General features: G+C 36.4%; 1 protein-coding gene, 1 long non-coding RNA gene and 1 pseudogene across 3 annotated transcripts; all 3 read right to left on the reverse strand.

Annotated features, from left to right (window-relative positions):
- Nucleotides 1-711: 711 nt before the first annotated feature.
- On the reverse strand, nt 712-5,962 carry LOC121412268. The gene is made up of 2 exons (XR_005969585.1): nt 5,472-5,962; nt 712-1,018 (listed from the first exon to the last, which is right to left on the reverse strand). It is a non-coding gene; the product is annotated as an uncharacterized LOC121412268 (long non-coding RNA).
- Nucleotides 5,963-10,210: 4,248 nt separating this feature from the next.
- LOC121411697 lies at nt 10,211-21,954 on the reverse strand. 2 transcript variants are annotated; one of them, XM_041604526.1, is made up of 9 exons: nt 21,767-21,954; nt 20,078-20,526; nt 19,665-19,840; nt 16,050-16,175; nt 14,511-14,853; nt 13,605-13,827; nt 12,085-12,181; nt 11,343-11,393; nt 10,211-10,921 (listed from the first exon to the last, which is right to left on the reverse strand). In XM_041604526.1, the coding sequence occupies exons 2-9, from the start codon at nt 20,487-20,489 to the stop codon at nt 10,490-10,492; spliced, it is 1,860 nt and encodes a 619-aa protein (XP_041460460.1). In that variant the 5' UTR covers nt 20,490-20,526; nt 21,767-21,954; the 3' UTR covers nt 10,211-10,489. The 2 variants fall into 2 exon arrangements, with proteins under 2 accessions (XP_041460460.1, XP_041460461.1); XM_041604527.1 differs by having other exon boundaries at nt 21,748-21,954.
- A 5,074-nt stretch (nt 21,955-27,028) lies between these two features.
- LOC121411698 lies at nt 27,029-51,231 on the reverse strand (annotated as a pseudogene).
- Between the last annotated feature and the right edge of the window lie 12,344 nt (nt 51,232-63,575).

A 63,575-nucleotide genomic window follows, 5' to 3' on the forward strand; every position in this document is an offset into this window, starting at 1 on the left:
ACCCCCAGCTCGCCCATCAAAATATTTATTGACTACCCGGAATGTCAATGATTTTCAAGCCTAGCTCATTGAATGCTTATACATGTATTTATACAGCACACTCATTACCGAGTTGAATTTAAAGGTCAAGTCCACCCCAGAAAAATGTTGATTTGAATACATAGAGAAAAATCAAACAAACATAACGCAGAAAATTTCATCAAAATCGGATGTAAAATAAAAAAAGTTACGACATTTCTAAGTTTCGCCTATTTTTCACAAAACTGTGATATGCACAACTCAGTGACATGCAAATGGATCAGTCGATGATGTCCATCACTCACTATTTCTTTTGTTTTTTATTGTTTGAATTACACAATATTTCATTTTTTACATATTCGACAATAAGGACCAACTTGACTGAACCATATACAGTAGCACATGTTCAGAGAGAAATTAATCGTCGTTTCCCGTGACAATGAGGAGAAAATTGAAATATTTCAGAAATTTCATATAATAAAATACAAAATAAATAGTGAGTGAATGACGTCATCAGTCTTCTCATTTGCATACTGACCAGGATGTGCATACTGTTTTGTGAAATTAAGCAAAACTTTGAAATGGCATAACTTTTTCTATTTTACATCCGATTTTGATGAAATTTTCAGCGTTATGCTGGTTTGATTTTTCTCTTTTTATTCAAAACAACTTTTCGTTGGGGTGGACTTGTCCTTTAATAACTTGAGAAAAGCTGCTTGCAAACAAGCCTAACTCAGACTAAAGATATCAAAATTGGAAGTTAGATTTGAATGTTACGACATTCCGAAGTTTCTTAGTTTTACTGATGAGACAAGTCCTCCCGTAGTCATCAATGTATCCACCGCCCCGCTTCCATCGCTAACCTGGCCGCTTGGGTGTAGATGAGTTCCATATGGCCCTCGTCGACGTCGTCGTCGATGTAGTTGTCAACATCCGTTCATTCATTACCATTGTAGTGACGTCGAAGTCTGGATCGGTACTTTGGGGTCGACACCAGATGCTGGGGCACCAGAGGAAAAAAAAGACAGAGAAATGGCTCTTATACGGAAATGACACCCAGTAACAATACACTCTTTTACTACACTATGTCAAAGCAAACTAATATTTCATACAAAAAGTGTGTTCTCTGAGAGTACGGTCCTATTTCTGTAGCATTTATGTTAAGATGGAGACATGATAAACAAATTATATATTCGTAATATAGACAAGAAATAATAATAATAAATAATGATAATATTAATAGTGAATAGTAAAAAAAAACGAGGGGCGCAGTAAAGCACATGTCTAAAAAGCAGCTTTGTACAAGTCCGAGCGAGCGAAGCGACCGAGAAAAAAAATCACCTTTTCATGACAATCTAACTTTGAGCTTTTTTTGACATTTTTATATTCAGTAAATAAAATCATATCCTACACTTTTCCTTTGCTTTTCTTTCCTCCTTTTTTGTAGAACTTTTTGGAGCCATGGCCCAACCCTTCCATACGCAGTGCTGTGCGGGCGGAACCCCCGGAACTTTTTGATATCAAAGCCATTTAAACCTCGCAGATTACCGCTATTTTAATCGAATCGCGGGCATATACAGAAAATAGCTTTTTTACAACACATTTATTCAACCTTGTTGCGTACTGAACCAAATATTTTGAGGGGGCAAGACATATAGCAATGTAGGAAAAAATTGTAAAATGTCGCCAGCGTGCAAAGCGAGCTGGAAAAAAATTCCTATTGAAATTTTAAATTCTAATATTATGTGATATATTTTTCCATTATATTCAGCAAATAACACATTTCATTGTTTCCATTCATTTCTTTGTCTCCTATAATTTCTTTTATTTCCCCGGTAGCTTATTTGCATAAAATTTAGCAAGTTTATTGCACAATGTTGTATGCAGTCCATCTTTCTTTCCGCTCTTAATTTCAATCATCGGCATCCGGGTCGTGTTATTATTTTTTTCTAGTCCCCTTTCTACTTTGTTTTCCAATTTAGCTTTTGATTAATTACATTCTACCTTCGTTTCCCTCTATTATTTGCCATTTTGTCATCTTTTGATTTATTTACCATCATGTTTTTGCATTTACATAGGCATATTTCGGAATGATTTGTTTTTCTTTCGTACAATATCACGTTTTCCTTCCTTTTCCATTAAAAAAATTCTTCGTTTTCTTTTCACTTGTCCCTTTCCTCCTTTCATTTTCCCCTTTCCTTCCCTTTCCCTTCTTTCTCCCTCCTTTTGTTCATTTTTTTCTTTTATTTTCCCAGTGAAATCCGCCAGGGGGCAGCTTGCCCCCCCCCCCCCCCCCCTGTTACGCCACTGACGACATAATTATGTTGAATAATGACTGGAGATCAATAACGCAACGACTTTCGTAATGCAGTGCTTATTGTATTAATTTATAGATTATAATTTATTTCTCCGTCCCTCGACCCGCCATTGGCGAAAGCTGGATCCTCCCCTGTATTGCAAGTAGGTCCATAATAATTATGACAATTCGCAAGAAGATTGTGACATCAGCTGTAAAAATAAGTGACCATATCTGGCATTTTAGGGCGAAAATTCTGTCCAAAATGTCTTCTCCGAATCCGGTCTTTTTACGCATCTTTAGACATAATCAGGCGAGTATTCAGGATACTGCTCCCAGTGGAACCTGACCTAATTTGGAAGCCAATGTGAACTTTTCGTAAAAAATGCCCCCCCCCGCCAGACAATCATTGGTGCCTTAAATGCATGTCGAATTAACTTACTTCATAATCACGTGAAAAAAGGCAATCGAAGACCTCTTGTTTTTAATGTGTTCATGAAAAAAATTATTCATGAATATGTTGTAATACCACTTTTTGAAGGAATAAATGCGACCAGAAAACATTGAATGTTAAGCACTTTATGGTTTCAATTTAGTTGAACTTCTCATCGGTGTGGTAGGCCCTACTAAATTATATGCAGTAATTTCTTTATCAGGGACGGATCCAGCTTTCACCGATAGGTGGTGGGGGCGTAATTGCATTTATATGTTTGCCGAACAGACATTTTAAGCACTTTTCGTAACCATGGATGGTCATCGAAATTGATGTGAACTGAAAATTTTCTGCCTTTAAATTTGGAAATCCTAAGTACCTTCTGTAATAATAAACAGGATGAGCATCTTATCAATCGATGCGAGCACGAAGCGCGAACTGAAATGTTTTTATATTCTGACCCAAAACTTGTCATTCTAAGCACATTTTGGGACCATGAACAGGATGAGTATTTAAACTCTGATGCATGCAAGAAGTGCGAGCTGATTTTTTTTATATTCTGACTTAAAATTCGGATATTCGAGTAGCATTTTCTTGGTAATCATGAACAGGATGAGCATCTTACAAAACAGTTTATACAAGCGATAAGCGCGAGATGAAAATTTCTGGTCTATCGACCCAAAGTTGGACATTCTTAGCATTTTTTCTAACCATGAACAGGGTCGCCACCCTACTAAACAACTGATGTGAGCGAGATCAAATATTTTGGATTTTCTAAGTCCCGAACTTTGGTAACCATGAACAGGATGGGCATCTAACTATAATAAGCATTTGATGCGAGCAAACATGAGTTTGGCGCCCCACCCCCGGTCAAACATCAAATTGGAGCTCCGGCCAAAGGTCGAATATAAATTTGTACCCCCCCCCCTCTTCCTAGGTTGAACATGAATTTGGTGCCCCAGGTCAAACCAAAAACTGGCGCCCCTATGTCGATTATAAATTCGGCGACCCTAAGTAAAACATCAATACGGTGCCCCCTTCACTCTTCTATTTTTTTCCTTCTTTTTCTTTCCCTCATTTATTCCTCATATTGGTGCCCCCTTTTTGCCCAGCCGGGGGCCCGGGCTCCGAAATCCCCCCCCCCCTTGAATACGCGCATGATAATGATTAATAATGTTCAATAATGTATACAAGAACGCTTGTATATATTATGCAACAACTGAGACAGTACGTTGCTGTTTTCACTTCCGTCCAAAGTGTCCTTTCCAGAAAAGAGTTAATTGACAGAACGTAAAATGAAAAGATTGAACCATGGGCGGCGATCCTGGGGGGGGGGCACAGTGCCCCCACTTTTTGAAGCACTGAAAAAGTGCCATTTTATGCAAGAAAGATGCCCCTCACGATCGTGTACTGTGCATCATTCACCTGAGGAGGATCAGTTTTAGGTGTCCTCGTAAAAGTGCCAATCTTTACCAAAAATGCCCCCTATCGAACGTGTTCTGTGCCCCTTACACCCGAGGAGAACCCGATATATTTGTTAGCAAGTTCCATTTCTCCTATCAGTGCCAATCTTTATCCAAAAGTGCCCCTCACAAACGTGTTCTGTGCCCCCTTTCACTGAGAAGGACCCTTTATTATGTGTGAGCAAGGGCCCCTTGCCTTCTTGTAGTGTCCTTTTTCGTATCAGTGCCAAAGTTTACCCAAAAATGTCCCTCACGAAAATGTTCTGTGCCCCTTTCACCTGACGACCCGTTTTATGTGTGAGCAAGTGTCCTCTGGCTTGCCTTCTTGTATTAAGTGCCCTTTCTCGAATCTCTGCCCCTTTTTTCCCTTTATTCAGTGCCTTAAGTTTTATGAGTCATTGAGTTGGGTAGATAAGCAGTAGATGGGGACTTGGGAGGTACTTGCCCCTCCCCCAAATTTTCACGACCAAAAAGAATAAGAGAAAAGGAAAGAATAGGGAAGTGAGTAGGATAAATTGTCTGAATATTATATCTAGCATCCACAATATTTTTGGCTCATTACGCCACTGTATATAATTTTTTGTCTTTGTTCAAAAAAACAGATAGTGCCCTTTTCAAACGAAAAGTTGCCTTTTTTTCCTTGTGCCCCCTCCCCCCACTTTCAATTTTGCTCCGCCGCCCCTGGATTAAACCCATGTGAAAAATAATTGGTTATACCTTACATAATTTAAAACAAATAACATTTTACTTGTTTACAACACACACACACCCACACATTCACACTAAAATTGGGGAAGAAAAAACAACTTTGTAAGTCAAATGATCGAGACAGCCAGGTATACACTGATTGGATATAAAAACAACCCTAATTGCAATTCTACGTTAGCAGAACGAGAATATCGGTGCCGCCTTTCCGTCGTCAAAGTTCAAGTTTTGGAAATGCCATCATAACGTAGAAATTTCATGAAACTGGACCTAAAAGGTGCCCAATATCATTGTTCCTGATCATTTGATATGGGTTTTAGGCTGTCAGGTCGCTTTTAACTTGAAGCTGTCCCGTATGATGTCAGTGAAAAAATATATTCAATGTTGTGAGATTCTCCAAGTTTAAAATAGCAGGCACAAACGTGCTTTGAATTGAGGATATGACATGCATGGGCCTGGTTAATTGGTACTGAGATTGACAAACATCCATTTTCATAGTGATCAAAATTAAGGTTCTATAAGTTTGAACATTTTAACTGATAATCATTTCACTTACCTAGTTATCACCAAACTAATGCCTCAAAATCACTTCCAGAAGTTTCCATCACTTCCTCTCGTACAAATTAAGAACCAAAAGAAAATTCGTTGTCCGCTCGCTGGCTGTTTAAATTGTGTGGGTCAGACATATTCTCTCATCATTGAGTGTTCATCAACATCATCTGCTGTAATCTTCAAAGGGCTTTACAGCCTATCACGAAGATGATAGTGTTGACGCCATTTGTTGTCCATAGACAGTGCAGATGCATTCTGGTCATTCCTGTTGGTAAAAACATTCACTCTCACCTGCCTACCACCAGCTATTCGAAATTTCCCGCCATTGTGTGCTTGATCGCCTCAGTGCCTTTACCAAGAACCTATTGTGGGTGCAGGCACATTCGATGCATTGTAATATGGGTTTACAATATAATTAGCACCAGTCGTTCAATGTTATTCCAGGCTACATAATTATGTTTCTTCAGTGTCAGTTTCAGATCCAGGTTGGGTAAAAGCCCCCTCTAGGTCCTATTTTTGAAAATTGCCAATTGAACATACAGTGTATTATGTAGCTTAAAGGGATACTCCGGTCTGAAAATATTCATTTCTTAACAGAGTAAAATTCACAAAGCAAAGAGCTGAAAATTTCATCAAAATCGGATAACAAAATAATAATGAAGTTACTGAATTTTTAAGTTTAGCATTATTTTGTGACAATAGTTATATGCACATCATCATCAATATTCATTAGGTGGGCTGATGATATCACATCCACACTTTCCCTTTTCTTATGTTATTACATGAAATCATAATTGTTTCATTTTTTTCATACATGTGTGAATAATGTGTCTCCTCTATAATGAAATAAGTTGAAGTAACAAATGCACCAATCAGTTGTCAATCCAATTCTACAGTTCTTGGTAGATTTTTTTTATAAACCTAATTTGATATAATTAAATACAAAAGAACAAGTGGGGATATGACATCATCAATTTTCTCACTCAATATGCATGAAGACATGCCTAGAACTGTTTCACCGGAATAATGCAAATCTTAAAAAGGCCATAACTTTGTTATTTGTTGCTATTTTGATCAAAGTTTCAGTGTTTTGTCTGATTTTTCTTTATCTGTTTAAAACTTATCACTATCAGCCCGGAGCATCCATTTAATCAAAGAAAATCATGATCTACCGCCCCGGGCTACCCCCACCTTATTTTCAAGGGTGTTACTTACTTCCCAGATCAACCATTCATAAGTGATATCAGCTGATAGTTTTCATTAAAATATGCACGAGTAAACTTCCATCCACTATGTCCATGATATTAAGTAATCGTATTTTTCCTTGACCACCTTAGTCTCCAGTCGCACCAATTCACTTTAGACATTAATTTGTAGAAAATACACTGCAAGCTCATCTCACCAACGAAATTGCCCTAACCGGCCCGATAGTAGGCTACATAATAAGTGCCCTTTTTTGCTTTGCTCCCCCCCCCCAACGAAAATACGTTCCGCCACCCCTGTTAGATTGAGAGAACAGTCAAGAAAAAAATAAAATCTTAATATTCTTCCCGTTTAACCAATTTCGCTTAATTCTCGTCATCCCCGGCCTTCCCCGCCCCTTTTTCTCTCCCTCCCCCACCCCTCTCCTTCTCTCTCTCTCTTCCTCTATTACGACCGAGTGACACGTTTGCTTTACATCATGTACATGGGACTTTCCCCGTCTGCTCATGGCAGCCTCAGTAAAAGCAAAAAAAAATGCATACAGGCCTTGGCAACGAACATTATATCACTTGGATTAAAAAGTGGAGAAAAGGCGGATTTCCCTTCTTTATTTTCCTTCTATCCAGCGCGGAGCTAGGGAACTTTGATCGGGGGAGACAAAATGATTCACATGGTGTTTTTTTTTTATTTCACTCATCGTAAAAGGCCGACTCCTGCATCGCCTCCACATTGGCGTACCGATGGGGGAGGGCTGAGGGGTTATGTAACCCCGGAAATTTTCACGGCAAAGAAATAAAAAGAGAAAAGGAATGAAAAGGGGTGAACTCTGATCAAATTCTCCAATATTATGTCAAAGCCCATCATAGATTATCTTTTTTATATTAAAAATGACATTTTTGATGGCTCACTTAGCTCACTCGCCCCCTTTAAAATCTTTGTCCCCATCCACCCAATGTTTGGCCTTCCTCATTATTTTCGCTTATTGCCTTCTGCCGCCTCAGGTCATGCAGGTAGTATCAATTCAAGTACAACAAGTACCTGAAATATAATTTTGGTTATGTAAAAACAAAAAAAATGTACAGATCTTGTACAAGGTCATTGTATGTAATAGAGTGTCAAATACTAGACGCATTCATTGGACATTCATTTTTTATTGCAGTATTACACACACATATATCTATGAATTATTAAAAAAATTATATACATATAATTTGCCTGTGCATCGATAGAATCGGCGAACCCACGTTTGTTGACCCACACTTCACTATTATTTCACAGTTTTACTGCGGAAGAATAATGTTGAATACAGAATCAGTGATAAAAAATAATATAGGGACGTATTCATTTAACTAGTACAAAACACCATTTTCAAGGAAATTGCCATACAAACAAATTTATGTGTGAATCGGAGCTTTTAGAACAAGATATATTCCTAGAAATATTAACCACTAAAACTGTTGATTTCAACACAATTCATCATTGAAAAGTTATATTTCTTCATAAATGATCTCCCAACCATTTCAAGCCAAACGAAAACAAAAGTCACACTCGCAGTGTTATTCAAGCTAGCTTATAGCAGTAGAAAAAACATTAACCGGAAATACACACACGTGTATTACATAGGCGTAATGAGCCAAAAAAAATTGAGGGGGCTCAATATGGTGTATCACGTAAAAATTTTATGATAAAAAGTTTTTAATACAAAAATCCAAGATTGTGATAAAATTTGACATAATGTTCAGGAAATAATGACACATTTCACACTCATTCCTTTCCTTTTCTTTTCTCTTTTTTTTCTCGGTCGTGAAGAATGATTTGGGGAGGCAAGAGCCCCCCCCCCCTCATCGCACGCCAGTGCGTGTATATAGAAAATAGTAATACACAATGTATACGATGTCAAACACACTAAGTGTTATCAAAATATTGCCATGAGTGAGTCAAGAGCAATAAATTAGGATGAAGGGGAGTATCTATTATTAGCGGAAAGCATAATAAAAAAATCTTGTAAAAACATTGGACAATCATTTAACTTGTACAGTATACATATTTCATACTTCATTCAATGTACTTATATTGATGCAAACTACTAATATTATCATCATCATCATTATTACTTATTTGTACATCGTATCATGCTCTCATTTTCACATATAATGAGTACTTTATTTTTGTGATGACACAAAATAACAATCGTTCTTTGTTGGAGTTTTGTTTACAACATTGCCACAAAAAGTATGGTCACATAATGCTATCCGAACCAGTTATTACATAAAATTTCATTTACGTATTTTTATGTATTATCCAATATTAGGCAATCAATTTTCCATTACAAACTTCATCAAAACTTTGCACAAATCACCCCAGAAAATACTGATAAGTAATAGCACTTTTCTTACCGGAGTAATCATTTTAGATCTTACAAGTGACCAAATCCGTACGTAGAAATTTTCCCAAGGGAGCACAATAAGTAAAATGCTCGAAAACATGATGAAGCAAGGAAGCGAAGTAACAAATCCATTCACAAATACATTTTTTTTGCATTTAAATGTTGAGGGATTCGGTAAATACTCTGCATACATATTTATAAAAAGTTGCATTGTTTTTAATATTCATGTGGACCGTTACCCAGAGAAGGAAGAGAGATCATCTCATGCAAAGTTATCTGATTTTTTTTTTATCTCTTGAGTAACAAAGCTATTGAATACAACCTCGCTAAAATAAAACATGTAAACGGTAAACTTTCTGCTCATTTTCGTAAATGGAGGTTTGATTTTTTTAACATTCTCTGTCTAATTGCTGATGTGGTTTACGGTACACCATGTGGAGTGTTATAGAAACAGTGGATAGAAGAAGTGGACAGGCGAGAAAGTGGAGATTTGAGAATAGAGTATTCTTTCTTGAATATAGTCCTGAAAAGGACTGTAAACCAGAAGGAATGTTGAGTGAGAACAGCTTGAGTAGTAGAGCTGATGAGGAGATGCTGGCTTGAGTCGGCGAGTAGAGATGATAAGTAGAGAGACTCGACGTTTCGGACAGGTTGACTGTCCGTCGAAAAGTCGAGTCTCTCTACTACTCATCATCTCTACTCGCCGACTCAAGCCACCATCTCCTCATCAGCTCTACTACTCAAGCTGTTCTCACTCAACATTCCTTCTGGTTTACAGTCCTTTTCAGGACTATTTTCAAGAAAGAATACTCTATTCTCAAATCTCCACTTTCTCGCCTATCCACTTCTTCTCTTCTTCTATCCACTGTTTCTATAACACTCCACATGGTGTACCGTAAACCACATCAGCAATTGTACATGCCACCATGCAAACCTTCAAACAACATCCATTCTCTGTCTATACTCTTTATGCACTGTAAATAAGCTCATTGCTACGTGTGGTCGTATCTCTCTTCATTTCATTGTAATTTTTTGTTGAATGATTATGCTGTTATAATCTTCATAAATACCTAATTACAAAAAACAATTTGTAGATTAGGTTACATCTGGGCCCCGTTGCATAAAACTCTAACCGGAGTTTTTTCAGGTAAAAATCTCCGGTTAGAGTTAAAACTGCGGTAAAAACTAATTAACCGTGTTTTGTCTGTTGCACCGGTTTCTTCCAGTTCATTTCCATAAAAAAACTCTGGTTAATTTTACCTTAGCTCTCAAAATCTCGACAGTGATGAGATGCAACATATAATCCTCATGATTTTCTAAATTATGTTTTTAACCAAACCACTAATAGGCGTGACTGTAGTTTTTGATGAAAATGAATTTTATCAAACATACACACACACCTGCGCCTACACACTCCCCCCAAAATTAACTCATCAACAAACTGAAGAAGGTCTGCACATTTTCTGGACCTCTATCGTCAGTTTAAGGGCATGGAGCCGCGTCATCTGTAGCTCGATCATGTGAGTCTCTTCCATAGCCACTAGCAGCGCACCGTTGACGCCATTCTCGCGAAAGATGTCGACGTACTTCTCAAAGCCGTGCAGAATCAAGAACTTCCCGACCTCCTGAACAGAGCAGTCCCTAAGCTGGTTTCTACTGGAAGTAGGTGGTGGCAATGCTGATGGTGACCTAACAGGCGGGAGTGGAGGAGGAATCTGGTAGTCATAAGCATCTGTGTCCGTGTAGTATGCGCCAATGTTATGCTGGTGTGAGCCCTGACGAAATGGCGGTAGATTTGGTTTGCTTCCACTTCGTAAAGTCGAAGCCAAAGTGTTTTTCAATTCGCTGACTTTATGTTCAAGGTTCTGGAAGAGTATAGAAATATCATCCGAGTTAGCTTTGCGCCAAAGCTAGTCTCATAAGTTTGATCATTTTATACCCTTGTCATGATTGGAGACATATGGTTAATTAATGTACAATTTGAAAATGCTCTATGTTTAGATGCTCTTTAATACTGAAAATCTGGACTATTTTTATGCCTAAAACAGATGACTGCGCAAGGGACTGAGTTAGCTTTCATGTTATCTTTTTTTCTATTATTGCAGTCCCACGGTCCCATTGCATTACTTCATGTGTTTGAAGTATATTAGTGCAAATATTGTTTCAGACAAAACTACTGCATGTATTTATTATAGTAATGTTTGACGTTAAGATATAATTTATAAAAATGACTTAGTGAATAATTTGACAAAAGTATTAAGAAATACAGTATAAATTTCATGATACCTTGCATTTTGTTTTCCATGCTTTTGAAGCCGCTTCCTGTTTTTTCAATTCCTGTAAAATTTGAAAATTGGAAAAGATAAAAGCAAAACGATTATTAAATAACATAACATGTTGAGATTAACAATCCACGGGATACATGGTATATGCGATACGTAACACTTGCCATTGTAGATCCAACGTTGATGATTTTATCGACATTGTTCCAAAACACAATGATGGTTCTATAAAAGCTTTTGAAATATGTTCTATTTCTTGGACTGTGTTTTTCTTGCTTTAAGTTTGTTGAAACTTTCGATGTCACACTTTTTTTCATTTTAGATATATTTTCTTCAAATTAACTCGTTGAGGGAAAACTTGAAGTACATTTATTTACAAAAATAATCACAATGTAATATTTGACCTTTTATGCAATATTATTATATTGGTTTCGTCACGTTTCATGAAACCACTTTTAAAGTTATTTTGACGAAAAATGGCATAAGCTATTGAAATTCTTTCATGTTATTGATTTAATGAAATCAAACTGTTATCCCTGTTAAATTATTTCTTATAATTCTCCTCATCTTATGAACACTTTTACAAGACACGCAGCAGAATCAAAATGAATGCCTTATAAATATAGGCGTCATTTAGATAAACTAAACTTTGAAAACATGTCTGTTTATCAAATGTATCAAATATCCCCAAAGAGTATATGATTCGGAAATTAATGGCATAATAAAAAAAAGAATGTTTTTACTACCTTTTCTTTCTTGGTGAGTATATCTCTGACAGCAACCATTGCTTCTTTAGATATGCTTTTCATAACAGGGTTAGATGGGTCGGGTACGGTTTCATAACTTTATTAAGATAAAAAATAATAAAGAATCATCAGTTTATTTACATTATTTAAAATTGACGTACAGTACATCAACGGTTAAAACAAACCTCAAACCAAGTTATACCAGTAAAAGTTACTGGTAAACCATTTTGAACCGGTTAAAATAACCAGAAATATTTCCAAAAAAATAAAACCACTTTTACCGGTTAAATTATCTGGAAAAGTATCAAGAACCAGGTAAAACAATGGTGACATCCGCCAGGTAAACAAAAACTATTGAAAACGATTTAAAACAACCCTAAAACAAAGGTAAACAGGTAGAACTTACCGATTAACCATTTTAAACCGGTAAAAATAACATTAAACACTTAAAAACATTTTAAACAGTAAAAAGAGAACATTTAAAAGCGGTAGAAAAATATCATAATAATCATACCTAGTTTTATCTTTTTATATTGGGACTACACGGTTACTATAAGTACTATGGGCTGATATTGATAAGTTGAATCATAAACCAAATCATATTCTCCAGGTAGTTTTTAAGAGAAGTTTTATGAACCAGGTGCCCGTAACATAAAACTGAGCAATCAACGGATAACATATTTTTTACGATTAATTGCATTGATTACAGTATACGATTAATCGTGGAAATCAAATGTACGATTAATCACTGAACTCTGTGTTATGGGGCCCAGGCTGTTCGTAAGCTGTTCGTAAAGTTATAGTCCACATTTAATGATATTTTTTTATAGCGCTTGCTTAGTACATCTGCACGACCAGTGGCGTACCTAGGATTTTCCAAAGGGCAGACAAAACCAACCGCCAAAAAATTTGACAAGCCAAAAAAAGTATTTCAAGCTCGTCAGGGGGGGGGCAGGGATACGTCCTTTGCATGGGTTGAGGCTCGTCAGGGGGGCTGCCCCCCCCCCCGTAGGTACGCTAAAAGTCAGCACAACGTGTCTAAGCGCGTTACAGATATATTATTACCCCGGTCATCGGATTCAATCAGCCATTCCCGCACACAATGTATGCACATCATCCACTCCCTGAGGAGTATTCCGGTCAGTCGCCGGACAAGCTACATCGACCATTTTGCACCTGGGTCGAGAATGGCAAAGTGTGGATTAACGCCTTGCCAAAAGCGTTAATCCATACCGCGGTGGGTTTCGAACACACGACCCTCTGTTTACAAGGCGAGAGTCAGAAACACTTCACCACGGCTCCTCAATATTTCATTATTATGCACCGTACGACTGGTACCATTTACTATGCTGTTTATGGTTATGCACGACTGAAACATTATTCTCAGGTACAAAGTCAGCTACATAGAGATATATCAGCATAGTAAATGGTAACCAGTCGTGCGTAAAGCCTTTCGATTACGAAGTTTTATCAAACGACTCCTTGAAGCCATTGTTCTACCTTGATAAGTCCGAACTTACTCATCGGAATCCGAATCAGCATCGATGCCGAACGAAGATCGAGAATCGGGACTAACCGGTGACAGTCCTCCCGGAGGACGAGGAGGTAACCGAGGAGCCCCATCCAAAGATTGCCGAGGTCTATCCGAAGAGTGAGGATATACCGGCGGTGGGTCTGGAGATAATGCTGCTGCCTTTGTGTTAAGACCTGATAGTAATGGCTCGTCTTCAGTGGCCCAATGTTCTGATTTCAGTCAATAAAACGAATAAGAATACATAGAACCATGATTATTGAGTATGGTGATTGAAATTCGAGTTTATAACTCGACATTTTTTCAAAGCCTACCTACTACTAATCATTAAAAAAAGGGAGATTTAAATACCAATGGAGAGATACTACGAAGACATCAAACTGTGGTTGTTTGTGAAAACTGCTTATGAATACAATTTTTTTTTAGAAGTAGTTTTATGAACATTATTTTTTTCTATTGATCATAATTATTTATCGTTTGTACAGTGTTTAGTACATACCTAAATAAATCATTCTCAAATTAATGACAGTACAGTAAGTTGACATGTTCATATCTATGTTAGAGAGCAGCGACTACGCAAACAATAGGAAATTAATCCAAATATTTGCATTAATTTAGTTCATGTAAATTACAGTATTTACTACACTCTAAAAAGTATTGGGTAAAATGATCTATGAGGGTAGTTGTGCGTCCAACCAACATTGGGCATTTTTATTTATCCAGTGTGATGAAAATGTTGCCAATTCTAGATTAATTGTTGCTTATATTTTAACCTTACTGGACGATATGCTTCCCGCAATGGGTAAAATACTGCCCCAAATTGGTTGGACATTCAAATACCCTTGTGCAGGTTAAAATTTTATCTAATTTTTTGTGCAGTGTATCAGAGCCTGACCTTTCACACTTGCCATATGGGCTGCCTGCACCAATTTGAGTACTTCCGGGGCAGTCCTCATAGATTTTGGCAGTTCCATCTGCGTCGGATCTACCAATCCCCAACTGGTGTTCACAAGGGGATACATGACTGGCAACATGTCCAAGATGTGTTTCTGTGAATCTGTTAATGGCTCGTGGGTGAACTTGATGGGCGTAGTCACAGGTATGGAGTAAATAGTGGGATCATTTGGCCTCGTCGCTACGACGTGTTTATCATGGGATAACTTCAACAGCTGGAATACTTGCTTCGGTTTCAACCTTTGCGGAGAGAGATCTTCTGAATCAGCTGGTAAACGGACTCTCTTTGTGAGGTGATAAGAGGTGAAAGTTGGAACGCTCAGTGATTGCAGTTAGTGTTCTTCATGAACTGATTCCAGGGCCCCGTAGCACAAAGGTTAGCGATCAACCGCTACATGAAATGGCGTATCACGACCATCCTTGCATGTGCATTTTTGCTCCGCAAACTAACAAGGAACCAATCAGAATTGCTCTTTCAAATTAGAGATTAATCGCTAACCTATGTGTTACGGGGCCCAGGTTGATAAAGATATTAAAAAGCTTTAATCCATGAAGATCTCTCTTCATACGCTTTCTCTTGCACCCACAGCACCAAACATATTTGTTGAGTCCCTGAAAATATTTGGTATCGCTCTCGTTTGAATATTCAATTTTCTATAGATAATTTGGGGGAAATGCTTGTATTGCAAATAAAGGAGGAGCAATGACTAAATTTGTTGAGAAGCAGTATCGTAATCCGAAACCAAATCGATATATAATAGTTCGGTATGTGGCAAGGTATGTATTTTTATGTATATAATAAAGTCTATGATGATATGAAACCAGTCAAATAGGAAGTTTTTGCACAGCGATGAAGAACGCCTCTAAGAACATAGAAAATGTATTGTATAATGTCCTTCATAACCAAGAGCAACCAAGAAACCTTTGGTGAATTAAAATTGGTAAAATTCAGTGGACCCCTCCATTCTTCTCATGATATTTATTTATGTTGATTTAATCATATTGCTTATATTGATTTAAATTTGACATGCATGTTAATTTATATTTAAATCACTTATTGAATATGTATATCATTTATTCAATGTTGAATTTCGTTCATGCTTTTATTTAAATTGAATTAATTCATCTTGTATTTTATTTGTATTATGTTTAAGAATAAAAATAAACTGAATTGAAGTGAATTTAATCAAAACAGCAGTTTCATCCTGGACTGTGGACAAGGGACTTATTGGCATTTTTCCGTCAGCTCCGAAAGTTAGAACGAACCTGCTATTCCGGTTTTCGACCACCATGACACCATGACAAAAAACAGCCCTCCCAGCTGTCCTTTGTCATTTGATGGGCATTTTCAATACATTTTCTGAGTTCTTGAATTCTTTTTGCGTCATCGTTCCGAAAACTCGCTATCGTCATGGTTGGTGAGGGAAACAGACCACTAACAAAGCCAACTGTTGAATAAATAACAGTTCTGTTTGTCTACCTGAGGGAACCTGTGGTCCTTGAGTTCTGTCATGCGATGATGCTCTGGAAACAACATCGTTGTAAAGGTAGAGTTCATGGCCTTTGAGTACCTAATTTTTGCTGACCCACATGTTCCAACCAAGAGCTGTTAAAAGAAAATACATGAATATGTTATAGTGGACTTCATTGAAAAAAGAATCTCCATTTCACTCATGTGCACAAACTGTACAGAGATGGGGACATCACGCATCAATGATGTGCTCCTCGGTCCTCTCGACACCGTTCATTACCAAGTTTGGAGATAAATACATAGGCGGCGGAAGCGGAGGGATGTGTCCCCCCCCCCCTAAATTTGAGACGGGGGGCGATCCCCCTAAATGTTTTCCAGATTACTTTTTTTTCTTTTTTTTGCTTGTCAATTTTGTTTCCTGCGTGCCCCTAGAATTTTGGTTGATACCCCTTTTTTTTGCTTGTCACAAAATTTTGGTCGTCCCCCCTAAAATTTTTATCTTCCGCCGCCAATCTACCTGCCGAATGTAGGGATTATACGAATGCTACGATCCATAATGATTTTGGGAAGCTTCGAATACTTTTTCATGAATGTCATAGAAAGCTTTATGGTCGTCAGGGAATCGCGTTTATGCAGTGTGTATCATTATGTACAGGACTTATAAAAGGAACTTAATTCAATAATACATATCAACTTCCAGGCTACATGTATTATGAAAGAGGAAATTCCAGTATGTGTACCACTAACGTAATGCGGAACTGAGCAATGTTTGTTCAATGCTATGACGTTTAGTAGATATGAAAGATTATTATTCCTTTTAGAAGTATTGCTGAAACTGAAAACATTCAATATTTGTTTAGACCCACTTCTCTATATACTAAAATTAGTAAGGTTCATGTAGATCTGCACATAAAAACTCGCTCTGTACAATGTATGCCTCATAAGGTGTTGTAAATGTCTGTAAATACTTCAGCAATAAACAAGCATTAAACCAACCTAATATTTGTATGCCGTGAGAAAACAAAATGCGATTAAGAAATTCATAGATACATATATTTCATATACTACCTAGATGAATCATGTATAGATTCAGTTACACCCCCCCCCCCCGAATTATCAGAATAACACAACAATATGATAATGACAATAAAAATGAGGATGAATGATACAAAATAGAATCACTGAAAACTAATCTTCAATATGATCTCTTTAAAGAAACAATTGAGAAAATCAGCCTAGCCTATTTTTCTATTTTGGAATAATATTAAAAAGCAGACATGACAATGAATAGATGTATTATGCTTTATTTTATTTTGTTATTTTTTTTTTTGGGGGGGGGGGGCTGAACGGAATGTACAAGCTTTGTTTGTAAATCTTGATACAAGGATGGAAACTATCCTCGTACACAGGTAATGATTTAATACCCCCCCCCCTCCCCTATTCATACGTATTAGCAAATCGTGATGGATAGTGCTTCCCAACACCATGGCCCCATCATAAAGAGTTGATATGATGATATAATTATCACCTTTCATTAATTTGAATAGATAACCAAAAAGCAAGATTTTCACTGTTGTCATGGTAGTTCACATTCTAACAAGTCTTGTTCTCATAACAACTTTTTTAATGAAATGAAACCCAATTGTGATAGTTCACGTGCAAGTCTGATTGTTTCTTTATCGCAAGTGGTCTTTGATCTCCGATCGCAACTTGTTACCTCTCGTAAACGATAGAGATATGGATAACAAGTCACGTATTAGCTGTGTAAAAAAAATTTTGTTAATTTCTACGATTAATTTAATGTATTATCAATCTTAAGAAATCAGCCCCACTATTAATTACTTAGCTTTATAATTCATGTTAAACTGCGCTGAAAGATGTTACAGTAATTTATCATGGCTGGATATAACTGGGCGGAGCTTACACAAATTGTCTTCAACCACCAGTCGGGTGTGAAGTGTATGTGCGTCCTGGGGAGCGTTTCATGAAGGGACTTGTCGGACGTTTTATCCGACAAGTCCCATTTTATCCGACAGTTACTATAGTAACAGTACCTCTCAGCCAATCAGAATCAAGGAAAGATGTCAGATCTGACAACTTGTCGGACAAAAATGTTGATGAAACGGTCCCCTGGTGTGTGTGGATGTTTGTGGTAAGGTAGTGTGCGTTTTGTTAGAGGTGTGAGTGTTGTGTTGGCAGGGGTGTGAGCGTGTGTGTGTGTGTATGCGTGTGTGTATATGTGTGTTATTATTATTACTTATTGTTATTAGTTTATTTGAGGGGTTATATCACTTGGTCTAGCAGGAACAGTTGGTCAAACTCTATGATCGTCTAATACCATACGAGCTAAACCCATTTACTCTAGACAGTTTGGTCTAACTTCCACTTGGCCTAATGTATAGGACTTGGTCGAATATAATTGGTCGATATAATTGCCGAATCGTCGAATAGCCTAATGGTCTAATCGCGTTTTCGTCTAAATCCCAAATATATATTTCCAGTCTGTTACTTGAATTGACCAAGTAGTGTTGGACCAATTAGATATTAGACCAAATTAGACGGAATGGTAAATAGGCAAAATAGCAATTAGAACGAAAGGTAAACTGGTTGTAGAAAAAAAAGAACTAGACCATGTATAGGATGAGATTACACGGCCATTAGTCAAATCGGGTTTAGACCAACTGACAATTTACCTTTGGGGAGGCTAATATAGATAACAGCAGCAGAGCCCGTGGAAAATTATGTTTTTATCCACATGGTCTAACAACACTTTTGACTAATTCTCCGTTTTTCTAATAACACATGGGCTTAATCTATTTAGTCTAATTTGCAATTGGTCTAATATATTATACTTGGTCTCATTCTCAAATAGTCTAATAGTCAAATAGTCTCATTGCACTTGCAACCCTACATGACAATGTTAACGATGAGGAACCAATATGCTACCTATCGGTATTGACGATAACCGTCTCGATGACGCCTGTTGTAATCTATTGTAAGTACAGTGGTTATAGCTTGCGAACTGATCAGCCACAGTGATTGATAGCTATATCAATCCCGAATGATGATAACTCTGGAAAGCGCTCCAACTCTTCAAAAATTTTATGCAAATGCTCGAGCATCTTTGAAATAATTTTTTGCTTTATCCCAGTAGTGGCAATTGCTTGAGTAGTGATAACCACAAAGACAATTGACACTACAATGTAGGTGATAAGTACTGTATTTTGAAAGTCAAAATGACCGCTACAGGCCCCATCAGGCTACAGGCCCCAATGCGAATGGGGACAAATGATTTTAACAGATTTGGGCTTTTGTATAGGACTTGACTAAATGGTATTGTATGAGTGAAATATTGTCTGGAAACATAATTACTAACGAAATATATCATATCATCTAAAATTTAGGTGATAAAAATGTTATATTTCAAAATTCAAAATGTCCGCCATATGCCTTCTTGTGCAAATTATCTGTCCTCATTCAAATTGTACATAATACAATAAGGGGCCATGGCGGCCATTTTCCATTTCAGAATGCAGCATTTATCACCTTAATTGCACCAGATATGATATACCTCGTTAAGAACCATGGTTATAGACAATATGTGACCGGTAATAGAATACACACCTTACCACGCTCAGGATCACGTTCTATTCCTTTGATTTCTATGATGTCTCCTACCACCTGATCTTCATTATCTTCATCAGAGTAGAAGGCTTCTACGACTCGAACAGCAGGAGGAAGGGGACTGGCTTTTAAGAGCTCCTCGGTACCGTTATACTCTTTATCATCAAACTGAGGATCTGTGTGTTTTTTGAGAATTCACATGAAACATTTTAAAAAGTGGAATGGTTCGACGTTGGAGCGATTTTAAAAAAGAAAAACTATTATTTGACAAAAGCACGATTTACAGGGGGCTCAAAACATCGGGACGACGCCACTAAGCGCTTTACAGATATTTTCAGATCCTGGCTAGCCTGCACACATAGTACACACTCTCGCCACTCCCTGGGGAGTATTCCCAAAACAGTTCCACTTACCAAGAGGAAGAATTTCATACTTCTGTCCTGCGTGGACTGGCAGTCGGACATCATTTCCCCCAGATGTTGTGGCATGCACGGTAGGGTTATCGGTGATGAAATGAAGCAAGAAAGTTTCACCTCTTCTGAAATGCCCGTGAGCAACTGGGTTGTTTCGTACCATGAAGGATTCGGTAATCGAGATCAGTTGGGGTAATTTCACTCGACACAGGAACGCCGCTAGGTCACTCTTTTTCTCGTGAGGGGGTAGGTCAAGAGTAAGTGCCTGCGGGAAGTCCTCTGGTTTTGGCGGTCCTCGGGGTGTGATCACTATTGGAGATGGTGGCTTCTTCTTATCTTTGTGGGCGGCGGACCTCTGGACATCTTTGGTACCTGTAATATTTATTTTCTGAAACGATATTGTTCCCGACATCTTCTGCTTATTTGTAGGCTACCACGAAGATTTTCACCTGGAATAGACATAAGATGAAACAGTGAAAAACAAATGGTCCATAAATTCCATAGAGAAAGGGGGGGGGGGGGCAATCCTGTCATCGCTGTACACATGGGTGACCATTGTCACTTATTCTTTTTTCATGCTTATTATTACTGCTGTTACTAACTTGTTATTACATTATTTCATTGCTTTCCCCCATTAATTATACCAATGATAGGTAAATATAATGATTATGTTTGTGATTCTAAAACCAATCATAAAACTCATAAATTAAAAGAAATAAGAAAAAAAAACTTTTAAAAGTGTAGAGTTTCTAGTAATGGCGCATTTACCCAAAAAAGGAGAAAAAGATAATGAATGACATGCATGTGTCGTTGAAGAAAAAAAATTGTCTTTAAAGAACCGATGAAATTTGTGTTTTTGGAATATATACATTTGCATACACGGTATTTGTATCCATATTGGTCTATAGGTGTTAAAAAAGAACGTATAAATATTTAACAAATTCGCACCCAAAACTTTACCATTGTAGGTCAAAATCGAGGATAAGGCCTACCCCGTTGCGCCATGCAGACGTGTCGCTGGAGTCATTTTTTTATTCACCACCTAGCTTTACAGTTCACGTTTATGAATATTCACAAAAGGTGTAGATTTCGATGGAATATGGTTTATTTGGAAATCTGAGGTGTTAAAATAAAAATAGCTTCGGGCCTATCGTGATGCGGAAAACTTATCCTAATTATGGAATGTAAGAAACAAAACAAGAACTAAACAAAAATAAGATGTCTGAAGCATTAAAAACAGGTTACTGTATACACACTCATGAATATATTTTCCTTAACCGCAGTATGTTGTTAATGTACCGCATATTATTTTGTCCTGTAACCACTCTTCAAATGTAATAAGCTTTATTTATGTTTTTTTTAATTGTTATTAGTATTCAGGAACTTAAATAAAGATTGGGTACATTTGAAGAGTGGTTAAAGGACAAATGTACTAAGCTTTATTTATGTTTTTATTGTTATTAGTATTCAGGAACTTAAATAAAGATTGGGTACATTTGAAGAGTGGTTAAAGGACAAATATACGGTACATTTACAACATACAGATGTGAATTATGATATTGACGGATTACCAAAAGCAAGACAATTATTCAGGGTAATCACAGGATATACCCAGCCTTCCTACAATCAATAATTAGCCATGTACACTTAATGAACGATTCAAAACTCGCCTTTTCTGTGAATACCTACCAGATCCTTTTGTTCAACAGGCTTTATTTTCCTTCACGACATGTATGATGAACCCAGAGAATCATGTTCATTCAACTGTTGACTTGGAATCACATTTTATATCGTAACACAATATTCAGACGGGGCATTATTTATCTTTTCTACATTCGCACTTTGCCCTCAAAGATTCAAGTTGATTCTTTATACTTCAGTGACATTTGCTTTAGGGCGGCCGCACGACTAGTTGAAAACAGCCGTTTTAACATGTTTTTGTAATTGCTACATAAAGGTAGTTTGAATGAAAATGAATAAAACGGCTGTTTTCGACTCGCTGTATGGCCGTCGTAGAGCAAATGTGACTGAGGTGTAAGCATATCTGTGAAGCACTTAGTGACATCATTCGGATGTATTAAGCGAAACGGATTATCATTATTAGTATTGACATGGACTTATTACAAATGTAATAGGTCCATTGTATTGATAAAATAATGCATAAGTTTGAATGCTTCTGGTGTTAGAAGAGAGCCTAATTTCTGTTTCCATTTCGTTGCCCGTTAGGTTGGTCGTATCCCTCCCTTCTTTCCTGTTGTTGCGGGGGGGGGGTTGGGGTCGGTGTAACTCACTTGTTTTAAAGGCAATGTTTATCGATCTGTCATCATGTCTGTTATGATGTATTAAAAAAGGTGTTTCGTAATGATTATTAATGATATACCACTGATCCCCGTACTACTAATTCTGGATTATAGTGGATAAAAAATTCCCCTGTCTTATTTCTTCCATACCATCGTATTATGCTGATAGTAATTGCATATCACTATCATTTCCAAGTTCTATAATCTTTGGATAAAAACTCTTGAACATGTGTGGAAACTAGATTAGAAAGACTGACAATACAATTATTTAAAATAATGCTTGAATTCCGATAATTTCATAAAATGAAGATTTTTCACAGGCTAGAGGTATACTCCGTTTTGTTGACAATCAGTCATACATAACGTTTTTGCTAACGATGCAATAGCTACGGTATACTATAGGGAATCTTTGAATCATATATGTTTAATGGAGGTGTCATGGCCGTGGTCTAAGGCGCCTGATAGACACGTGAAAGTCCGGGGTTCGATCTCGGCCGTGGAACCTATGTCCGTGAGCAAGAAGTTGATTCCACATTGCTCTGTTATCCTACATTCAAATAAATGAAAATGCTGTACGCATTCTTTGTAACTATGTGTGGACTTGTTTGTGTTTAAAAAGAAATGTTGAATTAAATAATGTAAATACAATCATTATTTCAAATAGACCTTACTTTGATATCACTTGACCATTTTCTATGATTCATGTATCAAACCAGAGAACATATAATGAACTTGTTGAATATATGTGATTTTTCTTTTTGGAATTTAGATACCTTGACAAGTGACTCTTTCATGTCTTTGGTATCTTTTTTTTTCAATTTGGTTCCACTCACTCATGCGTAAACGAAAAGTTCTCTTCTATACCAGGTAAAAGAGGAAGGTCTAAACTTTACAATGATTATAGGTCATTTTTTCTATTGATTTTGTACTAAGTTATTCATTCATTCATATGAACATCTATTTTCTTTCATTTTCACAAAATATCATTTTCATTGTAATCTGTATAGAATCATTTGTCATAAAAATATAAATATACAAGATTTTTGTTAATTGCGAAGTTCCCTAAAATCCCAATCTTGTGACCGGATACACCTGTAACACAAATACAATACGAGAAAAAAAAGGGACCAATCATCAGTAATTCTCGATTTCGTTTTTTTTTATGGGACGAACTGTATAAATAGGCGTACTGTCTATGCGGGAATCAATCCATGCGCTGGACTCTGAACTAATCAAAGTAATCTATTTATTCTGAATATATAGATATCCTAGGCCAATTAAGCACTTTTGACACATTCATATAGGTTTCGTGCTGAACAGATTATGCAGGTATTCCTTTTGAAACCTTTACATGCAGTTCCATCGCAGCTCGAGTTGCATGTCTACGACTATGTTTCCCTGTAAGCCACCCCCTTTCTTTTTTATATTCTTAAAATGAGTAGTTTTTATTGACAACTTCAATTCATATACAAAATAAAATATATATAACAAATAGAACTTTGATGTCTTTACAAATACCTTGACAACTCATAAATTTAACATCATTTTTGTTTCATGTATGTTAAAGTAAAACAAAAAAGTCACATATCTTCTAATACATAATTATAAATAACATTGATGATAATTATACGCATCAAGAAGAAACTTCTACAGTAAATTAAACATATTGAATTTTTTTCAGTGTCAAATAAAAAAAATAATAAATCATTAAAACCTAAACGAATTGAAGCCATCAGCATATATATTTTTTTAAACCCATCACCTTTCTCTCTCTCTCTCTATCGATCTATATATCTCCTCAAACCCTGATACATTCTCTTTCTATTACATGTACTTTCGTTCTTTTGATTATGCTCCCTTTCTCTTTATACCTCTGTGGAGTGTAATTATCACCTGTATAGGGCCCGTGTTTGGACCACCTTTCGAGAAGGAAGAGGTCCAGATATATAATTTAAGAGTTTTATAATAGAGGCAAATCTAGCAGAAATTAAATTTGGAAGTTTTTAAGCTGCATGCCTCTTATTGGGTCCGGTCATTATATCACGGGATTCCCGTCGACCCGTAGCAAGATTAAGGGTGGGATTGTGTAAAACAAATCTTTTAAAAAGTGGTTATATAAGAATTAGATTGGATATTACTCCTTCAGATTAGGTTATTAGAAAGTAATGATTAAGCCTTCTTGGACTCATGGGAACTTTAATATTCCTAGCAATATCCCGAGTGCAAAGTTTCGGGGTACTCTTGGCTGCTTAATACATTATTTCAGGAAGTGAAATGTATAGGATGATGAAAAATATGGGAATGGTGTCACTGTCAACAATTATTCTGGAGTGCTTGTTTTAGTTCAAATTACATTTTGATATTTGAGCCGACCGAGAAATATTCATAGGCGTGCGATCATGATAACCAGCGGCAAAGATTATAAAGAATATATCATTCTGTTTTCAAACGCCCTTCTGGTATCGATTGCATTTGGATTAGTAAAGCTTACAGTGCGTACCGTACAACACAAAATCAATCATTATTTTGGCAGACAGCTTAACTTGTTGAAAAGATGCATAACACACACAGTTCAAATGTTTTAATTATTTTTTATTGGCATAAGGTACACACGAGAAATTGGAAGATGATGACGTTTTAGTGTTAACGTGAAGTGGTGCAAACATGTGTACTGCTTAAAAATCGAAAAAAAAACGTATTAGTACTAGAAGAAGTAGCAGAAGTTGTTAGTAGTGGTAGTAGTAGTAGTAGTAGTAGTAGAAGTAGTAGTAGTAGTAGTACTAAAGTACATGTAATAGTAGTAGAAGAGTAGAATTAGTAGTCAGTGTTAACAGATCTTGATTAGGAGGGGGTTCCATGCCAGCCTATGTATACGGTGTGTGTGAGGGTGGATGTGTGTGTATACATATGTACATGTATATATGGATAAATTTTGATATATCGGAAATAAAAAGTAGTAGAACTACTACTACTAGTAGTAGTAGTAGTAGTAGTAGTAGTAGTAGAGGAAATGGTGTTGGTGTTAGTGGTAGTCTTAGTTGTTGTTGGTGGTCATGGTGGTGGTGACAATGGTTGCCAGAGTATAAGCAGCAGTAGTCGCAGTAATAGTAGTAGTAGTAGTAGTAGAAGTAGTAGTAGTAGTAGTAGTAGTAGTAGTAGTAGTAGTAGTAGTAGTAGTAGTAGTAGTAGTAGAAGACGAAGAAGTAACAATAGTAGAAAAGTTGAAGCATTAGTCAGTGGCGTAGACAGATCTTCATACGGGGAAGGGGGGAGGTGGATTCCATGCCGGCCTATGTATACGGTCTGTGTATACATTTGTGCATGTGTAATATAGGATATATCGGAAATAAAAAGTAGTAGAAGTAGTAGTCATAGTAGTAGTAGTAGCAGTAGTAATAGTAGCAGTAGAGGTAGTGGTGTTGATGGTGGTAGTCTTAATCGTGGTGGTGATAGTGGTGCAAAAGTATAAGTATCAGTAGCCGTAGTAGTGTAGGTATTACTAAAGGCAGTAGTAGTAGTAGTTAGTGGTGGTAGTAGTAGCAGAAGTCGTGGGTATAGTAGTGGTGGTAGTATTAGTAGTATTAGTAGTAGTAAGTAGTAGTAGTAGTTGTTTGTTGTTGTTTTTGTTGTTGTTGCAGGAGTAGTAGGAAAAGTAATAGTAGAATTAGCAGAAGTATTATGGAATACCATATGTATAACAAGTAGAAGTTCAAATATCATGACTGTAGTATTGAAGAAGATGATATTAATATCGACTATCATTATTATTATGATATTAAAAATGACAACATTATCAACACTTGTTACATCAATAATGAATGAATCAATGAGTGACAAAAATATCTCGAACAATCGTCAACAGAATATTGTAGGGGAAGGTGGGGTAATTAAGTCTAGCATAGGGGCAAGTTCAGCTACCAGCCCCAGGCCAATAATGAATGAGTCAGACATTGTGGTGGTGTCATGTATTGATGACCCAATAAATAACCCTTAATCCCACCACATTGTTTTCAACTTTGAAAGAGACAGTATTTTTTAAGAGAGAAAATACAAATTTCAGCCAAAACAGTAAAAAAAGGGTGTGAAATAGATAAGTGCTTTTTACCCACACACGTCTTTAAATATAATAAAGAAATAATAACAATATTGTTAGTCCAGGTATGGATTCTCATTCTTGTCATAGTCTTTTACATGATGGATGCATAAGAAATGTGTGGATGTAAAAATATCGCATGAAGTTAGAATTGGGGTAAGTTGAGCCAGCCAACATGGGATAAGTTGAGCCATAGTAATTCTTATGGTAATGCATAATAAAAAAAAATCTTTATATGCCGACAGAAAGGACCAAAACCGCATGACAGTTCTTTTACCTCTACAGGATATTAGTATATAAAGAGAATTCGCGAGTGAAAAGACTTTAAACAGAAAATTGGCATACTGATTCTTCCCGCATACATTTTGTACATAGTTTTTGTGACTCATATTACCCCCAAAGGTGGCACAACTTACCCCACAGATGGGGCAAGTTGAGTCATTTGACATCGGTTTTTTCAAAGGTCACAATGACTTTTAGTGTGGGGTAGAAAGTTATATATAGGTGAAAAATATTTCCAAAGAATCAATTTCAAAGGCAAGGTACTTATTTCTACAATGTTATTATTCACATCAATTCTAACATGCAAAATGCAAAAAGTGTCACAACTTAACCCGCCTTCCCCTACATATGGTTTCACACTTCTTTAGAAACCATCCTCTCTCCTTTTTTTCTTAAGATTTATTTTGTGTTATTTTCCTGATTTTTGTATCTAAGTGTTCTTGGAAGTTTTACGTTACATTCTAGTTTACAAGATGCACTAGACCTGCTAGAACAATGTAAACATATCATGATTTATATACACAAATATTTTAACCATCTCTATCTTGGCTGGAATAGTAAATTACCTTTCAATTCCACTGTACACTGTAAAAAGAATATTGGGTAAAATTTTAACCAGCACGAGGGTAATTATGTGTCCAATCAATTTGGGGCAGTATATTGTACCCGATTCTGGAAGCATAATTATTGTCCAGTAAGGTTAAAAAATAAGCAGCAATTACTTTAGAATGTGCAAATTTTTTATCACACTAGATAACGATAATGCCCAAAAGAAATGCCCCATGTTGGTTGGACACATAATTACCCTCATGGAGCATTTTTACCCAATATGTTTTAGAGTGTACATAGTTGATTCAGTCGTTTTGTTTTCCTAATATCATATATTTCTAAGTAATAAATTATAACAGCTGTTCTCGTATTTTTATTTTAACATTAAAAGAGCATGTGCTAAACGTCTATTTCAAACTTTTTAAAAAGTACGAAAACTTTCCCAAAACAGACGTTCTAAAAACGTTCAAATAACGACCTTAGACTGTGTCAAGAATGTTAAATAAACGTCCATTTGTTAGAATTTACAATGTGCACTTGTAAATATGAATATTGTTTTACATTGTGTTTCACACAGTGAATACACCTAGAGCAAACTGGTTGTTTTTACCAACTAGGTTTGAAAATTAAACATCAAAGAAAATTTTGATTAATATTTTGATATTAATGATAAAAAAGGCGCGTTGACGAAAATCCCTATAATGGAGGCAAGGGGGGTAACTCCATGTTTTCAATCTCAAGCTTCAACTTGAGAGCGTGAAGTCGAGACATTTGTAAGTCCAGCAAATGCTCTTCATCTAGGGACACTAGTAATCTGCCATCGACACCATTTGATCGGAAGGTATCGACATATTTGCCAAGATCGTGCTTCCGCAGAAAAAGTCCCACTTCCGCCACGGTGTACTTTTTCAAACTGCGCGACCGTGGCGGTAGATTTGGTTCCAGATATTCTTCATCGCTAACGCCTGTCTTTGGCAGAATAATATCTGGAATGTCGTCATACACCGGAACTTGGGAAGCCGCTTTCAAATTCGCGTTTTCCTCTTTCAATATCTGAAGTAAAGATAAAAACACATGACAGTGCATGTTGAATTGGTGATTTTTTTTGGGAGGGGGGGGGGTGGATAGGAAAATCGATTTTTCTGCCATTAGGATTTTTGAACCTTCATCTTGCCATCAGTCATAATAATATTTTTTTTAAGTTTACCCTAAAGAGCCCCAATTTTACAGGCCTGTAACCTGACAAATTACCTTTAAAAAAACAGAATCAGATGTGCTAGATCTCATCAAACATAATTTTAGCATCATCACTGACGGGTTTTATATTCACCTTAAAGTTTATGAAACAGTGTATTAATGACGGAAATGAAAATCTAATATGATAAAATAGTTCAAAGATTCTCCAGTCAAGTATGTGAAAATAATATTGACAAATTATGCATGTCGTGTAATCACCAAAGTCATTATGTAAATATTTACTTAAAGAATTAAAGCGCTACTTTAAAAATGTTAAATTTTCCAGAAATTGGCTCTGACCTTATATTGTTTCTTCAATTGATTTAGTTCTTTGGTTTTCTCCTGCAGCTCCTGCAATGAATATGAAAACAAGAGAACAAACCTACAGAGTGAAATTACCCATAAGACTACATACTGGACAAATATAATTTATTTGAACATTTTCCTGTAGGTATATTTGACATGTATTGGAGGAGGAGGGGATTTACACAATCTTTTATTGGTTGTTGAAAGAGATCTGAGAATTGTATAAAAAAGAGGGCAAATTGCAAAATTTTGTAATGAATTGAGGGACATTCATGCACTCACCCCGACACATCTTCGCAGGGGAAACATAATTTTCGTTGAATAGAAGGAGAAGAAGAAGAATAAGAAGTAAAAGAAGAAAATTAAAATAACAGAAGAAGAACAGAATAACCTGAAACATTGGATTATTTATTTTGCAACTGTAATAAAGTAGTCCCTCTCTGGGAAAATTTGATAGATAAAATATATACTAATTCTGACATCTCCCGGGAATAAGTATTCTCAAAATTCAATTATTTGTTCGTTGTACATACGGGAAGTAAACATGACTCTTGTATTATTGTTCTATTTTTGCATGTGAAATTTTACATTTACTCATGCAAATTTCAGGAGAAAGAACTGAGGTTTGAGGTTTTTATCTCAATGGTTAAACTAAAATAAAATGGAAATGGAGCATACAGTTTTAAGGAAATTTATCCTGGCTCAATTATTTTACTTTTAATTTGTACATGTTATGCAGTAATGAGGGTCCTCTTTTTAACATAGGAAAGTATGAAGAAAGTTTAACTTTATACAAGCTTTTAACATTGGGAAGACGTGCGTGTGCGTGTGTGTGTGTGTGTGTGTGTGGGTTTGTGTATGTGTGAGTGGTATGGTGTGAGGATGGATGTTTGTGGCTGATTATTAAGTTATTTTGAGATAATTTAGCTTGTTAATGTCAATGTGTTTAAATAGTCTTAAACTTATTGTCAGCCTATATTGTTTGTTACTGTTATTTTATGAAAACCAATAAAAACGGAAGAAAAATAATAACAAACCAAGGGATCATAAGGGGTTTACATTTTATGGGAAAATTATATTGGAAAATTTGATATACTTGATATACTTGATATATTCTATATTACCCTCTCTTTCTTCGCCAAAACTTCTCGAACCTCGTTCATTACATTGATATTCTGTGACGACTGTGCAGGGATGGGACTGGTTGCTTCTTCCACTGTCTGGTACCTGCTCAAACAAAAAGAGACTTCTGATTAGAAAGGTGAGCATCAAGGCACCCCCTGTGGTGGGTTACACTTCATAATTCCGAAGGTTTGTAATTCCGAAGGTTCTTTATTCAGAAGGTTCGTAATTACGAAACACATAAATTGCCTATACCTCGACGTTCGTTAATCCGAAAACGTAAAAGGGTTCGTTAATCCGAACATTTGTGGCGTTATTTCGAAGGTTCGATAATCAGAAAACGGAATAAGGTTTGATGTTCCGAAGGTTCCTGAATCCGAAAACGAAATAAGGTTCGTTGTTCCGAAGGTTCGTTAATCTGAAAACGAAATAAGGTTCGTTAATCATTTAGTTTTCGGACTAACGAACCTTCGGAATTATGAACCTCATTTCGTTTTCGGATTAACGAAACTTCGGAATTACGAACCTTACTTCGTTTTCAGACTAACGAACCTTCGGAATTACGAACCTCATTTCGTTTTCGGACTAACGAAGCATTGGAGTTACGAACCATCGGAATTACGAACCTTCGGAAATACGGACCTTCGGAAATACGAACCTTCGGAATATCCGAACCTTCGGAATAACGAAGCTTCGGAATTACGAATGTATGCGCCTGTGGGGTGCAGTCACACCAACGAAACCAACTGCAAACTGATCCATGGCATTTCAATGAAAATAAGGTTATGGATTTTGGTCGGTGTGGAGTCGGTTTCGACGCTGTGACTCACGAGTTTGCTTCGTAATCTGTCAAGAACCCCATTCATAGTCTTTACCTTTCTAACCTTCCCACGTTACTCTCAAAAGAGAAAGTGAAGGCCGGTATGTATATTAAAAGAACATCATCAAAACTTGAAACTCTTCATGGCAAAAAGAAAAAAGAAAGGAAACCATCGACCAATGTAAAAGGATTATTTAGATAACGCCACAGATAAATAAAGCTCACAATACCGGCCAAGCGTATTCTTAATGTATAAAGTTTTTGCCCCATTAATGTGTTGTGGGCAAAAGATCAGAAAAATTAGCAAAATGAATCATTTAAATCTTCCCGGTTACCTCAGCACTAAAAAGGAATATCTAATGTTGATCACAAATTTGACTGGCTTTAAAAGCGGTGTTATCTGATACCCAAATATTCGGAAATTTAAAGGCAAGTGATGAAAACAATTTTATAATTCCAACACTACTTTGCGCCACTACATCTATCTGGAACACTACATTAATCTCTCTGATGTAAGGTACAATAGATGGGAATTAACTTACTCCTCTTCCTGGGCGCTAACGTTTGGAGGTCTAGGAGGTAACCTGGGCGGCGCGCCCTTCAGCGATTCCTTGGGCAGGGGAGGCAGTTGCTTGACTTCTTTGGGGGGTTTTGAGTTGGAGTTCTTGGTGGGCGCGGTGGTGGAGGTTGATCTGAAGGGCTGCTTAGGGGCGAGCTCGTATGGGAGTCCAGGGATGCTTTGAGTATTCTTATCTCGGTGTACACCGAAGTGAGCTCTTCCTTCATGTTATCAACTCGCCGATCTGCTACCTCGCATGCCTTTCGTTTCCCTGAAATGTGAAGGTACACGATGAATATTTAACAAATCTGAGTATTGCCCCAGAATATAAAACGTGGAAGATTTTGTGGACAAACAAATATGTAACAACAAATTTAAATTGGATTTTTTTTAAATCAATTTTGAACGAATATAGTCACAAAAGTGAACATTAAATTACTTCCAGGATTACAGCGACTCAACTAGCTCTTGTTTATTTCTCCCCATGTGGGAAATGGAGTCATAAAGCATTATTCTAAAGGCAAAGTTTCGTGATCATTCATGGAATTAATTCTATAGTCACACCATTGATACCGACTCCAAACCATGCGATGGTAGATAATTGGTAATAACGTTAGAGATTTTGGCGGTCTGGAATCGGCTACGCAGGTATGACTGTGGCAGCAATCTTTCAAAAAATGATTGTTTGTACCTTCTTCGCTTGTAAACCAGGCGTCGATGATTGCCTGTGTTGGTTGTGGAATGGCCATCATCGATGACGTCAGGGTTTCTTGAGTTGGGTCCACTAAACCCCAGGTTGTATTCACAAGAGGGTATAAAGCTGGTAGAATATCTAATGCGTGATTGTCCTTCGGAGCCATTGGTAGACGTTTCATCTTCATGGGTGCCGACACGGGGATGCTGTAGATCTGGTTGTCGAGAGCACGGGTTGCTATCACGCATTTGTCAATGGTAAAGCTGTCTAGGAGTAAGACCTTTTCCTCTTTGAAGTTTCTTTCTCTGAAGTCTTTCTTCTCATCCGGAATCCTTACTCTCTGGAAGTAAAAATATCATTAACATTTGAAAGCTTTTTTTTTCAAAGATATAAATAGAATAATAAATTGTGTTTTTTTCCATAGAATACAAAACATGCATAACGAGTTACATGCATTTTGGGGGGACGGGGTGGTAAAGTGTGGTTGTGATTCGTTGACAACGACAATGTTTTCTGGGCGTGTTAAGTCATATTGTCTACTATAGGTGTAAGTACCAAATCATTGTAACGCATTTGGCACGCCAGGTTTCATTTTTGACTTATGATCCACCGTTTGTTTTGTTATTCATTGCTTTGATTAAGTAGGTTTACTTTTACCTTCTATTTAACCATGAATATAAGCTAAATAGACCTAAACCATTTCTTCATGGATATCGGACGGGCAATAAAAACATACCCTCCCCAGAACACACCAAGGCCTTTTGAAACATAGTGGCCTCTTTTCACATAAACACACACACACCTTACGCACACATCAACTGTCATATCTTATACCCTCAGGAACAGCAGAATGTTGAACTGTGTTGCTATGGAGACTCATGCTTGTTGGGGTTAATTGTACAACCTGAGAATGTTGAGCCTACAATTAATGTAATTAATTGTACTAAATATTGCACATCATGCACATACATGTGCAAGACAGTTAAAGCCACCGAACACATTACCATTGGTCTGCGATCCGATTTTAGAATAGCACGTAGTAAAAAAAAAGATGTGAATATTGAGACATAGAATATCTTACTGTTGAAAGGATCATCGTCCGAATACTTATGTTCAAATGTGTGACTCTGCTAGAATCCTTTTATATTTTGTCGTAATGACGTAATAGTAATCGTCAAATTGGCTACAATTAGGTCTTTACACCAAAATAAATACTTGCAATCATACAGAATTATATCTGTATATATCTGTTATTATCTGTATTTTAACAGTTAATTTGAATTTCAAATAAATGGATACTTTTCATTCACATTTTCCGAAAATAAGCAAACTTCAATTTGTAAAAAAAAAAATCGGGTCGTGGACCAGTCGTAAGGTAGGCGGAGGCCTTTAGATGAGGTGAATGGCGTGAAAGTGTGTCTTATGTGTTAGAGAATGAGTGTGTGTGTGTGAGGTGGGATGTGCGTGTGCGTCAGGGTGTGCTTTTAATCGTTGACAATGGCACACATTGACTTTATACAGATCAGAATCCGATGGGCACATTACCTGAGGGAACTTGCGTTCAACAATCTCAGACATTCGAAGGTAGTCAGGAGACAACATGGTAGTGTACCTGCTTGTTGTCAAGTCTGTCGAGTATTTGAACGGTGATGAACCAGACATACCAACCAGAAGCTATAAAGGGGAAAATATAGAAAGCCACGTTGAAGCTACATAAGTTGGGGGCGTGACACATTTCCTGCAGCCATTATGTTATTTGTGCAAATGTGGGAGAATACAAATGTTTGCGCTGAAACAACAAGTGCCTTTCCCGGCTTACGCATCATACGACAGTGTATTCTAAGATGCCAACATTTATGTAATCTCCCCAACACAAGCAACACGAAACAAAAGGAAATTTTTAATTGATGAGGGCCTAATCCTTTGTTTTTGAAACAATATTGAGTTGATAGAAAGCAACGCATTGGCAGTCTTATTTATACCACAGCACAAGGCACATATACGTGAATAAAATAATCAATATCTAATTTCAAATGATGTATAAACATTACCGATGAAATTTCATGTATATTGGCGATTTCATAAAAAGTAAAGCATTTTGGCATAGGAGTACATCGATAATCATCCCCGACTCAAGTCTCAATCATCCGTTGGGTTGACATATTCTTTATCAATACCAGGAACTACCCATCGTTACATTGATTTTTATCCTATTCTGATTCATCGAAATCCAATATCACCTCCATTGTCCTCCAACAAGGTACCTGTACAATAATCTAATAATAATAATACCAACATGCTTATATAGCGCATATTACTGCCAAATGCGTCCCTATGTGCTTAATTGGATATTATTACCCTGACTTTAGCCTCACAGCCTTTTACAGCGCGTTGGCATTTCAAGGAATAAATTCCTGCCAGGTACCTATTTACCTCACCTGGGTCGAGTGCAGCACAATGTGGATAAATTTCTTGCCGAAGGAAATTACGCCATGGCTGGGATTCGAACCCACGACCCTCTGTTTCAAAGTCCGAAGACTAATCCACTGGGCGATAACGCTCCACACTAAGTAACTAAGTTACTAATCTAAGTTACTCTTAGCATGCTTAGCGCGACTTCTCGTGGGAGAGGGGTAAATCAACTGTGATATCAGGCACGGATCCGAATTGGACACAAAAAATTTTGAGGGGGCCGATAGTCACCGAAAGGATATTTTATTTACCCAGCGGGGTCCTCCACCGGAAGTATAAAGGGCGATGCCGCAATGGAAGTGATATTTGTTTGGTCATAAACATACCCTGCCTCTTTCTTCATCTTCTTCGAATCCAATAAGATCGAGGATTTCGTCAGCTTCTTGATCTTCATCTTTCCTGATAGAGCAATGCGCTTCCACAACACGGACTGCAGCAGGAAGTGGATCAGCGTTCATCAGCTCTTCTGTTCCGTAATACGACATATCGTCTAGCCTCGGATCTGAAACAAAGCATCAAATATTGGTACATTTTCTATAACTTCGAGTAAAGTTATTTTGCCTTTGATAAAAACAATGTAAAGCACCTTTCCAGTTTTGGAACTGTTTGTGTGTACGGGCTAAAGCTACACAGGTCATTCACATAAAAAGATATTTCCGATAGATAATTTATGTCTAAATAGTGTACCACCATTATAAATTAATTCGCAGGTAGACAAATATTTCCACAGGCTAGCTACTCTTATCCCCCTCCCACTGATGACGTATGTTTACAGTCTTTTGGGGCACTACTGCTTGACACCTGAAGATCTGTCCTTGCATAACAACACACACATACACACATCCACACCCACCCTCCCTTTGCGGCCTTGACATAAACACACACGTATAAATAATGTTAAAAGGGAACATCATTTTTCCTGTGGTATTTTCTCATTGGCATTCATGAATACACACAAAGGGCATGGATCCAGAAAGATGCATGTATAATTACGACAAACATTTGCTAGTGATGACTTTAGGAATGATATTCGTAACCAGAATTGGGAAAGTAATGATCAATGTAATTCAGTTGATGATGCTGTCGAATTATGGCAAAATGTTTTTTTACAAGTTGTTGACGAACACATGCCAAATCGTTCAAAAGGAATAATTACAAAGGGTTCCCCTTGGATGAATGCAAATATTTGTAAACTCATGAAAAAACGTGACAAACTTAAAAGAAAGGCTTGCAAACTGAAATATGAAAAACTTATGTGCGAGTACAGAATATTACGAAATAAGGTAACAAATGAAGTAAGGAAATCAAAGAAACGGTATTACTCTTATAAATTTACAAATTTTAAGGTAAACCCAAAACAGACTTGGAAAACCTTAAATTCCATTATTCCGAATAAAAAGTGAAATACCTACAGTTTCGTCTAACTCGGATTGTAATACTGAAACTGCTAACCTATTCAACACTTACTTTACAAATGTAGGGAGACAATTAGCAAGTAAAATACCCGATATGAAACCCCATACCATGCATACAGAAAATGATAATCATACAAATGAGACTTTTGCATTTACTAAGGTGAACGAACATGATGTCTTAAAAATCATGAGAAATCTTAAAAACACTAACTTAGTGTTTTTAAGATTTCTTATGATTTTAAGTCTTAAAGTCTGTCGGTGTTGATAAGATATCTTTCTGTGTTTTGAATGCATGCTCTATAGAGATATCATTGAGTATTTCTAAGTTGATTAATCTATATTTGTCAAAAGGTTTATTTCTGCAACAATAGAAAGAAGCCAAGATTATCCCGATTCACAAAGGTGGCGATAAAAATTCTCAATTTTGCCCTGCGTATCTAAAATACTGGAAAGGGTTATCCAACGGTAAGTTTTAGATTTTTTGCGAAAGAATGATATTTTGACACTTGCCCAATCCGGGTTTCGGCCACGGCACTCAACCATTCAACCAGTCATCTGTTACCTTTAGGAGAGTGGTAAGTTACCACTCTCCTAAAGGTAACAGATGACTGGTTTCACCAAGAAGATTCTATGACTGGAGTTCCAACAGGCAACAAATTTATTCAAGCAGCTGTTCATTTGTAAAGAAGCACAAAAGAAAGAACGAACGGCAATAAGGACCTTTTGATGTCCGCCTTCGAAGCCGACAGTTTCAGTGAAGAAAGCAGAGGGGTGAAATTTTACGAATATCCATTTGTATCAATTTTCCATCTTTGATATTAATAAACAAACTGAAATTTGAATGCATGACAAAACATTAATAACCAAGCACTATTACGACGAGATATTTGCCCAGATTATATCAATTTACCTGTAATTAGTGAAAAAAGAAAGAATTCGATCTTTACTGAAACCAGATTTTAACAGTTTTCCGATCGTTTGCGGCGAAAGAAAATTTCAAATGTGGTCTGTAGAATATTGTTGTATATTACTGTATATGCCAGATGAGTGCCCGCACATGCCCAGTCGAGCAAATTTGAGTCATATTTCAGGACATATTGCATATCGCATGCCTCCGAATTATGTACTACAATATAACCAGACCAAGATGCGCGGAAAAGTAATTATCATCACAAAAGCATATTTCCCTTTTTGTATGACCTATAGCTGCGGAGTCATGCGGGAATCATTTGTCTTCACAATTGCAAGAGGTGTTAAGCAAAGTGCATGCCTGACATACTATCTGCTGGCGGCTTTTCACCTCGTTCAAAGAGATTTTATTTGCTGTTACTCCATCTCATTTGAAACCTCCTTGGTTTCACTCAGTCGATCTGAAATATTACATTGGGGCCGTCTTCGTCGATTTAAAAAAGCATTCGACACCGTGAATTGTGATATTCGTATGAAAAAATGAATAACTTAGGTATTTCTGGCACACCATTCTTGTGGTTTCGAAGTTACATGTCTAACCGGATTTGTAGGACTCTTATTAATTCGGAACTCTCTAATGAATCAGTTATTAACTGCGGTGTGCCCCAGGGATCACTCCTTGGGCCACTGCTCTTTACATTATTATGTCAATGATTTAGTGAAATGTATTAATACATGTCATATCCAATTGTATGCGGATGGCACCGTTTTTGTATTTTTCACACCCCTCCATTGAAAGAATCAAAGAGGCCCTGAACTCAGATTTAGAAAATATGTACCAATGGATGTGCCAAGTTAAGTGTTAACTTTCAAAAAACGGCCTGTATGCTCATTGGAAGCAAGAATATGATTTCTAAACCAAATGTCCTTCATGTTTCCTTAAATATTACCCTATTAGAATAAGTTCATCATGTCAAATACCTAGGCATCATAGTTGATGATTATTTGAGTTTTAATTGGCATATAGATAACATGTTGCAAAAAATAGGTCAATTAATCGGCTTTCTGGGAAGATTGCGGCGATCCCTAAGTGAATCGATTCTGAAATACATAGTATATTGATCCTCCCCTACTTTGATTATCGTGATGTTGTTTACGATGCATCTGTTTGAAATACACAGACCGCCTCCAAAAACTACAAAACAGAGCAGGTCGTATTATACTCCAGATTAAACCCGAATCTCATATATCAATTTTGGAAATGCATAATACACTTAATTGGCAATTTTTGGACAACAGAAGAAGAGATCATTCCCTTATTCTCATGTATAATCTATCTCCAAAATATTTAGGAAATGATTTAAGTTAGTAACACATACGTATCAAATTAAAATTACCAAAACCAAGAACAAATTACCTCAAAAGATCCTTCATGGCCATGGCTTATAATTCCCTTCCCCCTCACATTAAATCATCCCCTAGTATAAATATTTTCAAATCTAAGATTGTTGATCTGTAGCCACATGGACTCCGGTACCCCCCCCCCCCCTCCCCCATTCCCTGTTAGGATTGCACCCCTTCATTTTTGTTTTTGTTTTTTCTTTTTGCGGTGTTTTTCTAATTATGTTTACTGTTGATATTTGTAATTTTAATCAATTATGTTCGTCACTATTTTCTTTTATCTTCTGTACATCTGTTTTTCTAATCTGCTTTTATTTTGTCTAACCTATATGTTAATGTTAAATGTTTTGGACCCCACAGAAGACCAGCGTGGCTGTGCCAGCCACGCTGAATGTGGGCTATCCACCGTATTTCATTGTATATCATGTATATAATTCTGCTTTTAATACGGAAATACTACTACTACTACTAGTAGTTTTGGTTGTATTTTGACAACCATGGGTTTTTTTAATGGTGTGCACCTTGGTGGTTGCCCATAACACACAGCTCTCTGCGAATTGCTGGATTTTACCTGGATCTTTATACATTGTGCTTTTTCTATTGCAAACATTGTTTCATTAGACCTTCTAGCATCTTGTGGACAAACTTTGGGGAGTTGTTTTGCTGGGTTTGTGCGGGGAATTCGAGAATGAATATGCTGACTAAGGATGCTGAAGAACCTGATGCAGGTCTACATGCACAACATATTGCAAAAACTACAGGCAGTTAGTGTCAAGACTTTTCCATGGTGATGGATTACAGATAATATCTATGGAAACTTTTCTTTTCAGTAAATTGATGCAAATGACATTAACAGCTGTACTTACATCATGGTATTGAAATGGATCATTGGTGTGCTTCTTTTATTTACCCTGCTTGGGTGTGAATGGAATACATTTCATTGTGGTGTCACTAACTCTACATCTGCTAAGTATTCACACTTTACTCAACCCTCATTGATGAAACGAAAACTTAGGTTGAAATATTTAGGCAACCACATTCAATATTATTCAAACTCAATTGCAACATTCCAGATTTCCCTTACTAGACTAGAGCCATTCTGGAAAAAGAGGCCTGTATAAACTTTAAAAAGCATTTTGGGGTAAAAGTTGGGAACCGGACTATTTCACATAATTGAAATATGCTGAATCTGATAGGATCGGTTCCCAAGCTAATTTCTCATGTTTTGACCACCTAATTTGAATAAACATGATGGCTGCAAAATTGATAATTCAGAATATTATTTTGACAATGTTCTTTACTTATATATGCTTTCACAGACATGAATACTGCAAAAACCTGCATACATACGTATATCTTTGGGAAAAATTGTTATTTTTGTTTCCGGCTAATTAATTATGCAGATTTATGCATATTTTGGATCATTATGCTTTAATTTGATAATTTCAGCTCAAATGTTTATATTTTGGGTAGAAATAGTATTTGCATCATTCTGAATAATTGTACGCCCCTTAGAATATAATACCACAGTGAATATTAATGTATTTTATTTTTTTTTATTTTATGTATTTCTTTGTATTTTGTACCTTTTGTTTCGTGCATGTTTTGTCATGGGATCTGTCAAAGTATTGATTATCAATGGCAGAAAATAATAAGTTTCAATGATTTTTACATGTATTCGTATATATCCATGGGCTTAACAGATGCACCGACTCCCACACTCACATCTGCATACAAAGGTAAATTCCTGCAGGGAGGGCCTTCGCATTTTAAAAGCACACTGGTGGCGATCCAACGAATTTCATGAACCTATCTGTATTCAAGCGAATGTCACTATTAATTGCTTAAATTTTAATATAAAATGTTTTTTGAATTATGATATCAATCAATTCATTCGTATTTACAGTTTTAGATGATGGATTATTAAATTTGAATCATGACAGTACTGTAAATCTCAACTCCTAATAGTCAATCAGTCGCATTTAATATCCTTTGGAGTAGTTATGTTCCCCGACCAACAGAATCTCATTAGACATACATGTATACAGTGCGTCCCAGAATAAACGAAACCGAGGTTTAGCGATCATTTATCATAACTTAATCGTAAATAGAATAGACAAATGACCTACCAATTTAAAGCTTGGAATCTCCTCTTTTATCTGATATTACTTAGGTTATTTCTTATTCACGCATGAGTGAGCAAAAACAATTTGAAGAAAGGATACCAAAAACTCATTTGGCGGGGGGGGGGGTATCTGGGTTTCAAAAAGAAAACCACATTTCTGAAAAGTTCAATATCTGCTCTTTAATTTGGTACCTCAATTACAGAAAATGGTCAAGAAATAAAAAAGTTCTGGTCATTTGAAATAAGGCTTGTATTTCCATAATTTCATGAGATAAACGTGTTTTCACCGGTTTCCCACAGAAGCTTTCGCATAGTGAACAAAAGATTTAATGCATGGCTGATCGTCAACAAAACGGAGTGTCGAGTGAGTTTGAAAGCCAGCCTGGAGAACCTCTTCATTTTATGAAATTATTGAAATTGAAGCCAAATAAAAGAGCAGATATTGAACTTTTCAGAAATGTGGTTTTCTTTTTGAAACCCAGATACCCCCCGCCAAATGAGTTTTTGGTATCCTTTCTTCAAATTGTTTTTGCTCACTCATGCGTGAATAAGAAATAACCTAAGTAATATCAGATGAAAGAGGAGATTCTAAGCTTTAAATTGGTAGGTTATTTGTCTATTCTATTTATGATTAAGTTATGATAAATGATCGCTAAATCTCGGTTTCGTTTATTCTGGGACGCACTTTATATATATATATATTCAGTGTGCTTTTCATTAGCAATTAATGAAGTGAAAACAGTCTGCCGAAAAGGAAATGTCTTATGTGTTCTCCATTATGCTTGTCAAATTGTTCCAATTTTGAAAAAAGAAATTCTCAGAACTGAACCCACATATTTATAAACCATCTAATGTCTCATTTTGCCTATCAATTAGACCGTTTTAAATGATTTAAAAGCCAGACTATGGTGTTCTAAAGATCCACAACGAATAAGTCACTGCATGTCCTTTCAATAACAAATTTTTATAATTGGACTTCATTAACTGATTACATGTGCATCTCCAAAATAAATATTTTCCAATGCAGTACTGCACCTGTCCTATCAAGGATTGCCGCTTCATCCAACTTAGAGGCATCCGGCTTCCCCCAGCTTGATACACCTTCGGGGTGTTGAATGATCAATGTCAGTTATCATCGAGCTGGTGTTCCATTGGATGGCTTGATTGATAGGGCAGCCTCATATCATAAAATTGTTGAAATCAAATCAATTTAGCACAAGTGTTCTGCGGAGGCAGTTGGTATCGAAGTCATCGTGTTTGTGTTCTTGAGATATGTCCGATTCTTATGTCACAGATCCATAGAGAAAACCTAAACATTTGTCTTGAGAGAGAATCTGCTGTCTGACCAGATCTTGTTTCAGGTGTTAAAATGCTGGGAGTGCAACTTTCAATACCGCAGTGAATTGTGTAATGTCCCTTGGCCATTTATCGAACTTCTAATATTCACACATATTCACATCTTCATAAGATTATTTCTAATTGATAACGAAGATATCTTTCAGAGGATGGTGGGTTCCTGACATGTTTGGTGTTCATGTAGGTTATTATTAATCCACTTCTTTTGATCGGTATTATACCCAACAGCATCCAATAGCTGACCCAGCTCTGATAGGCTGCATGCGAGTCTGAGATATCACCATCAAAGTCTAGGTCAAGAATTTCTTTGTAGAGCCAGGAGATCTCTTTCTATGAAGAAAGCAGTTGCCTAAGTTATGTTTGACTTGTCAACCGGTTTTGGTACCACTGAACATGTCATTCTTCTTGGGAGACTGACAGTCTGTTTTGGAATTGATGATTCTGCAATCCAATGGCTTTCCCTTTACCTTGCCAACAGGAGGACAAGCTGTATTCATCACTGAAATGTAGTCTCCTGTTACTATTCTTTGCTATGGAGTTCCTTGGGGGTCTGTCCTTGGTCCCTTGTTCTTCAAACTGTACATCACTCCTCTTGGCTCTATAATGTGGCAACTTGGTCTTGGTGTACACTTCTATGCTGGTGACATCCAGCTGTATACCTCACTTTTGATCCAAAAGTTAAAGATACAGAGGTTCGTGCAGCTGCTGTTGTTGGTGCTGCCACTGAGGATTCGATGTTGGATGAAGGTCAACTTCTTGAAGCTTAACGATTAAAAGCGAAGTAACTTGTTCTGTCATCTCCATATGCGTAAGTATTATGACTACAACTCCTGTGTTAATAGGTGAGGAAGCTATATATCTCCAGTAATGATATCTTGGCGTAGTCTTTGATAGAACAATGAGCATGAAGAAACTCACATCACATGTCTGCCAATCTGCATATTACCAGCTTCACAGAATTACTGAGATCAGACACTGTCGTACATGAGGTGGTGCGGAAAATATCATCCATGACCAGATAACCCCTAGACTGGACTTCTGCAAACTGTCTCCATGCTGGTTTACCTTCATCAGGCATCCCTATATAGCACTTTTCAACCATAGAACGCAGTGTGAAAATTTGTTCTGCATTGGGCAGTGACTGGGCAGCTGGAAACCTTTTTGTTTTGCCCATGTTTTTACCATAGAGCTAATCTGTGTTTAGCCCCTATTTTTTATCATTTCCTCTTCTGTATTCAGTATCGTTTGGCAAAGAATCTTCAATGGCAAGGATTGGAAAGAAGCTGTGGTTTTCAGTTATTACTTTGATGGTTGACTCAGAGGAAATAAATATATCGGTAATGATTAAAAAAAGAGTAACTGATCCGGTAATACAGACCCTTTGCCTTTATTACAAATTCTTTTGTTAACTGTAACGATTGCCGTTCTGATGGAGACGAATCAAATATATAATTTTGCTACAAAGATGTCAACAATGTACTGATACTTTAATCCGATTGATAAACTACACTGAAAAAATCATTGATTATTGGGTCTGTTATCTAATCATAAAGGATATAGAAGAAATTTTAATATAAATATTTCAAGAAATCTTATTCCAGCATGATTACAGGTTTTCTAACTTCTAAACCTTTCTTTTCTGACGGGTTCATTGAATTTGGTAATTGTCATGATTATAGGATCAGCATCAATGTGTTTTATATTGGGCATGTATAATATACCTTGCAAGTATATTACTTTCTATATACAGGTGTGGGTGTGGGAGCATGTGTGTGTATTTGTTTCTGAGTACAATTAACAGTTGTGGTAAAAGAAGTTTATCGAATGATTCAATGATTGAAGCTTGATATTTGTCTGCCATTGATACTAGTGTTTTCAAGATCTCATATCAATCATATACAAAGAAAGTGGCAAAAAATACAAGAACATAAAAAAATCAAAGAATAATAAAACCATATAAAAATTGACTTAAATATTATATTTAGGGCCAAATAGTTATCATAATGATACAAATTATATTTGTACCCAGAATAATAATTTTTTGAGGTGTAATTATCAAATTATAGCACATTTTTGCAAAATATGCATAGATTTGCATAATTAATTAGCAGCAACAGAAATAGCAAATTTTCCTGAATGGTACATTGTTATGTATGCAGGATTTGCAGTATCCATATCGGTGAAAGCGAATATTATAAAATATTGTAAAAATAAGATTATAAATAGTCAATTTGGCAGCTATTTTGTTTATGCAAATTAGGTGGTCAAAACATGAAAAATTGGCTTGGGAACCGGTCTTATCAGATTCAGCACATTCAAATTAGGTGAAATTGACCGGTTACCAACTTTTAACCCAAAATGCTTCTTGAACTCAAATTCTCCCCATATTGATCTTGTCTATACTATTTGTGGTATATTTATAGTAGGTGTTATGAATGACCTAGATGTTCAGAGTATTAATCAATCTTGAAAATTTTAATCAAATTGTAAATATGCCAACTAGAGAGGATAATATACTAGATAAAATTATTACAAATTGTGAAAAGTTTTTCTTACCAGAGACTACACTATCAATCCTTGGTAGAAGTGATCATAATTGTATTTTATTACCACATTTGCCATCTATAACCCGTTCAACAAGGAAGTTAAAAAAAGAATTTTACGTCCTATTCCTGATAGTAGATTACGATTATTTGGTCAGTGGGTCACACAAAATTCTTGAAGTGACGTGTTACAATCATCAGACCCTTGTTTTCTAATTCTGTATTATCTAAATTGAATGATTTTTTACCTACCAAAGAAATAGAACTAAATGACAATGATAAGGAATGGATGACTCCAGAAATAAACGATATGTTTATTCAAAGGGCAAGGACCTTTCAAACAAAAAATAAAACGCTTTTTCGACGTTTACGAAATAAAATAAATAGAATGATAAGTTATAGAAAAATGTTATTATAATACTCGTGTATCACATCTAAAAACTACAAACCCAGGTGCTTGGTATAAACAAATTAAGATAATAAGTAAAGGCCAGGTAAACACCCCAGTTATAAATGCAGAAGGTATTTCAGATAAGGACCCTAAAATGTTATATAAAAATAGCTGATGATATCAATGAACAATTTATATCAGTAACTAAGGATCTAGAACCTCTTGACAAGAAGAGATTGCCTGCATACTTGCCTTCAAATTCAAAATGCCCAGGAGTTCAAAAATATGAAGTATACAATGCCCTTCGAAAGATGAAGAGCAACAAAGCAGGTTTGAAGGAAGACCTTCCACCTCGAATTTTACAAGAAATTGCTTATGAATGTAGTAAACCTGTAACAGATATCTTAAATGCATCTTTTAATTTAGATATTGTACCAGGGCAGTGGGAAAAAAAGTCGAATTGTTCCTCTCACAAAGTCACAACCCCCTACTATTACTCAACTACGCCCATTCTCTCTAACAAGCCGTCTCTGTAAAATAGCAGAATCCTTTATTGTTAAATGGCTTTTGGAAGATGTTTCTCAATGTATTGATTTAAACCAATATGGCAACATTCCTGGATTATCATCATCGCATTATCTCATCAAATTATTACACAGTATTTTAGAAAATTGTGAGAAACCCAAAATTATATCAACTATTATTTTTACTGATTTTTCCAAAGTGTTTGACAAGTTGGACCAAAATATTTTACTTTAAAAATTAATTAATTTTAGAGTTAGACCGTTTATTATTGATTGGATCATTAGTTTTTTTAGAACAAAGATCTCAGTGTGTAAAATATCAGAATAACTTTTCAGAATATGTAACCACCCACGCCGGAGTGCCCCAAGGCACGAAATTACGATGTTTGTCAAGAACAATTGCTGCCTCGTTTCAAATACGTTGATGATCTCACGTTACTCGAAAACAGAAACTTACAAAAATTATCAATATAAAAAATGTATTAGATGATTTATTAGAATGGACAGACAGTAATCATATGACACTAAATCCTAGTACGTGCATGGCAATGAATATAACATTTGTGAAAAATGCACCCTTTTGTGAGTCTTTGCATATCGGCAAATCAGAACTGCCTTATGTTGATACTTTAAAGATTTTAAGATTTTATATCCAACATAATTTAAAATAAGATTTCCATATAAATTAAATGTTAAAAAAGTGCAATAAAAAGCTCTATATGTTTAGATTAGTGAAAAATATAAATTACCATTTCTGACTTAATACAAATATATGTCGGATACATCCGCCCTTTTTAAGAATATTGTGCGCCTGTGTTAAAGGAAGTTTACCTTTAGACCATGTACAGAAACTAGAAAGAATCCAGAAAAGAGTTTGTAAAATTGTCTTAGGTCAAAGTTATTCAACTTATGAAGATGCTTTAAAACGATGCAAACTGGATACACTAAAAGATAGACGTGAACAATTATGCTCTGACTTTGCAGTATCTGTAAGCAAAAATCCATATTGTAAAAGCTGGTAACCGGAAAGGAGCGTTGTTAACATGACTTTAGGCAATAATCAAAAGTATATGCAATACAAACGCAGGACCTCTCGTTTTAAACACAATGCAATACCGTATTTTATTAATCCCCCTTAATAACTCGTAAAGTGTATATTTTCATTACAATTTCATTGTATACTGGATTTTTCTTAATGTACCATTTAGTTTTATCATTATTACATTATTGTTTTATGCTACATGTGCAATTGTTATACCTTTGTAAATACATACATTTCAGCTTTCTAGCTGCAGTATGTGTATGACTGTTTTACTGGAAATAAATAAACCATGAAATGAAATGAATAAAATGAAACGAATAGTTAAAGATCACACATATATGGAGTGCCAATCGTCAACACATTCATCAATTGACCCTGCTGCAATAAGTTATAAAAAAATAATTGAGTTGTGAAATAGGAAGAAGAGGAAAATAGAAAAATATTAATAATTTTAATGAGTTAATTGGTAAATTATGATTGCCATAATATAGAATAAAATATCACAAAGCCCAGCATTCCATAAAATTGTGGTTTAGAATTTGAGTTTAGACTAGGGCTAAGCCTAGCTTTTATTATCAGAATACTACCCATTAAAGGTCAAGTCCACCCCAGAAAAAAAATGTTGATTTGAATACATAGAGATAAATCTAACTGGCATATCGCTAAAAATTTCATCAAAATCCGATGTAAAATAAGAAAGTTATGACATCTTAAACTTTTGCTTATTTTTCCACAAAATAGTGATATGCACAACTTAGTGACATGCAGATGAGTCAGTCGATGATGTCCATCACTCACTATTTCTCTTTTTTTTAATGTTTGAATTATACAATATTTATTTTTTTACAGATTTGACAGTAAGGACCGATTTGACTAAACCATATAGTATTAAACAATGCTAATTCCACATGTTCAGGGAGGAATTAATCGTTGTTTCACTTGACAATGAGGGGAAAATATGAATATTTCATGTAATAAAATACAAAAGAAATAGTGAGTGGATGACATCATCAGTCTCCTCATTTGCATACCGACCAAAATGTGCATATTACTGTTTTGTGAAATTAAGCGAAACTTTAAAATGTCACTTTCTTATTTTACATCCGATTTTGATGAGATTTTCGGTGTTATGCTTATTGGATTTTTCTCTTTTTATTCAAATCAACTTTTTGTTGGGGTGGACTTGTCCTTTAAGTTGACAGGAGATAACATTTTTGTCTTTGCAAACGATATTCGTAAGAGGTTATTCTACTTATTTAGTCAGTATTAATGACGTATGAATTCCTGACAACAATGTCACCTAAACTCAATTAATATTTACAGTTGAACTATTTGTTAATCACATTTTGGTTTACCTAATTTCTTTTTGCAGCACGTATTTCACCTAGGTCAATCTATACAAACAGGTTTGCATGCTGCACGCATTCAGCTGGTGGTCTTTTGAATTTACATGTCTAGACGCAATTGAATAGAAATGAAATTTGATAATATTCAATTGAATCTTCAATGAATGTACTAAGGTAAGGGAACACATGACCAGGAAAAATGAATGATTTAGAAAGCAGTGGCAGAGTAAATGACTAGATAGACACAGGAAGAAAGAGGTTTAAATGTCCCTTTCAGAAAAAAAGTGGAAATAGGTAAACTAGGCCATTATCATCAAATCCTAGTGAAGAAAATTATGTTTTTAATATCATACAAAACCTGTAAGATGGATTTATAAAGAAAAAAATTACCTGACTTTCATTGTCATCTTTTATTGATATAACTGTTGTTATAATTCCGATTATCGTTATTATTAGTATTCGTATGATAATTACGTATGATGTTATCTGCCTCCGCGATTAGTGTATATATGGATATCCTTCATGATATAGTTGAGAAGGTTGTTTACTTTAATACCGTTTGGAGGTAGTTACTATTCTAGAACTGAATGTACTGTATATATAACTATTCTACAAACAATATTTTATTTCAGATACACTACTACTACTACTACACTACTGACCTGTTAAAAAAACAAAAGTTTTACAAACAAAAAAACAATTTTTTCTGTAAATTGTTTGATTAATAAATTTTCTGCAATTTACTAGAACAGGCCTAATTTCGAAAATAAAAAGTTAAAATGTTTTCAATAAAGGAAATTTAGAATGTTTCATATCTCATGTACCAATTTCCTGTAAGATTACAGTTGTTCTAGATATTTGGCATTCATATATTTCTATGAAACGATGTTTTAAAATAAATAAAAAAAAATAGAATACATTTGGCACGAATATTACTTTTTTTCTCCAAACAAAATTCCACCTGAAATATTCTTTAATCCCAACAGCATCCCAATCCTCTGAAAGGGCTTAAAACGCTTTCTATTTGATACCAAATTCGTCATCTTTCGGAAGATAGTAAATTTTACGATGTTTAACAAAGAAACACTTTTGGCCTCAACTGTATATAAGGGTGTGTTTGTGAGAGTGTGTGATATGTATATATTACATATACATACGTAAATAAAGTCTGTGGATAGTGAATATGTGTACGGTTTGACCATGTTAGATGGAGAGCATAAGCAAAATCACACACTCTTGCAAGCTTTGCACCTGGCCTTCTAAGAGCTTATCTGCTGTATGCGGCAAATAATTAAATAATAATCAGCATTAAGAAATAAATCTTAAAGCAACATCACTTAACGTAACATGAAAGCCAAACAAGAACTAAAATACTAATAACGTAAATTTTTGTCAGTTTATTATCATGTACACAATCACTGCCATCATTTTCATCATAATTATCATGTTTTGCTGTTGTTTATATTTTGTTATTACTATCATTACTCCTATATACAATCACTCTCAATATCATCATAGTTAAAATTAAATAAAGTTTTAAGTTTTAATCTAAACTATTATATTAGTAACTTCATGGGTTTTTTAAACACTCACCAAGTGGCAGTAGTTCATATTTCTGTTGGGCATAAATTGGCAGTCGTAGCTTCTTCCCTTTTGCCCAGGTGGCATGAACAGTCGGATTGTCATAGATGAAATGCAAGAGGAAAACATCTCCTTCATTCAGTGCCGTGCAGCATCCAGGGACGGCGAAAGACTCGCTAAGTTTGACGCATTGGGGCAGTTTCATCTCACCCAGCAGCAGTTGCATGTCAGTTTTCCTTTGGTCAGGAGGGAGGTCCAAGGTGAGTTTCCGAGGGAAGTCCTCCGGACAGCGATAGGTTTTGGGCTCTGCATCGAGATTCGATAAGGATGGACGTTGGCCAGGGCGAGGAGGAGTACGGGGTTTATTTTTAGATGGATTTCCAGAAGGAAGCTTCAAATGCGAGGGCTTAGGCTTTCGAAAGCCGATGTTTCCAGACATTCTTGCAGTTCCTTGAAGGGTCGACCTTAAAGTCAGTCTATGAAAGCTACATGTACATGCCCAGGAGAATGTTTCAGATGGCAACAGCAGGCGACTTGTGTGCAACCATTACGATTTGCTTCGAGGAAGGCAAGCTCAAACACTAAATGGAAACAGAAGGAAAGAGGTAATTTCCGTTAGGTTTACATATTGAAGGAAGAATGAGAAAATCCCTAAAACTAATCCATATAATAGTAGTAGTAGCAGTAGTAGTATTAGTAGTAGTAGTAGTAGTAGTAGTAGTAGTAGTAGTAGTAGTAGTAGTATATCATTATCTGGAGGAGCAAAGATCATGTAAGACCTAGGCAGGTATTCAAGTCGATTCTTAAGCCATGATTTTAAGTATTTTACTCAGTATTTTGCTTAAGTAAAGTCCTTATCCATATAGATATTTAATTACATTTTTGGTTATGTATTTTGCTTAAACCTCAGTCGGTCGACTACAGTCTGGCTTGATAAAGTAAAATACTTCGATGTGAAATGAGTTAAAGCATTAAAGTAAAATGCTAAGTGAAATACTTGAAAAATCATTACTTTCAATTGAATACCGGCCCTGCATGGTCTTCGTCACAGAATGTCAAACAGTTCCAGGAAGTTCAAGCAAAGAAGTCTGTTGGAACCCCTTGTTCATGGAATTCGCTCCCATCGGACACCAAATCTTGCAGTCACCAGACATCTTCCACAACAAATTAATACCCTTACGAATCACTGTTGTAGGCTTTCTTGTTACTTTGACTTTCAATTTAGAGATAACTTAATGTGTAAATTATCTTGTCAACTTATTAAATTTCTATGTATTTATCGATTTCATTGTCTGCATACGTGGGGATATATGTTGTCCACTTCTTCATTGTGGCCCTTGAGTGTCAATAGCGAGAGAATATGAGCGCCATATAAAAATAAAATTATTATCATTATTAGTATAAGACCATCATCAGCATCATAAGTTATCATCTGCATCATCATCATTATTAATGATTATTTTGATCGTACCATTATCATGAATAGAACGAATCAGTTGCTATAAACGCATAATATAAAGAGAATGAGGTGCTTATTAAATATAACCCATCGAAGGCTGTCGTTGTCCAGGCTAAATACAAAGAAAACAGTGCTCAAAATAACGATTTCAGAGATTGTTTTGAATAGCAATTTTAAAGATCTCGCTCGAGGACTCTGCACCTTTTAATATATTAGTCATTTGGACGATTCGCAAGTATTTTGACAGCGCTAAAGATCAAAAGTCATCAAGAATGATTTTCCCATGGCAATGCATCATCACGTCCCAAAAGATTAAAGTATAAAATATCTCACCTATTTCCTGGTCTGGTTTCCTCTTCCTGTCTTCAGCTCTTACGTCAGTATATACTCAAGTAATTTTCTACAGCTCATCCGAATATCAAGTGAAAGGACCGCACACGTGATGGAAGAATTCATTACCCTTTTCACCATGTTTACAAAGAACTATAGCGAAATGTGATATTCACGAGCGAATATTACGATAATTAATAATGTTAACCTTTATGTGACAGTTATGTTGGATGACTGCAATTCAGTACCTTCTCACGGGTCTACAATTATTGTCATGCAGACAAGTGCAAATATCCTGTGTGTGTGATTACACTGATCATTTCATAAGCTAGGGCACACTTGAACGGTCATATTCATATTCAAATTGCATGGATGCGGTATGTATATCTCCTTTTGTAGGTATAGAACCATGATTTGCCTCAGTTCCATACCTATCGGGAACATACTACAAAAGCTGGAATATACCATGCTGGAATGTATCATTCTCATATGAAACTGAGTCGAAATACCAACAATTCCTATGATTTTAGTATCTTAGGAATATGTGAGTGAAGACGAATTTTTTTCATGTTTTTTTAAACTTTAGTTATATGAAATCATTAATCGACAATGCCTTCATTATGCTAATACTATCAATGATAGCGCTTCTTTCCAAATGCCTTATTTATTTCATACACCAGCTCAGAAAATCATCTTCCCTTTAACAGTTCTTTTTCAAGATTTGAAAAGATGTTCAAAATCCTTCCTCAAAATAATATGTCAAGGAAGTATTCTCTTGGTTATGTTCTTTCTTAAAATGATGGGCAACATACTATACAAACAATAATTGGTCAAAAATAGTTCAACCTCTTGGTAATTTCAAACCAACGTAAACCAAGTCGGTCGAATATGATCAGTTGGGTAAACTTTAATTCAAATTTTAAATATTAGTTTTGCTGACAATGTGTTGACCGTTATTTTAGAGTGCTGGGCGTTTCGCTGCATTACTTGAAGATATCTTTAAACAACATAATCTTCTTACTTCTCATTGTCATGTGAAACAAAGTTTTATTTCTCTCTGAGCCGTGAACCTTGAACCTCAATCCCTTAAGCAGTTCTTCTAAGCTAAAGTGGGATGGGATGTGCTGTGACATCCCACTTTAGCTTGGAAGAACTGCTTCCAAGGGATTGAGGTTCAAGGTTCACGGCTCAGAGAGAAATAAAACTTTGTTTCACGTGACAATGAGAAGACAATTTTGTTAGAATTCTATTCACAATAAAATTTGGTGAAGTGTAAGTGAAGTGTAAGTAAAAAATCATGTCCCCATTGCTTACAGCATCCTTGAACCTTTACAGGAGGCTTTAACCCTCGAAGACAGCATCCGATGGGGCAGTAACTGCTGTAGCTGGTAGATGGATCCAGATCTCGTATCCAGATACGAATACGGTACGGGGATGATATGAGAAGTAGTATACATCGATTGTTGCTTGTGGTTCAGAGAGTTTAATATGTCTTTTACGATGTATGGAGCCCGGGAACATGTGGAATTACTGTTGTTTTATTATTTCATGGTTGAGTCATGTTGGTCGTTAATGTCAAATCTGTTAAAATTGACAAATTTTATCATTCAAACAATAACATACAAAAGAAATAGTGGGTGAAGGACATCATCGATTCTTTCATTTGCATGTCACTGAATTGTGGTGTAACTGTTTTGTGAAAAGGAGGAAACATTAAAATGTCATAACATTCTTTTTTCACATACATCCGATTTTGATGAACTGTTTAGCATTATGCTCATTTTATTTTTCTATATTGATCCGATCAACATCTTTACAGATTGGACTTGGTCTTTAATGGTGAGAAACCTACATCCAAGCGAGCCGATCTCCGCTGACTCACCGGTTATGTTCTTCTTTTTTTTTCATTTGCTATTGTTAATAACAATCAAAGGCAGTAACACAGACTAGGGTCTATGTCAACATCACGTAATGTGAAAAGAAAGGGGAATCCCCACCAACCGTCAAAATAGTATAATGCTGTAATGAAATTACCCGTAGTTCAAAAAAGGTCTAAGGGCTTCGTAGGAAATAATCGAATATTGTAGAATAAAAGAGAGAAGAAGACACAAGGGGAACGAAAACAAAAAGACAGATGCCGGGAAAGGGAGGGAAATAATAGGGAGAACGCAGTTGTACATGATGCATTATTCAGAGTGTGAAAAATACCTTTTTCTCTCTCCTGCATATCTTCCACTCCCTTTGCATATGGACCCACCTTTTCTACCCCTCCCCGTTTCAGGGCCTCCTCATTGGCAGTTACATATCCGAATAGAGTGATCCAAATTATTACTCCAGATCTATATCAAAACCATCAAAGGTATTAACCAAAGCTATAATCAAATGCGTTGCATGAAATGTAAACCTACCAAATTAGTTCTCGAAATCTCAGATCTTCTTCACACTTGTCCTTTTTTCCGTCACCTCGTACATTTACTCGCTATGGTCAACGTGTTTCGCAGTCAGTGCTCCTACTCTCATCTTCCCTTACATATCCGTCGGTCCATCTCTTGAATTATTGTCTCCTGAAAACACATCCCTTCCTGTCCTATTTTTTTAAAGTAATAATTGTATTTTTGCAATTTTTTTACAATGTTCTTTGGGCCCGATTTTGCCATGAACTGCTGAAAAGTGGCCCGTGACGGCCACATAATAAGCTATAATTAAGTAATGTGACAAAATTAATTAGATGGAATGGTCAGTCAACCCAAACTAAATATAACCAGGGGCCGAAGCCACTTGTTTCTGGGACTGAAACAGGGTTTCCCCCTTCAGAGCCTGTATGGAAGCAAGCAAGGGTTGTCATCCCCAAAGGCAGCCTGTCTGCTAGGACCTTGACTTCTAGCCTCCCTTCTTATTGGTCTGGATTTCTGTTATCTTTACTTGACTTAATTATTGTTATCATATGAAATGTACATGTTCACTATATGATTTTGTGTTAATTCCTATGTAATCAAAGTGTGATCTATCTTGGTGGTTTATGTGTATAGGTCTCCTTCATAGTTATATGTGAGATCAAGTGTATGGAGATGGCCGTAGCAAGATCAATACCAGTCTTCATCAAGCTATATTGTGATGCCAAGTTCAAGTTCACTAAACGCTCTTGAGATGAATCCTGGGGTCCGGTTCATAAAGCTGTTCGTAAGTTAAGAGCGACTTTAAGAACGACTGGTGATTCTTTCTTATACGCGCTAAATAATCACCAATCAACATTTTCGTATATACCATTTACCACAAGAAATGATCACCAGTCGTTCTTAAAGTTGCTCTTAACTTACGGACAGCTTTATGAAACACCCACCGGAAACCATATACTCAGCAATACTTGTACAAAAATTATAATTGGTATATAGAAGAATGCCATGAAGAAATAAAATGATAGATTTTAAATAAAACGGAGTATGGCAGATCACATTTCTCTCTCTCGTTGGAACAACAATGGCAGCAAGTATTATTCGGTTGACATATTCCGCTACCCGTGGACTCGCGGAACCTATTCGACTCTCACTGGTTGTATCTGGTATATAGAGGTAATTCAATTTTATTATTTATCATCGATTATGATGCAATAATGAGGATTTTATTTGATTGATTGATTTTTCTTATATACATAACAATATAATATAACATAAAATAATAAATGCATTTTGTCAATAAATCGGACCTATATATCATTGAACATAAAATCAGATTCAGAAGATGAAATGTCATTGTAAGCAGAAACTATGGCAAATCGAAACATAAATTAATTATATAATCATGAGCAGAATGAATGACTAAGAATTATCAAAGCATATATGAATTCAATAAAAAAGAAAGAAAATCACTTGCTTTAATATATAACTTTGAGAAAAAAAACGATGATGGTGACGGTGGTAATGACGATTAAGATGGTGAAAATGATGATGATGATGACGATGGACGATGGTGACGATGATGATGATGGTGGTGGTGGTAGTGAAGATGATGATGATGATGATAATGGTGATAATGGTGATGATGATGATGATGGTGATGGTGGTGATGATGATGATGACGGTGATGATGATGATGATGATGATGATGATGACAATGATGATGATATGATGATGATGGTGATGATGACGATGATGATGATGGTGTTGATGGTGTTGATGATGATGATGATGATGATGATGATGGAAATAATGAAGATGGTGGTAATGGTGTATGGTGGTGGTATGGGGGAAAGGGAATAGGAAATGATTATGACTCAAAAAGTTTACCTTGCATATTCCGAAAGTAACCTGACCTTAACGACCTTAATATTCGTATTAAAATTTATGAACAAACTAAAAAAATGGGCCTTTTCAAATAGGAAATCAGGGCATACTAAAAATAGGACATTCCAAAAGAAAAAGAAGTAGCAAAAGGGGCAATAATATTTGAAAGAGCTTATGTGATTAAAGGATACAATGGCAGAAGGAAGAAGAACGCTAAATAAAGAAACCGGGTGCTCACTGTGCACGAAAAGGAAGGATTTTAGGAACAACTTAGATATGAAGAACATGCACCTATATGAAAAGTAAAAGGGGCACTCGTTAACACATAAAACGGGTCTATCTCAAGTGAGAGTGGCACAGAACATTTCTGTGAGAGCTACTTTCGGGGTAAAAAGGGGCACTAAAAAGAGAAAGGGCATCTTTAAGAAGGCAAAGGGGCATAATGCTACATAAAAACGGGACCTTCTCAGGTATGAAAGGGTCACAGAACACGTTCACGCGGGGCGCTTTTCTTGGGTAAAAGGGCACTGATTCGAGAAAGTGTACTTACACGAAAGCAAGGGCACAAAAAAAACGTCCGTGAGGGGGCATTTCTTGAAATAAAAGTTGCACTCATACGAGAAAGGACGCTTGGAAACACCTAAAACGGGTCCTCTTCCGATGAAAGGGGAACTGCAGACTTTTGTGAGGGGGCATATTTCTTGCGTAAAAAGGGCACCTTTTCAGTGCTTCAAAAAGTGGGGGCACTGTGCCCCCAAGATCGCCGCCCTTGGATTATTGCTTGTTTGCTGTTTTACGGGGGTTGGTTAAGACATATCGTTTGTCATGCACGATCCTTCCTATTTGCTATTAATCTGTATTTGTTCTTTTTCTTGCAGTATACCGATAATTATCTCAGAACCAGAGATGACATGGTCAAGTTAGTGGAAGGTAGTCATGTTTTTAAGGGGCATCAACTTATATCAAGCTTATACACGGGTAGACTATAATGAAGATGAAAGACTTAAAGTGAATTCACCCTGACAAAAGAAACTGGTAAAAGTAGCAGACATATAATACCAAAAAAAGTTGTACAGATTTGAGAAAAATCCATCAAAGATTAGGAATAATCTGTGGCGTCATATACGAACAGCTGCCCCATTTGTTATGTAATTATAAAATGTATAAATTAAACAATGGTTCGTAAGGACTCATGTTTTCAATACTTTCAGGAGCGGATGTGAAATGATTTGTCTAATGATACACTGAGGGTACAATAAAAACTATACGGATTTTCAATTTTCTGAGTTAATGACAATTCATTGATTTTTACAAATACGATATTTATGTGGCGAAGCTGTTGCATTTGAAGTGAAAAATAAAAGAAAAATAAAATTCTAATAACTTTTTTATTGCTCGGTGGAGTTTGCTCTAACCTTCACTAACATTTGTCATTATTATTTTTGTTATTTTTACAACAATTTTTTTTGTAAGAGTGAACTTTCCCTTAACATCAATTTACTAAATATCATTGTGCGTTTAGAAAAATATTTCTGCAGCTTCCGGCCACTTTCTACTTGTAGAATCTGTTTTTAAAAGTGTTTGTTCCAATAGGATGTTTAAAGTCCTTGTGCAAAAAATGCATAGCAGTTAACACACACTTAACATGACGATATTTAATCGTTTTTATGCAATGTGTACACAGCGTACTTCGTTTCGCCGACATATGGGCCTTCCCCATGGCCCTGCAGGAAGCGGGCTGCTGACCGGGGTGCATGTATTTTCGTTATTCGTTGTCAATATTTTTCATTGATAAATGAGCACCCCTTCTCTGAAAATCGTTCACAGGCTCCTGGCTCTCTCAGTATGATTTTTCTCTTTTATTTTAATAACGATATTTTAATGCCCCTTTAAGCATTTTCCTTGCATAACAATCTGTCCGCCCCGTTGGGTTTTGTTTCCACGCAACATCTTGTCTGATGAAAGTCATTATGAAACGCGCCCGAGGGTCGGGTGTGAAAACCAATTGTTGGTGAAAAATGACCGCCAATTAATTGAGAAAAAATACAATAGAGCCAGTGGAAGCCAATTACCCACAGGTGTGATAAGTAGAGAACGATGGTTAATGATTACCCGGAATTAGATATATTCTGAAAGGGAACATTGTAGACCATGACTACTGAAAACCCATTTTAATTTTATGTCTTATATTGTTGAAATAAACAAAATGAATGAAGTAAAATAAGTGAGATGAGATGAATTGGCAGCAAACAGATTGAATAACTTGAAGAAGAGGGGAACATGAGAATTTCTTCATCTATTGCTTTTAGGCGGAAAATTAATGTTCAAGCAGGTCCCTCTGTGGGAGATCGACGGATTAAATCTTATTGGATCTGAAGCTATCCTCCGCTATGTTTGCCGCAAAGGTGGCCTCGATGGAAACACAGACGAAGAGAAAGTGAAGTAAGCAAGTTCGGAAGGTTTTATGGAATGGGGGCAGGGAGGTGACCGCCCCTCCCCTATGATTTTCGAAGAAATAAACTAGGAGAAAATTAGGGTTTATTTTCAATCGGTATATTGCCAATTCATCAAATTACCAACCTGTCTTGAACCTTGAATAGTAATCCCTTTCAGCAGCTTCAAAGCTATCCCGGGATGAAAACATTCTGTGTATCAATGCGAGGTTCTATGGTGTAGTAATTTAAACTTTCACTGCACCGTGCAAGTAAAAACTGCCTCTTGGGTCCGAACAGGTCCGAAGAGAACATGATATCATTTGGTCTACCATCACTCAGTTTTTCCACTATCCAAGTGGTCTAATTACCATTATTTTCCACTCACCATTTTGTCTAATTACTAGTTGATCCAATAGCCATGTAGTCCATATACCATTCGGTCTAATTGGAGTAAGTGTTAATTGGTCGAAATAAATAAATAAAAAATGATGGATATTAGACCAACTGATTATGAAACGACATGGCCATAAACGAACTGGTGATTAGATGAACGATGAAGTGATGGTTGATTGGACCAATGGTTATTGGACCAAATGGTTGTGAGACGAAGTGATGATCTTATAGCCTTATCTGGTATCAAGATATTATATCCTAATCTACATCACTGGAAGAAATGTGCACTGTGTTAATACAGCAAATGAATACTTATAATGTTCATTCTTGTAACGTATAGCAAAACTTCTTCATTAACTTGCTTCTGTACTTTGGAAGGGACGGAGCTCCGACCGAAGTAAGGCTAGCTGGCGTCAATATTTCGACGCATTCGTGACATTAAACCAACTCAGGAACGTTGCAACGTCGGAATGTAGTTTATATAGTTCAAACCTTCCAAGTTGAAAAGCTGATCTCAATATTACAATGCGCATGCGCTCTTTATCGCATGCAGTTTCCGTTAATGTAACGTCGTCTTCAAAAATCAATTGAAGGCAAATTGCATAACATACATATGAGCACGGTGCACGGGTATTCGTTTTTCGTTCCTCAAAAGTGACAGTGAGGAATATCCTCGAGAAGAAGTCTTTGAAGCTACTTTCGCGCTGTTTTTGTCTGACTTTACGATCTATTTGCTGCTTTTTTCTTTTTAACATCCTAGCAAGTAAGAAAGTCGAGTCATTAATTGGAGTTGTCAAGCCAGGTGGTTAGAGTCCCAATTAGAGCTGGTCTACAGATGTCGTCTATAAGTCGGCGGTGAACATGCATGGTAGTTAAAGAATATCACCTACCGCTTGCTCCGTGTAGTTATCGGGTCCTTAAACAGTGCTTAGAGTTTAGTCTACCAACTGTCCATAGATGAGCAAAGAAAATATCTTGGTTGGCTTGATTGGAGAGTTTACTTGCGTAACCCACGAGTACTTGTAGGCATACAGCGGGAGAGTGAAAGAACGCATTAAAATTATTGTCACGACGTTAGGATGTATGGGATGATTGATATTGAAATATACTTATAGTTATTCTGACATTCTAAATGGCTTCCACCATGAATACATCTATCCCTTTTAGTGCTTTTATTGATAGCACAACCCCTGGGAGCTCTTCGGATGTACCTGCCAATTCATCGTTGTCACCGGTCGCACAAAATTTGCATCAACTCGTTGTAAATTGGGTGGCCATCGTGTTCTGTTTTCTAGCCTTTATAGGGAACTTGACGATTATAAAGATTGTACCAAAGATATCATCAGAAGACATTGCTGATTCTAGTAAGGTTTGTTTAATCGTACAGGCAGTCATCGATATAACATTTATGTCGCTGTGCGTCATCGGAACCTTTGCAGAGACCGTAGGCGAATATACGACGTGGACGCATGGAAGAATGACTTTTTGCAGAATCGTGGGGTTTTTCATCGAATCGCTTGTGGACGTTGGCATTGTGAATATTGCTCTCTTAAACATGGATCGGTATATTTTCATTGTAAGACCACTGTTTCATTCCCGGATCACCACTCGAAATCGCATGGTGTTTGCATCTATCTTCTGCGCAACAGTGGTCGTTATTCTGATGGCTTTCTTTGTTTTCATGAACGAAGACTCCGTTCATATTATAACGAAAATAACCCCATATTTGTTCGTATGCCTTATAAACTTTCAAAAGAGATCCTTTTTACCGTATTCTTTCTGCATTTTTGGCATTGGTTGGCTGGTTATGGTTATACTCGTAGTCCAGTATATTCACATCATCAAAATATCATTGGCACATACGAGGCGATTAAAACCTCCCGTGGGCGCAATTGGCGCCACCACTCGGGATGACAAGGGAACCCCTCGGCGCGGCAGTCTACCTCTGCCGGTGCTGAGGGCAGTATCAAATGATGAACAGCAGAGGGAAAATCGCGTCAGCAATGTCTTGTTAGAGGTTTACCGTGAGGAATTCACCTGTAGTTCTCTTTCAGGAGCCCGGCCAAGCTGCAAGAGATATACCCATCAGCAGACGTGACAGGTGCAGGAGAGAAGAGCCACATCAACCAAACCTTACCGAAACCATGCACACATCTCTGTTTTGGCAAAACCTTCGAATCTTGCGGACACCTCTCATAATCACCTGCTGCTTCTTTTTCTCCTTTCTCCCAATATCTTTCATAAATATTTACGTCGCTTCGACTGGTCACACCGTACACCCCTCAGTACCTGCATTCTTTAGCGCCCTCGTAACTATGAATGGTGGAGTTAATATCATCGTCTACTATTTTACCATTAAACCTTTTCAACGAATTCTTAAGAACACATTTTGTCGTGGTCGCTGATCGATATCAGGGAGTTATCACCTCCAAGATGCCCGACTGATTCGAGAAAATAGAGAATGTATTGTCAAATCCCCTTTATGACAATGCACGACCTAGAAGTCTCTGTCGAAAATTGGTCCTGGTGGGTGTTTCATAAAGCTGTTCGTAAGATACGAATGACTTTACGCACAACTGGTGATCCTTTCTTGTGCTATGTGATATCCCTGTGTAATTGAGTTATGACCTAAGAACATGTTCCAGTCGTGCGTAAAGTCGTTCGTAACTTTACGAACAGCTTTATGAAACACCCACCAGGACTCTGGACAAAGATAATACATTTTTCATCTCTGAACCCCAGGACGAATCTATACTGCTCCGGTTCAACAATTTCCGAAAAAGAAGGACATTTTGAAAACATTTACTGTATTCTTTAATCTGTCAAACTAGCAGTCCGTTTTGGTTGTTAATATCAATTCCCTTCAACGATTATTTTTGTAAACATTTTCAGTTTGGTCCTTAGACCTTTTTATCATGATCGATGTTTTAAACCGAATAAATCCCAATAAATAAATAAACACTAGTGATTATAGTATCCAAATAAGCATGGTTTTTCTGATCCCTTGTGAACAGGCTTGGATCCAGGTAGGAGTAAGGTTACTTACCCATTTTGGATGATATTTTCTTAATGTTATTTTTGGCAAAGGTTTGGCCAAAATTGGGAAAATATCTGCTATAAAGAGTGGGCCCTCTCCTATTTCGTTAACCTTGAATCCATCCAAAACCATGGTCGTGAGTATTAATTACATTCGGTTTTGTGTTGTTTTTAATAGTTATTTCATTGATGTTGATTCTGTGATGTATATAGAGAAGTAACAAACATTTGCATTGGTAATTTTAAATTTAGCGAATGATTTTTATCAGTCAGTAATGATGACACGAATCGCACATATACTTTGTAAAAATAACTTTTAAGATCAGTCGGAACTGATGATACGAACTGAACATATACTATGTAAAGATAAATTTCGAGATCAGTTGGTACTGATGATATTTTGATGATATGTGATGTATATAGAGAGGTTACATTCATTTGCATTGGTAATTTTAAATTTAGCGACTGATTTTTATCAGCCAGTAATGATGGCATGAATTGCACATATACTTTGTAAAAATAACTTTTAAGATCAGTCGGAAATCATGATACGAACTGCGCATATACTCTGTAAAAAAAAATTCAAAATCAGTTGGTACGTATGATACGAACTGCACATATACTCTGTAAAAATCAATTTCAAAATCAGTTGGTACGTATGATACGAACTGCACATATACTCTGCAAAAATTAATTAAAAGATCAGTTGGGACTTATTATACGAAATGCACATTATTATATTCTGTAAAAATTAATGTCAAGATCAGTTGGTACTTATTATACGAACTGCACATATATTCTGTAAAAATTAATGTCAAGATCAGTTGGTACATACGAACTGCACATATACTCTGTAAAAAAATACTTCAGGATCAGTTGGTACTTGTGATACGAACTGCACATTTACTCTGTGAAAAATAAATTTCATGACCAGTAAGTACTGATTACACGAAATGGATATATACTCTGTAGAAATAAATTTCAAGATCAGTAGGTACTTCTGATAAAAACTTCACATACACTGTAAAAAAAACCAAGCATACAATTTTTCATTTGTATGCAGGAATACTTTCTATGTTGGTGTATCAATTAATCCAATTACATCCTTCTCCATCTTATGAGTTTGAGTGAGAGTAAAGAGAGAAAGAGAAAAAAATCAAAATAGGGATATATATTTTAGCAAAAACAAGGTGAATAAAACAACCGTAGAGAGAAAAGTTGATCAATTATAGGGCTTCATCAGGAAATGATGAATTTATTAGTCAACAGCAATGTGAAACGCAGTGCGCAAAACGCAAAGCGTAAAAAATCGGTTACACTTCGTAATTCCGAAGGTTCGTAATTCCGAAACACGTAAATTGCCAATACCGCGATGTTCGTTAATCCGAAAACGAAAAAGGGTTCGTTAATCCGAACATTTGTGGCGTTATTCCGACGGTTCGTTATTCCGAAGGTTCGATAATCCGAAAACGAAATAAGGTTCATTTTTCCGAAGGTTCGTTAATCCGAAAACGAAATAAGGTTCGTTTTTCCGAAGGTTCGTTAATCCGAAAACGAAATTTACTTATTTAACAAAATATTGTATACAAAGAAAATGACCAATATGAAAGAGTAACTTTTACTCTATCTGATGGTGTAATAATATTTCATTTAACTTGAGGTTAAAACAGGTAAATTCTTAGAGAAAGAAAATCTCACGAATCAAGAGATTTTGCAAGGAGGAGGATTCAGCCACGAGATGATTTGGATGAATCTGGCCTTTTTGCTCATTAGCATAGGGACCTGCGGTCTGACTGCTTTATTATGACGTATATTGTTGGTGTGCTAAACCATAACCTAAATTAAGTGTAAACATGGTATTAATCGACTTTTGGTTGAGAAACAAAAGCCGATGCAGAATCGGCTTTTGGTTTGCGTTTACACATTGTTACGCTGGATCCGTGCACTTACAATTACGTCACAATGGTAAAGTAAATGAAATGCGCACCAATTGCCGGTGCAGAATCGGCTTTCTGTTTACACGTAGCAAAAAAGCCGATTCTGCATCGGCTCGCGGTTCAGAACCTACCAGAGGCGTCGATCGGGTTCTGGGGGGCAGGGGGGGCGATCGCCCCACCAATGAAAATATTGGGGGGGCAAACATATCATTTTGCCCCCCCAATAATTCCGCATGTGCAACTAAAAATGAATTAAGATTGTAATGTTACACGGAAATCAGCAAGCGAGATCGAGATACCAACTAGTTCTTTATTTAAAATCGTGCTCAAAATGTCCGCTTTTCAGATTGGAATATAAAAATGTTCAGCTCGCGCTTCGCGCTCGCATCATTTCTGTAGCAAAAACCCATACTTTTCATGATTAAATAGGTGAATAGAATGTCCTGTTTTCAGTTCTAAACCTCAAAAGATCTCCGCTTCGATTTGCAATAATCTTTTGTTGGATATATATCTTGTTCTTTATTAAAAGTGTCCATTAAACTTTCTTTCAGATCGAAATATC

This window comes from Lytechinus variegatus, chromosome 3 (genome assembly GCF_018143015.1).
Source record: "Lytechinus variegatus isolate NC3 chromosome 3, Lvar_3.0, whole genome shotgun sequence".
Taxonomy (NCBI): Eukaryota; Metazoa; Echinodermata; class Echinoidea; order Temnopleuroida; family Toxopneustidae; genus Lytechinus; species Lytechinus variegatus.

Coding starts and splice junctions, on each gene's coding strand:
- LOC121411697 (XM_041604526.1), bottom strand. CDS start 20,489: ATGTCGGGAACAATATCGTTTCAGAAAATAAATATTACAGGTACCAAA. Junction 19,841..20,077: donor GTATGAAATTCTTCCTCTTG/GTAAGTGGAACT, acceptor AAAAACACACAG/ATCCTCAGTTTGATGATAAA. Junction 14,854..16,049: donor AGGACCACAGGTTCCCTCAG/GTAGACAAACAG, acceptor CACCTCACAAAG/AGAGTCCGTTTACCAGCTGA.